The 72,089-nt window shown below is 35.8% G+C and overlaps 3 protein-coding genes and 1 long non-coding RNA gene across 5 annotated transcripts; all 4 read right to left on the bottom strand.

Moving 5' to 3' along the window:
- Nucleotides 1-37,470: 37,470 nt before the first annotated feature.
- Nucleotides 37,471-38,962, bottom strand: LOC148787707 (uncharacterized). The gene is made up of 2 exons (XM_088881337.1): nucleotides 38,182-38,962; nucleotides 37,471-38,103 (listed from the first exon to the last, which is right to left on the bottom strand). Exons 1-2 carry the CDS (start codon nucleotides 38,362-38,364, stop codon nucleotides 37,471-37,473), a joined length of 816 nt encoding a protein of 271 aa, XP_088737463.1. The 5' UTR covers nucleotides 38,365-38,962.
- Nucleotides 38,963-41,290: 2,328 nt separating this feature from the next.
- Nucleotides 41,291-46,211, bottom strand: LOC105164498 (uncharacterized). Of its 2 annotated transcripts, XR_016065757.1 has the most exons (5): nucleotides 45,878-46,211; nucleotides 45,702-45,787; nucleotides 44,791-44,903; nucleotides 42,083-42,137; nucleotides 41,291-41,638 (listed from the first exon to the last, which is right to left on the bottom strand). It is a non-coding gene; the product is annotated as an uncharacterized LOC105164498 (long non-coding RNA). The 2 variants fall into 2 exon arrangements; XR_016065758.1 differs by lacking the exon at nucleotides 45,702-45,787 and having other exon boundaries at nucleotides 45,878-46,208.
- A 12,328-nt stretch (nucleotides 46,212-58,539) lies between these two features.
- Nucleotides 58,540-59,718, bottom strand: LOC105164513 (uncharacterized). The gene has a single exon (XM_011083166.1). The coding sequence runs from the start codon at nucleotides 59,716-59,718 to the stop codon at nucleotides 58,540-58,542; it is 1,179 nt and encodes a 392-aa protein (XP_011081468.1).
- A 1,351-nt stretch (nucleotides 59,719-61,069) lies between these two features.
- On the bottom strand, nucleotides 61,070-62,887 carry LOC105164512 (uncharacterized). Its single transcript, XM_011083165.1, has 3 exons — nucleotides 62,730-62,887; nucleotides 62,331-62,657; nucleotides 61,070-62,255 (listed from the first exon to the last, which is right to left on the bottom strand). Exons 1-3 carry the CDS (start codon nucleotides 62,885-62,887, stop codon nucleotides 61,070-61,072), a joined length of 1,671 nt encoding a protein of 556 aa, XP_011081467.1.
- Between the last annotated feature and the right edge of the window lie 9,202 nt (nucleotides 62,888-72,089).

The following is a 72,089-nucleotide window of genomic DNA, read 5'->3' as shown; positions in this document are numbered from 1 at the left end:
TATACGAGATACATTATTCACACGTAGCCGAGTTTCCAAGAAGCCAAGAAAATGTAATCTGAACTCACTAGGTCCTTCAAAGCTAGCTGATGGTCCCTTTTGTTCAGGCCACGAACGTTCCAGAATGCAGCATTCAACACTTATACGAATTTTATCTCCAAAACATCGTCTCTCTTTAGGTGGGGGTTGTTTTTCCACGAATCAAAGACCGCCCACTAATTCATTTCGGGAGTTTTGAAATTTTTGAAAAACTTGGTGACATAGTATGAAGAGCTCCAAAATCATACAATTCTCGGACATCTTTTGGTTTCAACCCTTCTAACATCCAGACCCTACTATATTTTTTGAATTTTTCGATAATGGTCTTGCTTGGGTTCACTCCTTTGCGAGAAATTAGTTTTTCCAACATGGGACTGGTAGTCCTGACAAGCAGAAGAAGATATCATTTCGTAAGTATTAACCTTAAAAGTTCCTGTCATTGCCTAAGGCTAATCTCTCCTCTTTAACCTTAGAGGTGCTGGGTTGATTTGAAGAAGCACACTATCATGACAAATGATTTTTAAAGTACCTAGAAAATTCTCAAACTCCAACACTCCTACTGGAGAATTTTCTTAAAGACTCTTAGTTTTGATCTTAGCTCTTCGAATATGGCTTTAGACAGAGCTTTAGCTAATATGTCAACCATATGATCTTCAAAGCGACAATACACCAAATTGACTTTTCTATTCTTTTTTGCTTCTCTAATTACATGAAAATTCATATTAATGTGTTTGGTTGTTCCACGCTGCCTAGGGTTCTTTGTAATAGCAATGGCTGACTTGTCATCAACCCAAATCACAGTAGCATCTTCTGGGCTTTGCCCCAAATCTATCAATAGTTTCTTCAACCAAATTGCTTGGTTTGTAGATGCTAGAACAGATCCATATCTAAGTTTCTTTGAATTATTATCAAGCTTGAAAAATAGTGTGCAAATTTGGTTTGATTGATGATATAATAAATAAGTTGAAATGAGCATTAGTTGATGAATCAAATATGACTCGAGTTCGAATAAATTTAATATTTTTAAGTATCTTATATTATTTTTGAACTAATCCAAACTAGTTTAAGTAGAGTTTCAATGTTTAACAAACAATTGTTTTTGCCCAAGTTTAGAATGTCGAGTTTAATAATCAAGCAGACGAGCTTTTATGTTTTTTTTTTAGTCGAGTATCGAATAGTTTGATATACTTTTCATCTCTAGACCTAATTACGTTAGACAAATTAATCGTGGTTGTTGACACCCTTTAAAAATGATAAAAAGGGCGACCATGTCCCTGCGCTATTAATAAGAATTTTGACAACCTAAAAACATGGTTGTTTATACATATTCTGATCGAAAATATATTAATTTGGCACCACAATTCAATATAAAATACATTGTCATTTAACTAGAAAACCTATTAAAAAGGAAACATAAACAAACAAGCAACTGTCTCCCTATTCATTTTTAGCCTAATGAGTTCATGTTAGAACAAAATCATTTTATGTACATATATATATATACATATGTGAGTCTAAAAATTGATTATTTTACAGTAAATAGGAAAAGAATGTAATTCAGCATTTATGTTTTTATATTAGTAAGTAGGATAAAACAAATATTATATATGTCAAAAATGAATTGTCCATTACATTTTGATTTCAGCATGAGAAGTGCAAAGAGAGATAAATTGCCTCATTTTAATTTAAAAATTCAGGAAGACAGTTTGCTCTTTCATATTGTTTAGCTGGGGTTTCTGCCCATTATATTTTTATGCTAGAAAATTGTATTTAACCTAAAAAGTCATACAACAAATGATAATTATAGTAAATAACTAACAGTCGGTAAAAACATGACGAGTGTGTAATAGAAAAACAATAATTATATATTTGTTTAAAAAAAATAGTTACACATACTTTTTTATTATAATCTCAAGAAATAAACTCATGTTAATTGATAATCAAAACACACTCGATATATATCCATAATACTTATATATAACATTATTATACTTGTGAATAAATAAGTATATTTAGAATATTTTTATAAATAAATATTTGTTATCAAACTGAATTACTATTAAGGGTCGCATCTTTAGTAAATAGTATAGATAAATAAACAGCAATTAAAAGTCTGCAACAAAATGAAAATCAAGTTAACATATATAATAGGTAGAGGACTCATCTGGAGCTCTACTCCTCAAGAACTGTTGGAAGTTTTAATTTTTATTTCCTCTGGGATGCATTATTCTTCGTGTCAGCTTTCTTGTGATCAGCTTTTTTTTACCGGAAGTTATTTATTACTTCCAACTCATTATCAATATTTTGAGAATCATATCTAATCGAGATTGGGACTAATCAGTTGGGCCGAATTAAAAATGTTGATGAACTCAAATCATACTATATAAATCAGAGTGACTGTTGCTTTTGTTGCTTACCGCTGCCTCTTTTTTGAACTAACAAAGATAGCAACCACTGTCTCCATATAAAACAAATACAAGTACAAGAATGTCAGGAAGAAAGGTTTCTGGAAAGGGGCAAAGAAGGAGAAGATCCAACTTTCATTGGAAAGAAGGCCGAAAAAAATTAATTGTAGAACAAGTGTGATCGATCACTTTTTTTGAACTGTACACCAATCATATGGTAAGTGTATTGCACTTATATTATGATTGATTAATATTTGACAAAGCTGAGTCCGAACTAGAATTTTCTTTTGTTTTGGCATCTTTTATTTTAGTTTGAGTTTTGTATTTCTTAAAAAACTACCAATTAAGTTGACCTAGAAGCAGCCACCCTTGAAAGAGTGCGTAATAGCTCACCGATCGAGCACTTTTGTGCGAAGATGAACGATGCTAAGCGATCTGCCAAAGCTTTGTGATGTAAAAATATATAGGTAGGGGAGCGTTCCGCCTTAGATGGAAGCCCCCGCTCGAGAAGCGGTGAACGAAGCGAAAGAGAGAATATTGGCTTGAGTAATGCAAACATTGGTGAGAATCCAATGCCCCGAAAACCTAAGGGTACCTCCGCAATGTTCATCCACGAAAGGTGAGTCAGGGCCTAAGATCAGGCCGAAAGGCTTAGTCGATGGACAACAGGTTAATATTCCTGTATTGTTTTCAATAGTAAACATGGAAGTTCGATTTTGATCAGTCCATCCCGATTTTGACTCTAGTAATTTTAAAATGAACCCTGAGTCTTTCAAGGACCGACTGCTGATCGAATCCACCAGTTTCAGTCTGGGCCTCCTAATGTTTGTTATTAATTAAGTACGATATATGAATAATATTTCATTAGATCTAAAATAAATATTCTTTTAGAATGTTAAAAACGAAATTCTATTTTTAGATTTTAAAATTCTATATAAATTATTTATTTCACATTAGTACCACTCAATTATACCATTAATACTAAATGGAACTCTTTAAAATATTGTATGACTTTTTTTTATGTTTAATTAAAATGGTTAAAAGTAAAAAATCATGACAAGTTTAACAATGGTTGATAGGTATTAGCTCTTATTTTTGTAAACGAGGTCAAAATATTAGCTATAATTAAAAATCTTGACAAATGATTTAGCTAGTAGAACTACGGCAAAAGCTAATTAACCATAGTTAAAACATAATTTTTCACAGCAATTTTTGTTTGATCATATAAATAGTATCTATTAGCCTTAATTTTTAGGGTTAATTACACTTAGACCTCCATTGAAAATATAAAATTACACTTTCTCCGGAAAAAAGTTTTAAAATTACAGTTACACCCCTTTAAAAATTTATTGTTAATATCTGATCCAGTTTGTTAGAATTTGGACAAAAAATTATGATGTTAGCAAAAAGAATTACATAAAAATTTTTAATTTTACCCCTCATTTAACATTCCCTTATAATAATTTATAGTTATAAGGAAAAAAATATAATGATGTTAAATGTATGTATATTATATTTATCTTTTTATAAGTACAATAATATATACGAAAATGTTAAATAATGCGAAAAATTAAAACTTTATGTAATTTCTTTTATTAGTGTTAGTATTTTTCGTTCTAACTCTAACATAAGGATGTCGGGTGAAAAGAAAGAATTTTCAAAGGGGGTATAAGTGTAATTTAAAAATATTTTTTGGGAGAAAGTGTAATATTGCATTTTCAAAGAAAGTCTAACTATAATTAACTCTAATTTGAAGGTTCCTTTTTTGTATGACAATTGAAAACTTTTTAAAAGTATAGAAAAACCTAAACGTGTCCACAGTGTGTTCGATATCATGTTTCTTTATTTTATTTTTTACTTTAGGGCACGCGGATGTTGCGTTCGAGTCGTGTCCGTGTTCGCTGTTGTACATAGCATATAATCTACTGAAGGGGTGATTGTAGACGCTTATTTCAAGTATTTACCAACTTATTATTGAAAGGAGTGTTTTTGTGTTTACAGTTTATACTTTTGATCTGTTTAAACTAAATTGATTTAAGCCAAAAATGATAAATAATTCAGTACCAACTTGGGTAGCTTATTTGTAAAATTGTATGCATTAAATTATTTTTTCAAACACTCTAACAAACTTACAATTTTCTCTATAATACAATAAAATAGAAGTTATTGCGAACAACCCTTTAACTAAAATTTTAGGATGAAATTACTAAAAATTGGATAGATGGTCATAATAATTTAACTACATTGGATGAATAGAAATTATATTTTATACATTTTCAAATAAACTAATTATGTATATTTTTTAAGTTAAATTTGGTTAAGAATTCGAATGTAACACATGCTTATTTTATATTTTATCTTGATATTTTTCATGTTGAATACTTAAATTTTATGAGAAATTGAAAATATGTATAGCTAGCTCCCAATTCCATTCGTCATATACTTATGTTTATATTAGTTATGCGCTATCGCTATCTTGAGCCAGACATTGAGAACTTCTGGTCCCTTTACAAGTTTACGACCTCGAAGAGGTCTGGATATTGAGCGTTTTTCTATATCACCATTAAGCCAAATTGTAGATTTCTAGATAAGCTTGTGTATGTAAGCTCGTGAAATAAATTCTTTTTTATTCATTCTTCCCCTGGTAAAGTTTGGCCCTTTCCCTGCGAATGGCGTTACTTCAAGCCTGAACCCAAAGGTTATGGGTTGGGGCTTGATAGTGACACAATCAACAGTCTCACCATTTACTCGTACAAGGCTTATAGGCTCTAGATGGAAAGTGAAAATTATGAGTTCGCTAGCCTAGTGAGGAGATAAAAAGAATGGACAACCTTTGAAATTTTATGTGATTTTTGCTAAATCGTGATGCTAGATCACAATGCCATCCTGCTTTTTTGCAGTTTTTTTGACAAGGATGGTCCCCTGATCTCTATTTGTAGCACTCTTTTGCAATGAAACTGCCCTCTTTGCTCACTTTTACATATATCCTTTTATATTATTTGTTTGCGATCTCGCTTTGTTATTTATAGTTGGGAATGTTCTTTTTCAGAATCTGAGGTTTTGCTTTTCAAAATACAACCTTTATAGTTTACATTTTCTTTGAAAATTCTTCACATTACTTTCGTTCGAATTGTCAGCGACCTCCTTAGGTTAGTTATCTTGACTAATTTTAATTGGTTGTGACATCATAGGGTCATTTTTTGTTAGAATTTGAAAATTCTGTGATAACGTGCGACCTCATGAGGTCGTTTGTATTTGATCAAATTCTTTTCCAGAATTTGAAAATCCTTTTGCAGAATAAATAGCATGCGACCTCATGGGGTTGTTTTATACTTGTTTAGACTCTTTTCCAAAATTTAGTCTCAAAATTGATGACATGTGACCTCATGGGGTCGTTTTATACTTTGTCAAATTCTTTTTCAGAATATGAAAAATCCTTTTGCAGAATTGATAACAAGCAACCTCATAGGGTCATTTTATACTTGGTGAGATTCGTTTCCAGAATTTAAAATCTTAGAATTGATGAGATGCAACCTCATGGGGTCGTTTTGGTCAAATTCTTTTGCAGAATTATAACATGCAGCCTCATGGGTCATTTTATATTTGGAGAAATTCTTGAATTTGACCTCCCATGATGTGTGAACTATGAACTACAAATATAGTGCGATCTTTTTCTAATCTATATAAGATTGATCTTTTTTAGATCAATATAAAAGTGATCTTTTTCAAATCAATACAATAGTACTTATCACAAAATACAGGTTCCTAGCAAAGAATGCTTATATTGAACAAAAAATAGTAAGCATAGAATTTCCTCAAACTATAGATATTCCATGGCCTTGGTAAATCTTCGCCCTCCAAATCTTGCAGCCGGTATGTTCCCCTCTTTTTAAATACGACTACTTTATGTGAACCTTCCCAATTGGGATCTAACTTTCCCACATGCTTGGAGACCTCGACCTTTGTTGTTGTAGCAATTTATCATGAGGCTTTTGTAGTGAAGATGTTTGCAAATGCTTTATCTTATGTTTCTTCAATTATTGCGAGGATGAAATCTCTTGCCTAACGATTGCCTTAAAGTTCATATTGCGCAACCCTCGCCATTTTTTCTCAAATTTCTTTAGGTATCACTACATATGTTCCATAGACTAGGCATAATGAGGTTTCTCCAGTCGTAGTCCTTGGCGTAATCCTGTATTCCTATAACACCCAAATAAATCTTCTAGCCATGAACCCTTAGCACCTTCTAAGCTGTTTTAAGGTATTGCAACAAAATTTTATTCGTGACCTGTATCAGCCCATTCGCTTGCTAATTTCACAATATCGTGAATTTTTGTTGGATCTTCAATTCCTTGCACTATGAAATTGAGTTTCATTGTTTGAGATCAACAGTTCATGTATCTCGTATCTATAGATGATATTTTTTCAAATAAAATTGATTACCTCTTTTAAAGAGATTTTTGCTAAAGCTTCCGCCTCCACCCACTTGGAGAAATATTCAACTACCACTATGATGAACTTTTTTTGTATGGGGCCTGGTGGAAAAGGTCCCAAAATATCTATCCCATATTGGTCAAAAGGGGATGCGATGCTGATGGGTTCCATCAGTGCTGCAGATGAATGTATTAGAGTCGTGTACTTTTGAAAGATTTCACATTTTTATGCAAATTCCATAGCGTTTTTCACTATGGTTGGTCAGAAAGATCCTTGATTTGTTACATTTTGTGCCAGCAATCTACCTCCAGAGTAATTGCCGCAACTTCCTTCATGAATTTTCATAAGGATGTAATGTGCCTTTTTTGAACTTAGGCGTTTTAGTAAGGGCCCTCTGTCATTCTCATATACAACTCTCTATTCATCATAGTAAATATGTTCACCTTAAATTTCAATCTTCTAGTTGTAATTAGGTCTTCTAGCTCGATTCCTTTTAATAGATAATCTACTATCTCATTCTTCCATGATTATTTTTCTGCCACATATTGCAGTACCTCTCCTTCCTCCAGCGATGCTTTATCTTTGATTACCACTCTAATCTTCCTATTTCCTACTCCTAAAACCATTGCTACAGATTTGGATAGTGCGTGTGCCCTTGAATTTTCTCCCTTCGATTTGTTGGATTACACACTTATCGAATCTCACTACCAAGTCTCTTACCATTTTCAAGTATCGGGTTATTGATCTTGCATATGACCCATCTATATGCATCGCAATCAGTTAAGAATCAGTGTACACATCTAACTACTTTACTCCTGTGTCCAACGCCATTCTCAAACCAATAACAAGGACCTCATCTTATGCCTCATTATTAGTAGTGGGGAAATCGAGCCTAGCAGCTACCTCAATCTCCACACCACTTGGCATTTTAGTAAAATTCCTGCTCCGCCAGCACTTGAGGTCGGCATCCATCTACATGTAGCATCCATCCTTCCTCCATCTTTTGTTCCTCCTGTTTACCTAGTTAACTCAATATAAAGTCAACAAAGACTTGGGCTGTCACAGTCGTTTTGGATTGGTATTCAATATCAAATTCTCCCAACTCTACCGCCCAGTTGACTAATTGTCCTAATGCTTCAGGTCGCAGCATGATCTGCCATAGCGGATGGTTGGACAACATCACGATTTTATGCGATTGGAAGTAAGATCGAAGTTTCCTTGCTGTTGTTACTAATGCAAGGGCCAACTTCTTGATTTAGATATACTTCTTCTCAGCGTCCTGCAACATCCTGCTAACGTAATAAACTGGGCTCTACTGCCCTGCTTCATCTCTCATTAAGCCAGAACTCACTGCATTATTAGATATTGCCCAGATAAATATAAAGTTTCCCCTACCTTAGGAATTGCTAGTAGTTGTGGGGTAGTCAGGTATTGCTTTAGATCGTTCAGGGCTTCCTCACACTCTACTATCCACTGGAAGTCATTTACCTTCCTTAGCATTTTGAAGAAAGGTAGATTTCTATCTGCGGACCTGGATGTGAAACAAGCTAAGATGTGACTTTACCTGGCAATTTCTACACATCCTTGATTGGCTTCGATTCCCTTCTCACTCAACATATACCCAACTAATTTTCCTCCTCTGACTCCGAAGGTGCATTTAGTTAGTTTAACTTCATGTCATATCTTCTCATGATCTCAAATGGTTCTTAGTGCTCCTCTTCCTTGTTGTTTATCGATATGTCATCTACACACACTTTCATGGATTTCCCAATGAGGTCTTTAAAAATCATGTTAACTAATGTCGAATATATGGGGCACCTGCATTATTTAAATCAAATGGCATCACATTATAACAATATATGCTTTTTTCAGTAATAAAAGAGGTCTTATCTCTATCCTCTTCAGCCATGAAGATTTGGTGATATCCTTGGTGCGCATCCATTATGCTTAACAGAGCACAACAAGCAGTAGAGTCTAGTAATAAGTCAATCCGACGTAGCGGGTAAGGATCCATTGGGCATGGTTTGTTTAAGTTTGTGCCTTTGGCACCACCACCACGTTAGATAACTATTCTGTATATTGTAATTCGGCCACATAGCCTGCATCCAACAACTTATTTACTTTCTCCTCAATTATTTTATTACGCTCTACTCTAAAAGGCCTCTTCTTTTATTTCATAGGTTTAGCTTGTGGGTCTACATTCCACTTATGCACAATTAGCTCTAGGTCTATTCCTTTGAAATTCGAGGGGCTCCACACGAACATATCTGTATTCTTTCTTAGAAAATCAATCATCATGGTCCCTATTTGCGAGCTCATATGTGACCCTATTCTTGTTGTTTCACTTGTGTTCTTCTACTAGTTCTATGCGTTCCTTTCTCATCTTTTTATTTTCCTCCGACCTGTTCTGCTGCATTGTACAAAGCTGCTTATGAGCCTCCCCTTTACTTTTGGTTCCCTTCTTTATCGGAAGATTTTAGCATCTCATTGTCTCCTTCCTATCGCATATTACTTCCCCAATTCCATGTGTTGTTGGGAATTTCATTTTTAAATGTAATGTCGACTCTACTGCTTTAAACAAGCTTAGACCTGGGCATCCCAGACTTACATTGTATGCAAAAGGTGTGTCTACCACCAAGAACTTCACCCCCATTTTTTTTCTCTTAGGCTTCATTGCCGTCGAAACTGGAAAATCAATCATCCCTAAAGATATTACTTCACTACCTCCAAATCCTATTGACGGGGTTTTTCTTTGGTAAAGGTAAATTGCATTAATGAAATAAAAAGGGGTGCAATAACATGGTTCATGTAGTAGAAGTTCCTTCAAACCAAGGGATCCTCCACAGTCAGTAAAGTGCACGTGTACTAACGGACAAGGAGAGGTTATAACTAAGTATTACAAGTCTAATATCATCAACGACAATTTTTGCAAGTGTAGTGCAAGGACGGTAAGTGTGCTAAAAGATCCGTTGGTTCTCCTATTGCCATACATGGTAAACCAAGGACGCCAGGAGTGCCCGAAATGATGCATTGACGAAGTGCTTTCCCCTCCACTTGGTCGACATCCACTCCACATCCATTGCCCAAGTGCGAGGTGGGCCGGTGAACCCGTACAATCCTCCGGATATCTGCTGGACACTGGCGTACATATCTGCATTGAAAAAATAAGTTGTCATGGGTCGCTAATATCCTATCTTGGCAAAGAACACAATCCCCTCCTGTATGGTGTAGCTATGGTTTCTCATGGGTAGACAACTTACCCAAAATTGTAGCCTATCTTGGGTCCCGGTCGGCGGAAGATATGGTATGCAGTGGCCATCATGAACATACCACCATCTAATCACCAATAATTCAATCTCCTGCAATGTGAAGAATCTCTACAAGTTGACTGTTGGCGCTAGGTGGTCAACTCCACTCCCCATTAGCGATGACCATGGTAAGTGGAGTATGAAGGTTGATGTCCGTAGTAATGGACCCCAAAGGAATCAGTCAATGAGGGTCCCCAACTAATGCTATGGATCCTGCCATAGGGAAAAGAAATCCCCACTAACACTCTGATGCTAGCCCCATGGACCCCTGTTGTCACTAACCATCCAAAGAGTGTGAACGCCGAGGCGAGTACAGAATAACCAATCCACTCAGAGGGAGGAATGTTGCCTCATGATGATCTTCCATAAAAGCTTACACATGAAGGCTTAGTTTAGAGAAAGGATATCTCTAATCGGAGCCCCCCTCCTCCACGGGTCTACAAATAAGTTTCCAAGCCACTTTTGGATAGACCGTACCCATGGTACCCCTCCAGAAAAATAAACGCAGAATCACTGTTTTTGGAAAAATTAATGCTGAAGCCCAATACGTGTTAAAGGACATCAGAACAGATTTTGTAAGCTAAACCCGACCAGCAAATGTAAGCTAAATCCCTTCCATCCTCGGATGTGGCTGTCAATTTTATGCAGAAGGGGTGTGCAATCCCTAATCGAGATACGAGAAGCTATGAGTGGAAGGCCAAGATATCGTAGAGGTAAATGGCCTTTAGTGAAAGTTTGAATCTCTTGTAACCTATCACGAACGCCATGGGCCGAACTAGAAATACTGAGATGAATCTTTTGAGGATTGACACACAATCCTTATGAGGCTGCAAACATCTCAAGTCCCTTCTTAAACATAGAGATGCTCGGCTCATCTGCCCTACAAAACAAAAAGAGATCATTAAAAAACAAAGCTGGAAGAGATCCATCTCCTCACATCTCCAATGGAAGGAGAACCTGCCATCTTGTTCAATAAGTTGTTGAACAAGCATCCTCAACACCTTCATGACGAGACCAAGAGATAATGAGACATGGGATTGCCCTGATGCAAACCCCGTGCAACTCTGAAGAACCCATGGGCCATGCCATTAAGACAAATAGAGTAGGATGGCGTGGTGATACACTCCTCAATCTAACCAATAGAGCTCCCCGGGAAAACAAATAATCGTAAGACTGCAAATAAGAAGTCCAATTCCACTATATCAGACGCCTTTCGCAAACCCACCTTCAGTGCACAACGTGGTGGAAGGCGTTGTTGCTTATAACCTGTAAATAGCTCTTGTCCTAGAAAAATATTATTTCCAATCGATCTATCCGGCACAAATACATTCTGTGAGGCGCTAATCAAGGCATCCAATACCACACGCAACCGTTCTACTATAATTTTTGTAATCACCTTGTATAGTACATTACAACAGGAAATAGGTTAGAATTCAGCCATAGTAGATAGATTGTGTACCTTAGGAATGAGTGCAAGTATAGTAGCATTAACTTGATTGAGAAGTTTGCTTATATCCAGAGTGGTTTGAGTTACCACCGGCCCCACAACCGATCAAGCCGCTTTAAAGAACCTCGAGATATAGCCATCAACGCTTGGCACTTTATCCTTAGCAATGTCAAAGACCGCCAACCTGACCTCCGTAGGGGTGACTTCACAGATAAGTTCACTTGCCTCCGCAGGTGATAATATGTGATGCACCCACGGCCGCAGGTACCCTAGGTCAATAAATTTCAACCTTCTATTTCCTCCTAGTACCTGTTGATAATAATTCACAAATTCGTCTGTGACGTCCTGGGGCTCAGTCGGCAAGGTACTTTCAGAGTTCATAAATTGAAGGATTCGTTTAGCAGACCTTCGGGCTACAACCTTTCAAAAAAATATGCGGGGGCATTGATCCCCGCCCATCATCCATGCCATCTTTGCTTGTTGCTGCAACATATTTTGCTCCAATCAAGTAGCAAGCATATGAATCAATTTGCAGCAATGCTCCAAACTAAGTAAAAGTGAGTTATGACGATCTAACTGTAGTAGGGATTATGCATATCAAGGAAACCTATAGCCAGGCGTATGTTAACTGCAAGATCAACCTTCTTCCTCCTTTGCTGTCAAAAAATAGGCTTAAGAGCCTTCAACTTACGTGTAACATCATACATAGCAGTGCCCACAATATGATTACACCACATAGTTTACACAGAAGGGGAGAATTCCGATGACAGGGCTAAACGATTATGACAGGAGGGGCAGTATTACCATATATCACCAACTGAGAGTGGTCCGACGTGCACGGATTCGGAGATTTGTAGTGCGCAGACGGCCAATGCTCCATCCAACAATCATTGACTAGGAACCGATCTAATCGTTTCCAGAGACTTCAATGATCACTGTTGCATTTGTGCCATGTGAACCTCTCCCCCTGCATCAGTAAGCTAAGTAGACCCATGTTGTGCACGCACGCCTGAAAGTCCTCCATGGCCGGCTGATTGTCTCCCAAAGCTCCACACACTTCACCCATGTCAAGGACAGTGTTAAAATCGCCACCCACAAGTCAAGAAGAATCATCAATAGTATGTATAAGACGCCTAAGGTCCAACCGCAACTCCCTTCTCACTCCCAACTATATTAACGGGGTATTTACAGGTCGCAAGCTACCTACCCCAATCTCCATCTTTCTCAGCACATCCATAAATAGGAAATCTATTGAAATCCTATTATCAACCAAAACTTTGTGAACCACGAAGTTTGCTATATCCATCCTGATTCATGGGATTGTTCTGTGAACCCCCCCCCCAACCACTTACCTCTATGTCTAAATCTCCTTTCTCAAAAATGATCTCCTCTTCTTTTTCTACCCTTTAGAATTTGAAAACTCCTCTTATTATATCTAAGTATCTAGTATACCTTTTCCTCACTCTTCCCGAGTCTCCATCCTCAAGGCCACCTGCTATTGTATGAATTACCTCTTTTACGGGCGCATTACCACACTGCTCCTCCTCCCTTGCGTTTTTTCCTCTCCTAAGCCTCTCTTTACTTCGGTACCAACTCCTCACCTTATTCCTCCATTCCTATGTTCTTTCTCTCTCTCTCCTTTATTTGATTCCTTTAAAACATACTCCCTAAAATATCCTTATCTTACTTGCCTCTATATCTTATCTTTCAACTAATAACAATCCTCGATATCATGCCCTTTGTCCCTATGGAACCTACAATACTTGCTCGACTATCTTTAGGCTGGTGTTCCTCTTGTCTTTTTATGCCACTACAACAAGTTTACCTCTTTTACCATCATCATAGCTCTTGCTCTTCTAGTACACAATGGGGTATATTTGTGATATTTGCTCAAAAGCCCTTCCCTTTCTCTTTTAGATCGATTCCGCCTCTCGTTTCCCCTATCCGTCCTTCATCACGTTCATCTCGTCTTTGTCTATATATTTTTGAGGTGATTGTACTAACTGTTCCACATCCTCTGGAGGATCCTGAGCTAAAGCTAAGGCGAAAGATCCTTTTCTCAATCCATTTAGTAATACACTCACCATCATATCTATTCTTAAATCATGAAACCTCTAAAGTCTCGTTATTAAACCACCCCATAAAACTCTTTAGGGATTAATCCTCCCTTTGTCAAATGGTGAAAAAGTGGCTGGCTGACCTCTTTGTCTTTCTTTTGCTAGAAAAATGGAAAGTGAGCATCTGTATCAATTCGCTATAAGAATATATGGTTCCACTCGACAAATTGGTGAACCATTTCTGTGCTTTTTCTGTCAAAGTTGTTACATGAAATTTGGCATTTATAGAGTTAGTTTGACCATACAAATTCTTTACAAGTTCAAATGCAGACACATGCTCTTGAAGGTCCTTAGTTCTGTCGTACTTAGACAGGTCTGGTAACCTGAAGCTTGGTACTTTAGTGAGAACTTTGTTAGCCAACAGCGAATTCCTATTCTAAGCCACCAACTCTCCTCGCCTGTTTAATTCATTTATCTATTAACCCAGTCTCTCTATTTGTCTTCCAACGTCTTCTACCTATGCTCGTGAGATGGCTTGCTCTCTCCGTTTTCCTCTATTGCCAGATCTCGTATCTGATACTTCCTTCTCATAGCTTTTCTTAGGTCATTGCTCTCTATCGTGTTCCGCTTGACATGTCATCTCCTCGGGATCGTCGGCTATCGTCTTCCATTTACCTTTAAAGAATGTCCTTCTTACGTTGTCTCGAACTACAGGTGAAATCGTTCTTCTCTCATATTCTATTATGGCATTTATACTGGTTGCCTCAATCGTATGTTGTAATTCCTCGCATGTTAAGTGTACTACCTTTTCCTCCTGCCTCATTGAGGTTTGCTCCCCTTGCTCCTGCTATGTTGGTTCTTGCATAGGAGTGTGTTCTCCTTTGGAAGTTCCTTCCATCTCGAATATAGGTGAATTATTTTCTCAATTTTCCATGGGCGGGACCAATTTATTCACATCACAGGTCATCAGCTACCTCGCGTCCTCGAAAAGGTTTGGGACTTGAGAAAAGAGAGCAGATCGTTAGGCCTGTTGGGAAGTCCCCAACCAAAACCCTTTGATGCCTAAGTTATTAAAGATATTTGAGATAGAGGAATGATCTTAATGCGAACTTAAGCGAACTCAAAGTAATCTAATCTAGATTTTTAGTGTCATAAATGCCTTCCCATAAATGTACTGACACAGAGTATTTATAATGTTTTGGGTGGGTTCACTTGCCTGTCCAAAAGGTCCATTTCCATTATGCCTTGTGTCATCATCCTAACTCACGTGACGTCACATAAATTGATGGCCTCGAATAGCGGGTCTTTTGGGTCGGGTTTCGGATCATGAAAGGGCACATATTTTCAGGTTATACCTATAAATAATGCGTGCTTTGAGGGCATTTTCATCATTTTTATTAGTATTTCTCTTAATCCCCATCGGTTTCCATGCTATTTTATGTCCTAATGTTTTTAAGGTTTTGTATCGTTGTGTCTGTATCACTGTATCCATGCCCATGCATAACAAATTATATGTTTCAAGGGCAGAATTTAAGACCTCAACATTGGTATCACCAATTACAGCAACTCAACGAGCACACGACACACAAACTTATTGCACATTTAGCAGAGTATTAGACCACAACGAAACAAGAGAAAGGAATCATTCAGATTACAAGCCAAAAATACTGCGCAAAGTAAATAGACTTTGAACAAACCACCAAATCACCTCTAAAAGCAGCAACATGAAAACTTCCACCATAGCTGTTGTTTATGCCTTACTTCACCCAAATCAATTCCACGTATCCTACACTTATGGAATGATTTCATGTATACCAAAATCAAAAGCACCTACAAACTACATATGGAATGTCTTTCGAAATGGGCGAACTGTAATTTACCGACATGTGATATAGAAAATATGCAAACCACCAATATGTGCCAAAAGAATCATAAATTTTTAGCTCTTTCAAAAATTAAAAATGTGCAAAACGCCCCCTTCAGGCAAGCAGTTAGCATCACGTGCCTTGTGTGCGCTTTTGCTTCATTTTTAGCTATAGAATCATTGTTATGCCCTTACTCATATATATAACAACACTTCAAATTTAATATGACGAATTTTTCTTTTTTCAAAATTATTTGTATTTCAACAATTGATTTGAAAAAGATAAGGTATTGGCCATAGATTAAGTAATATATGATCTGACTTAACTTACTAAAGATAAAATATAAACCATTGAATTATTTTATATAAGATCCAACAGTTGCGAAATAAAGATATAAAAAAAAAGAGGAAAATTTGTGATTGCACAACACTACTCACGTGTAGGGGGTATTTTGTACCTTATTTAAACATGGAAAGGGTAAATTGTTATTTTATTTTTATAAAGAAGCTATATGCCTATTTTTCATATCACGTGTAAGTAGATGCAATTTACCCCATTTGAAATACATTAAAGTCACCTATATATAGGAAACAAATTCTTGGCCCGACTCGACCAAACCTGAATCAATTATATGACAAGTGCATTATAATTGTCGTGTGACTAGTGTACAGTTTCGGAGAAATGATCAATCATAGAACATGTGTATGCTCTATTATTAATTTGATTTGACCAAATCTGATTCGAATAACAATTTTCCACATGTTACCTTTTAGAGGTCGAACTTAGTCTCTCACTTTGAATCAAATAGTATCTTGCACTTGTAATAGCATGCTGAATAGGAGTTAGAGGTTGTCCCACAAGAAAACTTGATAAAAGTAAAAATAACAGGACCATGATGACATCTTGTAGGAGAAAGAGTTGTTATGAGATAACTTAGTTTTCAAAGTAAATGGATATCATTAGCTTTCTCACCAAAAATACAAGAAAAAAACAATGTTCAATTATGTTCATGGAAAAAAAATCTTTACATATGGTGCACTACATATGAGCACTTCTCCAAAGATCATTTCTATGGAATTGCAAGCTAGACACTTTCATTTTTAATTGGTTTTGGAAATAATCAAAATAAACCAAACATTTCCTACATTTATACAAACATTTTCCACCTTTCAAAACCTCTTCCTCAAAAATATTATAAAAGCTTCTAATCAGTAGTACAACACATATATATACATTCCATATATTGTGTTTATATATATATCTTTACACATTTATATTTACATTTTCAAATCTTTAAAAGCTGAGAGTGACACCACTAGCCATTTAAAACTAGTTCCCAACACAAATCTAAACAATTCTTAGCATTCATGACATGCAACAATATATATACTAAACATCTCTCACACCATCTAAAACACAACTTTCCAACTACCATAAAATAATTCTGAACATAGTGATCAGACTTTTCTGCAAATTTTCAGTTTCAATAGGCTTTCCCCACTTGTTAAGCATATAAAAACTCTTGTGCATGATTACATTACTATAAGGTTTAGAGGAAAATAGCTTCACTCTTTAGCAAATTGAAAGAAAACAATCTAGACTTAGTTTCAAATAACAATAAAGTAAAGATAGTTATTTATCCCATCAGTGAACGAGAAAAGCATGCTCAAAAAGGCATGAGAAGCGTGCTTGAGAACTTACATCAGATGAAAACCAATTTTCTAGAGAGTGGAGTGTTTATGAGGCCATCAAGGATAATGCATATTCCATTAGTAGTCTCAAGAGTAGAGAACCCATATGTCTTAAGGATCGGCACAGATGAAAAGACTCGCATGGCTTGTTTCCTATAGCACAAATTAGATTAAAGCCTTGTGAGAGTAAAGCATGTACATCTCAATTTTTTTTATAACTTTGAGCTCAAAAATAGAAGATAGAGTCATTTTGCAGATAAATGGCTGATTGCCACAAAACTTATCAAATATGGATCATGCAATATACTCATAATCATAGTAGAACGATCAATCCTGAAAACTTGGAAGCCAGACAAAATTTGTAAAGTAGAACATCTTGATAGTTATAGAATTAATACACTCACATTAATAAAACTCACATTAATTTGTAGACCAATCCACATTAATATACTCCAATACACAAATGCACAGACATAAATACACGTATATCGAATAAGCTCATTTTTTTGCATCTTAGCCAGTATGAGCCAAGGGATTGCCTTTCTCACATTAAAAAAATAAGCATAGAATTGAAGGTGTAGAGCTTGAATAATTGAAACAGTTGCTAGCTAAACATTTAGTATTTAGCTGCAGCATGATTAACATTGTGCCCTAGTGGGTCCGTGTTTATTCATGTAGAACAATAAAACTTTGATCAATTATGAATTATGATGTTCCCTTAGTTTATTGATACTTTATTGGTTCTTCTTTCTATTTATATAGATTTTCCTTTGCTTCTAGTATAATTACTGCTGTTAAGAATGATAAAAGAAGTGCCAAATAGTGTCTTTTCAACAGTTTGTGCATATGATCTGATAAATATAATTTGTGTGTAGTGCAGGCCATAATTGTTATGTTGAGTACTTTCTGGTGTCTTGTTATTTTTTACACTTTTCCTGGTTGTGGTTGCAGTTGATATTACTGTTTAAAGATAATTTGTTCTTGAAAATTATGTATATGAAACTCTTCCAAGTTAGCTAATCAAAAGTTAATGGATGTACTGGTGGTCCATTCTCTAGAACAAGAAATGAAAACAACTGCAATGAGGAGGGAACAAAACCTATTAGTGCCGGTCAATACGGATTTACTGCACACGGTGAGAACACCTGTCAGCTCTTCTTCATTTCTACTCCAACCTTAAGAAAGAAAAAGGTAGATTTTGAAATGAAGAGAGATTCTGAACATGAGCATGGACTATTTTCGTGTCTCACTTGTGGATTTTGTGTTTTGCTTGTGTTACTGTTGAAGCGGCTGCTCATTATCTATTGTCCGCCGATTGCAGCACATTTAATTATTGAGGTGCTGGTGATGATGACCACAATCACATTAGACATGTGAAGTGTCCCTACAGAAACCTTGGTTAAGGTATGTTCTTGTTTCACTCAGAAAATAGTCTATGGATAATTTATTATTATATAGAAATTCCTTTTCTTGTAACTTATTGGCTACTTTTTCTAAACTAATTCATAGTGCATTAACGCGGTAGTACTGAATCAATAATGTGTAGGTATTAGGTTTATCTTATTGTAAAGAGCATTAGCTACTGTGCTATGCCCATAGACTGAAAATGATGTGTTGGCTATGCAACCATCCCATGAGACATCACTGGTCCAAAGTTTGTGGTGTTTATAATTAAGTGACTCTTGTTTTGCATATAATATGGAACTAGTTAGAACTAGAAAGGGCAAGACATCTTATTATACGTTCATTTTGCAGATATTGGTATTTGGTTTGGCTAGGTTGCTAATTACAATTTTATGGTGCAACATGCAATTTTGGATGTAGTGCATGAGAACTTCTAATGTTCTTTTTTTTTCTAAATCCATTTATGTTGAAAATATGGTTGTGACTTATGATTTGAACTTTCATTGGATCATTTGCAGGACTGGTAAGAAAGGAACATGGTCTTCTGATGTGCCAGTATACGTGGATCAGACTCGATCTATGTGTCAAAGCATGTGTGTTGGGCTCAAAAGCTCGTATATGAAGTCTTTAAAGCACAACCTCCTCTTTGGTAGACTACTTTACCTGAGAAACTAGTTATTCAATTTCACAAATATAAAAAGATCTTATTTGAAATTGAAGCTCAAACTTGATTATCATGTAGGAATGTGCTGCTTAAAACTGAGGCTACCAATGCTGATGAAGATCCTGAGCATTTTGAAGATTGTCAGTTTATTCTGAGTGTTAATCAGCCAACTCCATACGGCGGGATTTTGAGAAGCATGGGTGCTTGAGTTTTACATATAAAATCCAAAAATGGCATTGCAAAATTTGAGCATTACATTGCGTGAACACTATATTAGAATTATATTTAGGTAAGCAACTCGTACCTTTGTGCACATATGTTCTAAGTTCTATTTTATTGTCACTGGGTAAGTCATCGTTTCGTATGTATACTTACTACAATGCTTCCTCAATTTCATGAGCAATGGCAATGCAGATAAGGTGGAATGGTGGAGCTCGTGGCACTTGCCTCGCATGTGCACCCCTTCATAGCTGCAACCAAAACTCTACATGGCAATCATTCTCATGATTATTGTTTCTGAGGTGCGTGAAATTTGCTGCATTTTTATCTTCAGTTCATGATGAATAGGTATGTTTCACGGTTGTCATATGTAGAAAAGATTTTCTTTGCTTGAGTTTGTCTTTTCTTTCAGTTTCTTTAGCTCATTGTTTCTAATTAATACATTTTGACGATTGAGTTCGATTAGAAAGAGGCACAAATCTCTGTAGAACGTGTTACGAAAGAATTGTTTCAGAAAAATAAAGGAAGGTTTGACTTGAAACTTCCAAAACTTTGTTTTATTGTTGCTTGTGCTCTATGGATTATGGCATATTACTCCTATTGGATTAGAGTGAATTGACAAACAATCTTACTTGTAATAAAGTTAACAAGAGATTGAAGCCCAATATTCATTGTGACAATAGTCTTAGATTAGTCAGGGAATTAATTTGTTGGAATGTGGATGTGTGGAGACTGAAAATTATTATTTGGGAGTTGACAATTTTTAATGAACACGGAAACTTGTGAAGGAAGTTTGTATCTTGAGAAAAATATGCGAATTATCATGTGGTAGAACTTGAATATTCTGATTGTTGTCTTGTGATATCCCTTAGATTAATAGGAATTTTTTTGGTATAAGTTGAGATAAATAGGAGAAACTAGCACTAGTTGCATATTAAAAAAAAAAATTGTGTGAAGTGTGTACCATTGACCGCATCAAATAAGCAATGTTCAAGAACCAGCACAAAAGCTTTTGGGCCAAAGCACTTTCATGTAAATAGTGCTCCTACATTTCTTTTGATTGAGAGCATCAAACTTAGTGTGTCCATTCTAGAACTTACTTGTGTAATACATTTTGAGTTCACATTCTTGTAAGATTGGTGCATGAAAGTGATAAGGGCACTTAGGAATACCCCATTGACCTCAAAAGAGCCTACCTTGAATTCACCCATAGCAAAACTTATTTAAGCCTTGGCTTTTCCTTTGTTGGTTAAACCGCGTTATAAGCTTCATCACCCCTTTCTTGATTATCTCCTGAAATGATTTTGAACCCATTCAAGGTGGTGGTGTTGGCTTGGTTGATTGTAAATTGACATGAAAATGAGTGAATGAAATGAGGTTGCATACCAGGGATGCACTGCTAATCCCAAAGAAATGGGACGAGGAAATGAAAAACAAATGATGAAACAGAAAGAATAAAAGAGAAAAGGAAAAAGAAGAAGAAAAAGAAGAAAAAAAGAAAGGAAAGAAAAAAGAGAAACAGAAGAAAAAAAGAAATGGAACGAGGAAATGAAAAGCAAATGATGAAACAAAAAGAATAAAGAGAAGAAAAAGAAGGAAAAAAGAAAGGAAAGAAGAAAAGATTCAGAAAAAAAAAAAGAGAAACAGAAATAGCAAAAGGAAAAATTGAAAGTGTTTGATGGTTCAAATCATTTGAATCAAGTTAAACGGCAATGAGGTTGGAAGGATAAGCAACTAGGTCGGCATCACTCCTTTGAGTTCATAAGCCACAATTCAGTCTATCTTTTGCCACACCTTGTCCAAAACCCCATTACAACCCATGGAAAGACCCTTTGATTCATGTAGTAATTTTCATTTCGTTGGTGGAGGAGATTTGGTTCACAAGCAAGCCTATGGTACATTTTATGTATTGATTTGAGTGGAACCCAAATTCTTAAACACTTTGTGAGTGATTAGAGTGATACCCTTGTGAGAGTGCTAAGACTTGTTTCATTTTATTTTGATGAAGTCAATGGGATACTTGTGTGCTGAATGTTGTGCTACAAGTGCTTGTGTCAATATTGCTGGCTCTTCTATACTATTAAGTCATATTAGTATAAGGGATATATTTGAATGACATGAAAGGAAATTTGAGAATTGCTACTTGGATAATTCATGTATTTGGATTGAGACATGCTTGAGGACAATCATGGTTCCGGTGTGGGGGAATCTGATAAGATATATTTTAAAGCTCTTATGCATGCTTATTTTGAGTGATTAAGAAAGAATTTATTGCATACTTTAATGATGTTAAGTTACCCCATTTTCCTGGAGGATGGGAGTGGGAGTGCAAGGTAGGTTATAGTTTTTTACACATCACAGTTGGAAGTTATAGCAGTCAGATTTAACTCTTGTGTTATTGTTATTATAGTAAGTGGATTCTTGTGTGATGTTCAGAGCTAGCATGTCTTAAAATTAATGTTGTGTGTCGTCTTTTGCCTCTTTATTTTTGTTCTTAATCATTATTTCACCAATGGGATGAAGAGAAGCCTCTAGGTATCAAATACTACTTTTTACACTTCTTCTTTTTTATTATTCACATCTTCTCTTTTCAGTTTCATTTTATTTAAAAATTTGTTTAATTATAGTCTATGATTTTAGTTTAGAATATGCTAACTAATATTTTTAATATAATTAGTAAAGATATTAATTTCATATAAATTTACATGCTTACAATATGTAGCTTCCCTTGTGGTCTATGTGATCATGGCAACAGTGGTAAGACAAACGGAAGTTTCTGGAAGTGTTGGACAATTAAGTTACAAAATGGTTGAAATGAAAAGCATGACTTGAAAAATGCCAACATCCAGAGACCAGAGGTGATCTTACTGCAAAAATTAACTCTACTGGATTTGGTGTACAGGAGGTCATTAAAGCTGAAAAGATATTACAGTCTTTTACAGGTCCTAGACAGTTGGTAAGCTAGGTAAGTATTATGTGTTGTCTATTTGTTGGGGGTGATGGCTGGATTTTGTTTTGATTGGTAAAGACATTCATGCACGTGGTTCATGGCCATACAGAGCCCTGAATGTTAGTGTTTGAATGTTCATCAAAGACTTTTATCATCATCGTGAACTCACTTAAGTATTTCAGGCTTGAGGTCAAAGTAGTGACTGGAGAGGTTCTGTGAGCATTTGTGTACCATGAAATTTTGGCAAGTATTTTGGACCCTTGCTCTTTTGTGACATTATCGTTGCAATTTCTGTTGTGTTAGTACCCATCATGTTCTTATATTTTTAGATTGGATTCTTAGAATACTGCAAAAGGTGTGGTTTCACAAGCTGTTATATATGGGCTTGCCCTTCGATGAAAGGGGAATATTATATTTTGTATTGCCACCCAGAAATTCAGAAGACACCAAACTCGCTTGAACTTAGGGAGTGGTAAGTTTGATGATTGTTTGACCATGAGACTATAGATTGCAAGTTGTAAGGTAGTTTGTCCCACTATTTTACTTAAATTATCGCCTTGGTTTCAGTTACTTGTCCATGCTAAGAAGAGCTGCAAGGTAAAATATTGCAATTGACCTTACTAATCTCTATGACCATTTCTTTGTGTTCACCAGTGAATGTAAAGCAAAGGTAACTGCAACTTAGTTGCCATACTTTTATAGAGATTATTGACCTGGTGTTGCAGAGGACATGATGTATCAACTACAACAAGAAATGGATGGGAAAAATTAGCATAAGAAGGGAACTAGGAAAAAGAAGATCACGAGAAGAGCTTTGAAAGCATTTTGGCCATGCATCAAAGGACCTGCGGTTAATGAACAAAGTAATTTCGCTATCAAATTCGAAAAGTTTGCTTGTCCTTTTCAGTGTTGTAGGCAGGGATCATTTTAGTTTAGCATCTATCAATTTTGATATTCTTGTTATTGTCCTACTATATCATAATTTTAAGTGCATTAGCTTAGTATACAATTTTTAGTTTATTATGTTGTGCCCTACGCCTTTATTTCATTCTCTTCCTCACACATATGAAGTAGAATTGTGGCTGCTGCTCTGGTTTCCAAACTTACTTTGTTTACGTAACTCGGTGAAACAATATTTCCCTTGAAGGAAGGCTTCATCATAGTGCACATACAGCATGCCTGCATGCATTGCTGTTGTTGCATTCTGATGGTTGTTGGAAATCCTTGGGTTTGTTTCAGCTATCTGACAAGTAAGGATTCTCATGACTTTTAGTGTTCATAGTAAATCCTCTTCATGTGTATTTCATTTTCCTAAATAGTATTCTATTTCTAGTTATGGTGATTTAGTGGTGCTATTGAACTTTCATGCTATTGGTAGACATTTTGGATAGCCAAAAGAACAAAGAAAAAAAGAGAAGGAATGTTGGGGTTTTGGTGCTTTAACCCTTGTTTCTTCTTTCTTAACCAACCTTCTCTTTCTTCATGGTTGGAGACAAGGGCATGGGAGGAAATAATATTGTTATTTAAGTGTAATAAACTATAATTGACTGACAGAAGCGGAATAAGTTAGTTTACATATACCATGTGATATAATTTTAAGTGTCCTTGAGAAAATCTTTTTTCTTGCATTGCTTGTGCACCATAATAAACTGCTCATAATTAATGCTTCTTGTAGATTTCTCTTTGCTTCTAGTATAATTACAACTCTTTAGAATGAAAAGAGAAGTGCTAAATAGTGCCTTAGAGAATTTGATCACTTCAGCTCTAGAAAAGATCTTGTCATCTAGGTATCTATTACGCATTTGTGCTTCTGACAAATTAATTTTCTCTGTGATTCTGTAGACTTTGGGAGCATGGATGACATTTCTGAAGTTTCTGGTGGAAAGGATGGAAATAATTCTGAGTATGAGCTTCTGGTTTGCAGTCCATCCAAAATTGAGGTTAGTAAATCTTTTTGTTAATTTGGGAGTCGGCTTACCAACATTGCTTTCATCCCAAACACTGAGGTGGAGTTAAGCTTAACTGCTCAACTTCTATGCAGAAAGAGATATTTTATGAGATTATAGCAAAATGATGAAACTGTTAATGTTCCTCTTTATCAGCAGAAGTGGGACATATTAGGAATGAAAACAGTTGCTGATGTTACCACTTTCTGACAACGGCCTTATAGGAACATAATAAGACATGATAGGAAATGAAAACAGTTGCTGAATTGAGGAGGATAATCTTCCAGTGCCGGTCAACACGGATTCCTTTAAACGGTGAGAACATCCTATTATAGCTCCCTTTCGTTCATCCTATTATAGCTCTTTTTCATTCGTATTCCAACCTTAAGAAAGAAACAGGACTAATACACAAATTGATTTTTCATTTATTTGTGTTCTTTTGTAACCATTCATTTCGTTTTGCGCACAACATATTGACAAGAAGCCAACGAAGTTCAATCCATTGGTCACAATATTGACTTGTTTTAAATTTATGTGATGTGCTTTTGATTGATAATTTTTTATTGGTGATTTTATAATGTTTATTCTTTAATATGCTTTTTATTAGTGAAAACATTAAATGAGACACATATTGGTTCAACTTCTAACTTAACTCAATCACTTAAGTCTCCTATCTTAATTTTCTTTTAAAAAAATATATAAATATATATTTGTATATATTTTGTTTATTTTCTGAGTTACTTCTAGTTCAATGTTTATTTTTTTATTCATCTTATTTACCTTATTTGAATGTTGGTGATATTAATTGTTTATAGATTTTTTTATTAATTATCATATTCAATATATAATATCTCAGTGATGTAAAACTTAATATAACAAAATATTATATAACAATTAATGAACAAGATATTATATAACAATTAAAATATTAAATTATTTATTTAATATATTAATAAAATTAGTTACTAGGTTATAAAACTTAACATTATTTTAACTAATAACAAAATTTTTATTATAGGGGCAATTAGTTACGAGGTTACGAATTTAACTTAACAAATTATCACGCTTGAATGTTAAAAATTAAAGGATAAATTTTTAATTGTTATTTGAAACTAAATTTTTATGCCCAAAAGGTAGAGAGGTTGCCATAGTTATTTATAAAGATTATTTTTTATTTTTGTATAAATAATTTTCATTTTCTAAAATTAAAAGATTATTTTATCAAAAGTACAATCTATGTCAAAATAATATTTATGGGATTGCATAATATGACGCCATAGATTTTTTTTTTGTTATTTTATTTATTTTTTTATTGAATTTGTGTATAATTTGAACATCTTATAAAATTAGTTAGTATGTTATAAATTTAAATTAAATAATTATCATACTTGTATAAATTGTTTTAAATTTTTATAATTAGAAGATTAATTTTTTATTTTTATTACCAAAAGGTAGGGTTGTCATATTTATTGGATTGAATAATAGTTATATTTGTTCAATGTTTTTTTATTACCCCTCTGAAATTATTGTTAATGTATTCGCACTTGTATATTTTTAGAGAAGATTAATTTTTTATTCTATATAAACTATTACTACCAAAAGTTAGAGGGTCAAAGCAATATTTATGGGAATTTATAATATCATCCCTAACATTTTTTATAATTTATGTAATTAATTTAAATTATATTATTTTTTTTTTAAATTGCACTTCTATATTGCAAGTATTAGTATATATATATAAAGTACTTACTAGGTTATACATTTATATTTTGTGTATTGTTTATATTTTAAATAATTTATTGAATCTGTATATAATAAAAATTTATATTAATTCATTGCATGGATTAGAAGATTAATTTTAATTTTTATTTAGGATAAAGTGAATATATGATTACACTTAAATTTAATTATATTATTATTGAATCATACATAATTCACACCTCTGAAATATTAAATTATTTATTTAATATATTAAAATTAGTTACTATGTTATAAATTTCATTAAAAGTTTATCACGCTTGTATAATTTCATCTAGAGAGGGTGTCAAAGTAATTACTTATGTAAACTAATAATATGATTTCATATATTTTTTTATAATTTTATTGAATTCGTTTATAGAATATTAAATTATTCATTTAATTTTTTAATAAAATTAGTTACTTACACTACAAGTAACTAATTTTTATTTTCAAAAGGTAGAGGGGAGACAATATTTATGAGAAAGTATTATTTATACTAATTTATTTTATTAACTTTTCTTATTGATCTTTGTATAATTTGCACCTCTTAATACCTAAAATGGTAAATTATTCAATCAAATTATTAATTTAAAATTGAAATATTACTTTTTTATTTTTAAATTTTTATTAATAAAAGTTAGAGGGGCATCAAAACATTCATTATGAAAATGAATATATCAAAACTATATTTTATATATCAATAAAATGAGTTATTAGGTTCTAAATATAATTAAAATATTACAAATCAATTCTTTTGAATATTTGGTTTCAGAAGAAAGTTTTATTACTAAAAAGTGTGGGGCCTTATATAATTTTTCTATAACTTTATTTTATTAACTTTAATGAATCTGTAATACTTTACATTATTAATAATTAAAATATTGAATTGTTTACCTAATATTTCAATAATATTAGTTGATATGTTATAAATTTAAATTAAAAATTCTCGTACTTGTACAAATTATTTTAAATTTTTAAAATTAATTAATTTAATATTTTTACTTGTAACTAAATTTTTATTCTAAATTTATGAGAATAAATAATATGATCCTATGTTTTTTTTATTGTATACAATTTACACCTTTTCTATAACTTTATTTTATTAACTTTAGTGAATCTGTAATAATTTACATGTCTCAATAATTCAAAATTTTAATTATTTGTCTAAATATATCAATAATATTAGTTGTTATGTTATAAATTTAAATTAAAAAAATTTTCATATTTGTACAATTGTTTTTAAAGTTTTAACATTAATTACTTTGTTATTTTTACTTGTAAACTAAAATTTTACTATGAAAGAAAAATTTACGAGAACAATATGATCGTGTATATTTTGAATTATTTTTTTATTATATACAATTTACACCTCAAGTAATTGAATATTAAATTATTTAACAAAAATATTAATAAAAATTATTGTAGGTTATAAATTAAATTGAAAAATTATGAATATTATTTTAGATTTTTAAAATTATAAGGTTAATTTTTTTTATTTATAATTAATATTTTATTATCAAAAGATAGAGGGGGCATTATGGGAATGAATAATGTGATTAGTGAACCCATATATTTTTTTATTATTTATAATTTTGCTAATTCAAATTTAAACTATTCTATTACATTTTTTTTATTGAATTGTATAGAATAATTAAATGAAATCACCCATAGAGTGGATTTATTATGATATTAAGGCTATTACACTTCTAATAATTAAAAAATTAAATTATTTACTTAATATTATTTAAATTAAAAAATAATCATACTTTTATAAATTACCCATTTAATAATTAAAATATTAAAATATTTATTTAATATATAATATTTAAAATAAAAAAATATCTCACTAGTATAAATTATTTAAAAATTTATTTTTAAATTTTTTTTACGAGGGTGTCAAAGCAATATATATGAGAATGAATAATATGATTCTCATATTTTTGTATTATTTCTAGTAATTTAATGTTTAATATTTTTTCTATTGAATATGTATATAATTTACATCTCTAAAAAATTAAAATATTAAATTATCTATTTAATATTAATAAAATTAGTTCCTAGGTTATAGGTATAATTAAAAATTATCAGAATTTAAAAATTTTTATAATTAAAAATTATCAGAATTTAAAATTTTTAGAATTATATAACTAAATTTTATTTTCAAAAGGTGGAGGGATTGTCAAAGCAATATTATTTGAATGAATAAATGACTTAATATATTTTTTTAATAATTTATACTTATTTAAATTTTAAGTATTTTACTTGAATATTTTTATTAACTTTTTTTTAATTGAAATTGTATATATAAATTACACCTCTTAATAACTAAATATTAAATTATTTATTCAATAAATAATAAAATTAGTTACTAGGATATAAAAGTTTAAATTATAAAATTATTATATTGTATAAATTATTTTATATTTTTAATATATTAATTTTAAAATTTTATTACAAAAAAGAAGATAATATATGTGGGATTTAGTAATATGACCCTATATATTTTTGTATTATTTAAATTTAAATTATTTTGTTAATTTTCTAATTGAATATGTATATAATTAACACCACTTAATAATTAAACTATGAAATTATTTTATTAATATATTAAGAAAATTAGTCACTTGGTTATATATTTAATTGAAAAATCATCACACTAGTTAATTAATTTAAATTTAAAATGAAGGATTAAATTTTAATTTGTATTTATAGCTAAATTTTTATTTTCAAAAGGTAATGGAGTTTTTTATATAATTTATACAAATTCAAATTTATAAATTTAATTAAAAAATTATCAGATTTGTATAAATTATTAAATTGAATTATTTATTATTATTGATTACTAGATATTTAATACCAAAATAGAGGGGGTGTTTGAAGCAATATTTATGAAAATCAATAATATAAACTCATAGGTTTTATTTATATTTACTAATTTAAATTAATTTATTAAGTTCTTTTATCGAATCTGTATATAGAATTAAACCTCTAAATAATTAAAATATTAAATTATTTATTGAATATATTATTAAAATTAGCAACTAGGCTATAAATTGAAATTAATAAATTATCATACTTGAATATTTTTTTCTTAATTTTTAAAATTAGAAGATTAACTTTTTTTTTTATTTTTGTACAAATTATTTTCAATTTCTTAAAATTAAAAGATTGTTTTATCAAAAAGTAGAAGCTATGTCGAAATAATATTTATGGGATTGCTTAATATGATGCCATATATTTTTTTTTTTGTGTTATTTTATTTAATTTTTATTGAATTTTTATATAATTGGCAAATCTTATAAAATTAGTTGCTACTTTATACATTTAAATTAAATAATTATCATACTTGTATAAATTGTTTTAAATTTTTATAATTGGAAGATTAATTTTTATTTTTATTACCAAAGGTAGAGTTGTCATATTTATGGGATTGAATAATAGTTATATTTGTTTAATATTTTTTTATTACACCTCTGAAATTATTGTTAATGTATTCGCACTTGTATATTTTTAGAGAAGATTAATTTTTTATTCTATATAAACTTTTACTTATAATATCATCCCGTACTATTTTTATAATTTATATAACTAATTTAAATTATATTAATTTTTTTAAATTGTAATTCTTAATAATTGAAATACTTAATTATTAATATGTAAATATAAATTACTTGCTATGTTATAATTTTATATTCTATGTATTATTTATATTTTAAATAATTTAATGAATCTATATATAATAAAAATTTAAATTAATTTATTGTATGGATTAGAAGATTAATTTTAATTTTTATTTAGGATAAAGGGGGTGTCGAAACTTTTCAATGAGAATGAATATATGATTACACTTAAATTAAATTACTTTATTAAATTTTTTACTGAATCGTATATAATTTACACCTCTGAAGTATTAAATTATTTATTTAATATATTAAAATTAGTTACTAGGTTATAAATTTCATTAAAAGTTTATAACACTTGTATAATTTCATTTTGTCAAAGAAGTTATTTATGTAAATGAATAATATGATTTCATATATTTTTTTTATAATTTTATTGAATTTGTTTATAGAATATTAAATTATTTATTTAAATATTAATAAAATTAGTTATTAGATTATAAATTTAAATTAAAAAATTAGTTACATGTATAAATTATTACACTACATGTAACTAATTTTTATTTTCAAAAGGTAGAGGGAAAACAATATTTATGAGAAAGTATTATTTATACTAATTTATTTCATTAACTTTTTAACTAGCAAGTCATCTGAGAGTAAAAAAAAATAGAAAGCATTTAGATGGCTTGCATTAAGCATAGGCTACACAGCTATTTGTTTCACTGTGGAACAAGTTAATTAGCCTAGGATTTGTGATCCGAGCCAAATATAGTTGTTCAAGAATTTGACATTATACATCTGCATAAGGCCAGAGATTCAGGGTTTTTTTATTACTAATTATTCTTAGTACTAATTTTTACATAAATACTGCAACTACTAAAATTACGAAAATCATTGTAGCAACATAATAAAATTTACAATTTATGGTTCTGATATCATCAATTGTTATATATTTTTTGCTATTAATACTACAATAAATTATGCCAATAACTTGAAAAATTAGAAAGCAGTGTAAATTTTATTGGTAGTTTACAAATGCATGGTGGTTGTTTCCTGCAACCTTCTAAGTAAATGGCATGTGGAAAAATTATGTGAATTGGAGTTGGACCCTATTCGTTTTAACATATTTTGTGTCGAGAGAGAAAGTATATGCATTTTTATATATACTAGCAGTCACACACGTGATACTCGCAAGTATATATAAAATAATTTTGAGGTGTAATGAAGAGGAAAAAAAATTGTGAAAAAAGAAATCGTGGTATTATGAATTTTTTTTATATATATATTTAATTCCATAATCAATAATATATCAACTTATATTCAAAGTTAACTATATTTATAATTATTAATTAATATCATATATTTTAAGGGTTAAATGCAAATTACCTCTCTCTGTTATATGAAATGAGCAAATTATTCCGTATGAGAAAAAAAATAGCAAATTACCCCCTTATAGTTTGCATAATAAAGCAAATAAGCTCCTCAAGCGATTTTGTGCCATTCACGCGCTATTTTTAGATATTTTATTTTTTTATTTTTAATTACAAAATTACATTTACATCTTATTAATAACCATTGGATCTGACTGAATCTAAGACTCATATTTAATTAACAAGATCAATGGTCTAGATTATACTAAATTTGATCAACGGTTTAGATTAAAAGCATATATTTAACATATATATATAAATTACATAAAATTTAATTAAAAATATATTTATGATATATTTTTATTAATTAAAATTATATATATGTATATATATAGAGAGAGAAAGAGGTGCGGAGCTGGACGGAGGAAGGCAGCGCCGCCGACAGGGGAGGGGGAAGGTGGGGGACCAATGATGGGAAGAGAAGGTACGACCAGCGACAAGAAAGGGGGGAAGGTGTGGGGGAGGGCGGCGATGGGGAAGGGGGGGAGCAGCATGGGGAAGGCAGTCGAGGAGAAGGGGGGAAGGTTGGGGGCACCGGCGCCAACGACGGGGAAGGGGGGTGGGCTAGGGCGGGTGATTGGTGGGGGCAGGCAACGGGGATGGTGGGGGGTTCTGTTTTTCATTTTATTTTATTTTTTTAAAATAAAAATATATATTATCATACATATTATATATAATAATATTATTATATATTATATTTAAGTATCCAATAATATTTTATTCTTAAAAATCAATTAAAATAGCACCTGAAGCGCGTGTAGGTTACTTTCAGGACCAGGAGGGAAAATTTCTTTATTCTTAAAAGTACAAGGAGATAATTTGCTATTTTTTCCACGAGGGTATTTTTCACATTTTGTATATCACAGGGGGATGACATGCATTTTTTCTTGTATTTTAATTTTAGATAGTAATAAATTATGGTACTATATCTATAGATTTAATCTCTTGCAAATACAAGCTTAATTAACAATTAATAAATTTTAATATTGTTTTGTAAATAAATGTAATTCGGCGTCTGGAAGGATGAAGCAGGCCTTTCACCTTACGGGAGACGAAGATGATGGGGGATTATTTCGGCTGGACTATGGCAGGCAGATGATGAAACCAATAAACTGGTTTTAGTCTGACGTATGCGCGACGAAGGTCTGTGAGCTTTAATAAAAGTATGGTTCTTCTTTGGGGGGGGGGGCACGGAGTTCAAGCAGTTGCGAGAGGTTAGGATCCTCATGCGCTTCTTCCATGTGATAGATAAACAAAGGGCCTTACAGGGCTGCCCATGGAGTTTGGAGAAGAACATCTTGATCTTAAACGGAATAGGCTCGAAAGACAACCCCCTTCAGTGTTGATCTTAATTGGTGCAATTTCTATATTCACATTTACAAAAGACCGCTCAAGCGGATGAACCTAGGTATTGCGACGCAAATAAGTAGATTGATTGGGGATTTTTCAGGATATGGAGATAGACGAGATGGTAAGAGCACAGAGCCGTCGCTACGTATTCGGGTTGCAGTCAAATCAACAATCTACTAAAAAGGGTGCCGAAAATTTTCACTATGATGGTGGACGCGCTTATAGTTCACTTCACGTACGAACGACTCCTGAAATTTTGCTACCTATGTGGGAAGCTTGGTCACATAGCAAAGTATTGTAAAACTCGGTTTGACGAGGGCTTCACGGATCCAGGAGCTGATACGCCATACGACCCATGGTTGAGAACACCTATGCCTCCAAGAAATTGTTCACGGACCAGGCCACATACAAATTCAAGCATGGCAAGAAACCAGCCGCAATGCGAGGCAAGTACTAAACGAGGAGCAGCTATCTTTGGTGACTTTAGCTCAACTGACAGCAGCCATAAAGGGGGTCAGGCTACTGGAGGATAGCAGTAGGATAGGACAACAGAAATGGAAGTCGAGCAAAGGTAACTGGCAATGGAAACATGTCCCGTGACCTACGACCTCGAGGTGCCTAATGATGAGATGCAGTTCGACTTCACTCCGAGGGTCCGCCCAATCCCTATCCAAAATGGCTTTTGTCACTATCCCGCTTCAGTTCACAGCAACAAGGATGAGAGGAAGGCGTGGCCGAGGTAAGAGAGGGAGACTTGCTAAACTCTAGACACTACAAACAGGATGAGGGGACTAGGAGTCTCAATCATTGAGCCAAAACTGGAAACATTACTCGCCGCTAAACGACAGCTACAGTTAGTTGGAGAAAAATGAGAATCTCCACCCGGACACTATGAAAATCCTAGCATGGAACTGTCAAGGGCTAGGACCCCTTTGGACAGTTCGCACTCTATTGGAGCAAATTAAGCTCTTTAGTCCGGGCTTGGTTTTTTTCATCGAAACCAAGTGTAAGTCAAGGAGAGTGGAGCAACTGAAATGATGCAGAGTGCATCTTATCAATAGTCATGAACAAGAATCTCTCCTGTGATGAGATGGTTTGGCACTTTGGGAGAAAGGGTCACTTCATGGATGTTATCTTTACACCTCTTTACTTTTTAGTCGCTTCGGCCCTTTAGCTCGCGAGTGACCTGCTTTTATAATCTGAAAACTAAATATTGACTTGAACATCGGAGGGTCTTAGCTACGAGCCACCCGAACAAGCCTAACGATCAGCTTCTTTTCTCAAGATCCAATCACTAGTCTGGGAGAGGTAGCAACCTCGAACGCTTGGAGGACCAGTTCGCCCGACCAAGGAGGTCGCATTGGATTTCGACCCGAATTAGTTGGCGTCGTCTGTGAAAATCCTGAGTAGAGGTCCTTTGATTTTGTTTCAAGGTGGTTGGAGGGCTCAAATACCAACAAACCAAAATTTGCCATGTCAGGATCATCAAGGCAAGGCAAGGGGAACGAATTCCTTTAAGGCAAGAGGGAAGGTTGCATCTAACGAACGAAGAGGTAGAACAGATGATCGAGATAGCAAGTAGAAATGTCATGGTGGAACATGAAAGGAAAACGGTATCACCGGCTGCTAGGAAGTCAGCAAGGAGAAGGCTGATCGAAGAGCAGAGAAAAGCTATCGCAGATGACCACGTGGAAGGAACTAATCACGAGGACGAACATGGGACAAATGTGAAAAGCCAGCCGAACAAGAGAGAGATTAGTCACAGCATCAAGCAATATTAGAACGAGGGAACTAGCTATCTCTATATCTAAAGTGGAAGACGTGGGGAAGTAAATAGAAAACTAAAGTAGCAGATAGACGACCTGAAGAAGCGGGCCGACCTGGTGAAGCGGAATAGGAACTCGCCTTTTGCCAACAAAATTCTGACCGAAGTTGTGGGTTCAAATTCTCGACTACCCAAATATGATGGCTCGAAGGATACACGGGAGCACATTTCTGCTTTCAAATTGTAATGAACTTGTACGGGCAAACAAAATTCTATTAACACAAAGTTGTTTGTGACTACTTTGACAGGAAAGGCACAAGAATGGTTTACCAGCTTTTCGAGTGGAACCATCGAATCATATGGGCAACTGGTGCAGAAGTTCGCATTTCACTTTGCTAGAGAAAGGAGATCGAAAAGATCAGCGACCTACCTATTCATGATCCTACAAAGAAACGATGAATCTCTAAAAGGTTTCATAGGAAGATTTAACAACGAGATATTAGAAATGTAGGATTTGCGGATTGGTATGATGACAAGCATATTGATACATGGGTTGAAAAGGGGACCATTTGCCTCGGCACTTGGAAGAGATCCTCCTGGAGACGTAGAGCAGTTGATGCAATTAGCTGGAAAGTATATTGATGAGGAGGAGATGAACGCGATTAAAGACAAAGAATGGGATGAAGGTCGAGGTAGACGAACGCGATTAAAGACAAAGAATGGGATGAAGGTCGAGGTAGACGAATGCGATCAGATGAAGAGAGAACAATCCGACTGAAATATCACAAGTACACGCCGTTAGTCACCCCGAGAGAACAATCAATGCTGATGGTCAAAGGGAGCGGCCTACTGCGATGGCCTAGTAAGACTAGAGGAACATCACCGAAGAGGGATCCCAGGAAGTACTGCAAGTTCCACAAGGATAAAGGGAACGACACGGAGGACTGCTACCAGCTTAAGGATGAGATCGAAAGGTTAATTAGGCAAGGCTACTTCAAGGAGATTGCGTTGGGAGGAAAAAGAGATCGAAGATCCCCTAATAAACTAAGCAGCGGACCAGAAAGTAGATCGAGAAGCAGGTCGCGTAAAAGGGAAGAACGACGCGACAACGACCCTACGAAAGGAACCGTTTGGTGAAGAGTATATCAGTTCCAAAATAGAGGTACGCCTGTATTTCTATTACTTTTACTGCGAATGTTTGCTTATGTACGAACAATATTTTTGCTAGCTCTAAAATTCATGGGATAATGTATATTATTGTAATATTCTGAGAAAAGCGGTTATATCTATGTAAGAATGCTTACCTGAAGTAAATAGCGTTTTTCTTTGGATAATTTTGCAATTATGAAATGTTATTGACCTCGGAAAGGTCGTTACCTCAAAATTTTGTCAAAGGTCATCTAACCTGAAAAAGGAACAACCTGATGTTTGAGAAAGACCGCGACCTAAAAAAGATGCGAGATTTGTCTGAAAAAGACCCCCAATATGCTACCTGAGGTGAAGATAGTCTAATAAAGACTGTGACCTGAAAAAAATTCGAGATTTGTCTGAAAAAGACTGACCTGAGAAAGGTGAAAACTGTCTAAGAAAGACTGCTACCTGAAAAAGCTGAACCATGCGTCTAAAAAAGACCAATAATACACAACCTGAAAAAGGTATAAAAAAGGCTGCTACCTGAAAAAGGTAAACAATGCGTCTGGAGAAGACTATGCTAATACGCCACCTGAGAAAGGTGCGCTTTAATGACTAAAAAGGAAGATGGCTAGAGAAAAGGTAACAATACGCGATCTAGATACCTTGTGATCTGAGAAAGGTGCCAATCTATATGAAAAAGATAGGCTTGAACATAAACCTATTATTTTTGAAGTGGATCAAATTCGAGATAGGACTAAGCAGCGGACCAGAAAGTAGATCTAGAAGAAGGTGGCGTAGAAGGGAAGAACATAAACCTATTATTTTTGAAGTGGATCAAATTCGAGATAGTATTGTGGATTCTATTTATTCAAGGGAATTCTTCAAAGTTCACAGCTATGCAATGGACTTGATATGAATGAAGTTATCTTGATCTGCAAAATAATTTCACAAAGTTCTGGAAACTAAGCAGCGGACCAGAAAGTAGATCGAGAAACAGGTCGCGTAGAAGGGAAGAACGACGCGACAACGACCCTACGAAAGGAACCGTTTGTTGAAGAGTATATCAGTTCCAAAATGGAGGTACGCCTGTATTTCTATTACTTTTACTGCGAATGTTTGCTTATGTAGGAACAATATTTTTGCTAGCTCTAAAAATCATGGGATAATGTATATTATTGTAATATTCTGAGAAAAGCGGTTATATCTATGTAAGAATGCTTGCCTGAAATAAATAGCGTTTTTCTTTGGATAATTTTGCAATTATGAAATGTTATTGACCTCGGAAAGGTCGTTACCTCAAAATTTTGTCAAAGGTCATCTAACCTGAAAAAGGAACAACCTGATGTTTGAGAAAGACCGCGACCTAAAAAAGATGCGAGATTTGTCTGAAAAAGACCCCCAATATGCTACCTGAGGTGAAGATAGTCTAATAAAGATTGTGACCTGAAAAAAATTCGAGATTTGTCTGAAAAAGACTGACCTGAGAAAGGTGAAAACTGTCTAAGAAAGACTGCTACCTAAAAAAACTGAACCATGCGTCTAAAAAAGACCAATAATACGCAACCTGAAAAAGGTATAAAAAAGGCTGCTACCTGAAAAAGGTAAACCATGCGTCTGGAGAAGACTATGCTAATACGCCACCTGAGAAAGGTGCGCTTTAACGACTAAAAAGGAAGATGGCTAGAGAAAAGGTAACACTACGCGATCTAGATACCTTGTGATCTGAGAAAGGTGCCAATCTATATGAAAAAGATAGGCTTGAACATAAACCTATTATTTTTGAAGTGGATCAAATTCGAGATAGTATTGTGGATTCTGTTTATTCAAGGGAATTCTTCAAAGTTCACAGCTATGCAATGGACTTGATATGAATGAAGTTATCTTGATCTGCAAAGTAATTTCACAAAGTTCTGGAAACAAAGAACATCGCTATTACACGAACAAGAAGAAAATATGGAATGCGATCTACCTAAATGCCATCAAATTACAAAGATTCAGAGGCCTATTCATCTACTTTATCTTCATCCATATTCTCTATCTCGTCCACCAAAACCTTAAATTCATCGTCATGTTTCAATGGGGGTTCTTCAAAAAATGCAGCTAAGTTGCCATCAAGAGTGGGATCGATCCAATTCGTGTCAAAACCATCTGCAAACCCTTTCAACTTCCTGATTTGAGAGGTGCAACAATCAAATCCTTGCATCAGGTAATCAGATGACTTGACCTCCACAGCAACCTGAAATGCAGAGGACTTGAGAAAATCTCGAGCATCCTGCAATCGCGTGCTCACCAAAAGTTTCCTGTGATCATCAGAAGCTAGGTATTCATCGCGACCTTGATCGCGAGCGATCTCGAGTTGATGCTGATAATCCTCTGAAGCGAGATACTCCTCTCGACCAGCTGCTCGACATGTAGAGAAACCTTCTACCTTAGCCAATTCTGCAGTAGTTGCGATCTTCGATCTGAGTTCTCGCAGTCGCTCTTCAAGCTGAGTTTTCTGCGCTTTGAGCTCGGCCTTCACTTCCTCGCAGGTCGCAAGCTTAGATTTCTCTTCTTCAAGTAACTGGTCAGCGGCCATCTTGTCATGCTGCCAGTAAGTACACTTCATGGAGAGGTGATGACCAAAAGCAGAAACCTACAAACATCAAAGTAACAGGAGAATTAATAGATAAGTAGAGGACAGTTTGTGACTGTTGCTGTTGAAGAACATTACCTGAGAAAGAGAATGAGCAAAATTTTGCTGAACACGGATATGCGACATAGGGGTCAGAAGGGCCTGGTCGCGAGGTAGGATGGTTGACTTGTATAACTCCCATGAATCTTGGCCAACATAGGTCTTCAACACGGAGCTTTGTCTAGAAATAGCCCAATCAGATATAAGTCTCTCACCTCCCATTTCAGCAGGTTTGTAGGTGGGAGATAGCAGTTCTACCTACGCCTCCTTCCACCAGGCTGTGAGCTCGCTTGCCACTCTTAAATTCTCTTTTCTGCAGAGGTGGTTGCCTTGGTCTTTTTGCGAGAAGCTGAAGGGCTAGACCGCGAACTCTTGTGTTTTCTTTTGGAGGTTGCAGCAATTTCATTATCTTTGGATTTTTTTCCTGACAAGTGGCTCAGGATTGGGTTCTTCTTGAGATTCTTCAGCTAACAGGTTATCTTCAGCAGTAGGATTGCTATCTTCACTAGCGACCTCAATAGGACCTGTGTAGTGCGAACTTGGAGAGCGAGCTCCATGCGACCTCGATGTACTGTTTAGTAGGAACCAATGGGGGATGCGGGGAGTCTGACAGCGGAGTGACCATCTGTTTAGCCATCTTGGCACGAATTCTCCTTATGATTCGAGCGTTCATTATAATGAGGCTGCAAGAAAATAAATTTAGTCACCATAACATATGAATATATCACACAAGGGGATTAAGGAAAAAGGTTGATCACCTAAAGAACCATAGGTTTGAATGGGTGCCGAACTGAGACCCACGAGCTTTAGGATATTCTCTGTCAAGAGTAGATTGACCTTGTATTGGTAGCGGGTGAGATTACCAATCAGGTCGTCGAACCCTACACCGTTGTTGTCGGGTTTTGTGATACGCCAGTCACAAGGAAAGGGCCAGACCTGGTTTAGGGAAGGTCGAAGGAAAAAGAACTTATCTTTCCAAGAGCCCACATTTGATTTCAAATTGGAAACAAAGGCACAATGCGGTTTAGTGGTGAGATAGAAAAATTCCTGGTCGCCCGACCTTTTCGAGGTTGTGAACTTATAAAGCGACCAAAAGTTGTCGAAGTAGGGTTCAAGTCCTAAGTGATCCATTAATACAATAAAGGCAAATATATGGCAAATCGAATTTGGAGCTATTTGCATTGGGCATATTCTAACCTAGGTGATATATGGGCAATAGATCGCGAAAGTGGAAAACGTAATCCTGCGTCTAAGTGAACGACAGAAATTGGACAGCTACCTGGAGGAGGTCGATTCATGCGATCAGAAGAGGAAGGAAGGATAATTTCGAAGTTCTGGGGAATATGATATTTTTTCCTAATTGTGGCTACTGTCAGGTGTAAAGTGCTCTCTATAGTAAGTCAGGGTTCGGTGGCTAATTTAACTTCATATTGTTGAAGGGTCACGATTGGAGTAGCTACAACTAGGTCGCTTTTATCTACCTTAGGATAAGAACCGACCTGCTTTTTATGATTAAGGGCATATGGGAGGTCGCGGATGGACTATTTGGCGGTCTACTAAATGACCTATCTGATGAACTACTAGAATTACTAAACTCAAAACTAGAAGACATAATGAAAGCAAGAGGGTTGCAAAGGAATACCTGATTATGACCTAGGCAAGGCAGATTGCAGATTCAGAAAAGAGGTCACACCCAGAGAACTCGAGATTGCGTATGAATGGCAAAGTTGCAATCATACTCATCTCTATTTATAGGGGTAAAGTCATGGAGATCTGCACAAGGATCAATGGATGGATTTTGAGTTAGCAAGGATGATCTAAAGGCTGAGATCGAGAGCCTTTTCGACTTCCTTTAGCATGCTCTGCATACTAAGAGAGGGGGGTGTAATGATGTGGAAAACCCTTATTTGTCTTAAAAAGACCAATTTTCCCTTAGAAGAGCTCAAAATTACAATTTTATCTGAAGGATCCATGCATTTTTATCGGGTTGGGTCGCTTCGGGTCACGACCCAGGTCGGATCAAGCGACCCGACCCTGGCCACCCGGACACGTGGAAGACGCCCATTGGACCAACCATCCGGTCTTAATCTATAAATATCCCGCAATCAGTGCATTTATGGTATGCTATCTTTACCCCTCCCTGCTTTTTGGTTGCTGCAGCCCTTCATCTCGCAAGCAACCTGCTTTTATAACTTCAAAACCAAACACTGACTTAAGTATCAGAGGGTCTTAGCTGGGACCCACCCCAGCAAGCCTAAAAATCAACTTCTTTTCTCAAGGCCCAATCACTAGTTTGGGAGAGTAGCGACCTCGGACTGCTTGGAGTACCAATTTGCCTGACCACGGAGGTCTAGTGGATTTCGACCCGGATCAACGCGTATGACTTGGCTATTAGTCAAGCGATCATTACTTCTTCGTCAAGGGAAGGGGAGGATTGAATGTTCTTATGGAAATGTAGACTGCTTCCTAAAGTAAGGATGTTTGCGTAGAGATGCGCCTAAAGAGCACTGCCAACAGGGGTAAATTTACATCACAGAGGGATTACAGGAGACAGTAGTTGTGCTTGTTGTTTCTGAGAATAAGAGAATGCTTCGCACATGCTATTTACCTGCACTTTCGCAAAGCTAGTGTGCGCTCTCACTAAGCTCCGGTGGGATGAATATTCAGTGGGCTATCGGAGGACTGGATTAGTTATGTGAGGCTTGAAGGGCAATTGGTCATCTTAGAAATAAGTTTGTGGTCATGAAGGAAAGAGGTTTTGTGAACCACAATACATTCATTCACATTATGACACATATATTACATTACCAAAAAAAAATCTAATTGTTTTGATCAATATTAGGCCAACTAATGCACCTAATTTTGTTGAAAAATTAAGAACTTTGACTAATCAAATTTATGTTAAAACTAGAAACTTCTCACATTAGTGTTTTTACATGTGTAAAACTTCAATTTTAAGGATTACATTCGGTATTGAAAATGGTATCAATTAAATTAAGAAGTGAATTACTATGAAAAAATCCAACTATTTCCTCATAAATTATTATAAATCTTTTCAAAAATATAATTATCCAAAATAATGATCCAATGATAAAAAATTATAATAAAATTACCTATACAACAATTTTTATAGCTCATAAGTGATATATTTAGCATTGAATGCGATGCATGTGATACTTTTTAGGTAATCAAAAGTATTAAGATTCAGTAAGAAACTACAGATGGCATCCACAAAAGCATTCCCATTGGAGCAGATTGCCTGAGAACGTCAAAATGCCTCCAAAAGTAGATGACTAACTATTCTTTTCCAAGATGTATCAGGTTTTACTCGAAAACTTTCTGCCATTTAAAGGAATGGCAATCCTGAGTTCCTTTCACAGCTGATAAGGAGGATCTGTTCATGCAGTTTGCATACCATATGACTGCTACTTAGCCGCAAATCGTTGTAAAACCCTTCACATCAGTTGCCTTCTCTTTTGGAGCGTAGATCTACTTCCTATGAAAAGTCAAATCAAGAGCTGAAATTGTTGCTGAATGAGAACCCAAATTAAACTAAGACATTTAGCAGATACTCCAGAAAATGCAGCGACTGTGAAACTTGCACAAAATCGTGGCAGAATCCTATTCCGTTAGTTGTTTCAGGTTCAAGAACTTAAACATAGTAGTGGCAGAGAACTAATCACATTTTAATTATGTATCTGGGGAAAAGAAGTTAATTTGAAGTACCACAGGCCAAGTTTTTGGATTTGAAAGATTAACCGCTTGAAGCACTTGTTTCGCAACTCATATAACTGCAAGGATAAAAAGTATTTGTAGAACTATGTCCAAAGAAGTAAAGTGTATATTCAATTTGAAATAGTCGATTGTAATATTATTGCTCAAAATGCCCGTAATACACATAATCACAATATAAATATTAGATGGATTTTGCCTAACGTACCTTTTCTTAGCTGCTCCAGGTTTATGCCATCCACAATTCGAGTAATTGTTTGATCCTGAAACATATGTGACTTTGAATTATCACTTTCAAAGTTGTGTTTTGTAAAAAGCCCGTAGAAGAAAGAAACTCTGCTATATCAATATCTACATCCTAACTACCAACATGATTCTTTGCAGAACACACAGCAGCTATTGCACAATACCAAATCGGGGAAAGAAGAAAGAAAAAGGAGCTGAATGTTGACATGATGCAAAGTTATCAATTCTATGTTGGTTGTCCAAAGTTTTCCGAGTTCATCAATGTAAAAATTTACTATAATGAAAAAACTGTTCAGAAAATGTAATGCAAACTCTTGTATTTGTGGAGTCTTTATCTATTCTGATTAATGACTTTTAGTTTATTCAGATTATCAGTCGGTTTGCTCCTGCTCCTACTGTAAAAATGACATGTAGACAGGATTCCTCCATTATCAGGACATTGGGAATCATCATTCGTATTTTAACAGCTGAAATTTTAACATTTCGTCCGAAAAATGAGCCTATCACTAACTGCATGGTATTTTTCACACAAGTCAGAGGTATGTCACTAGCTATGTGATCTTCAACAATGCATTCAGCAGAATAAGATTCCTTTTGAAAAAGATCAGAGGCAATGCAGGTCATATTTATATACTCTACAGAGTCACTAATTTCACTGTCAGATTTTTGGGGCAATGGATCACATAAAGATTTAGCTTTCTTGCTCTTCTTAAGAAGTTTAACTCCACTAGAGGGAGATTCTTTATGCAAGAAGTTTTCATCATACCCCTTCAAGTATAGTGGAAAACCACAATTAAAATATTTGCATACTTGTTCAAGTAATGAAATATAACAGTAATCGTATAAATATTATGCAACTAATGCTCAATTCGTTAAAAGAAATGCCATTGACAGATGGAGAGAATGGGCTTCAACCTTTATTTCCATGTTGAGTGTTTAGCATCTAACATATGTGCAGCCCTACACTGGCTACAACTGGTAGCACAATATTTCCTGAATTCACATTCATCTTTGCGTTTGAAATTCTTCCTTATGCGTATACCGCATTTAAAAGAAAGGTAAGATACACCAAGTTAATGGACGAGGTGATTGTTCAGTGCAGTAGATTCTCCAAACTGAATCTAACAAAACATTATGTATCCAATTGTTTGTTATGCTATCAACCTTAATATAAGTCATGTAAGCATCTCCTTTAATGAACAATTATTAGTAGGAACCAGTCAAACTAGAACTTAAGTTTATCATGAAAAAGGATAGCTGTCTTACTTCAACTATTAAGACAACTCATTCTATGTATACAACCAACCTATTTGTAATCCTTTTGCCACATCTAGGTTTGTCAACTTAAGCAACTTTATATTTATAATATTAGGATTTAAAGCAGTTTCTACTTTATTACTTTGCATTAAAAATCTAGCAAAGACTTCCGACATGATAATTTTGTATTAAATTTGCTGAACGCTCACAAATTTATGGCCTAATGGAAGGATTTCTCATTCAGACAACATTTTCTTAGTTTCGTATTTATACTCATAAAACTCAAACCAATTTCTTCAATTTGAAAAACCAACAAAACCTTTTTCATGAAGTAATCCTTTTACACTAAATCCATTGTAATGGCGTACAATTGTTTCATAAACTTGACAAGGTTGAAACACACTCAATAAGCATTCAATGTTAAAACCAAGGAAGCAACCTAGTAAAATGTCAAAATCATACAAGGAGATGTCTGAGGCTAACTTGTTACAATTGACATGTTAGCAAAAACTTTGAATCAAATACTATTTTGCACTTCATGCTAAATAGGAGTTAGTGGTTGTCCCACAAGAAAACTGGAGAAAAGCAGTAAAAATAGGACCATGATGACATCTTGTAGGAGAAAGAGTTGTTACGACATAACTTAGTTTGGAAAGTAAATGGAATTCATTAGTTTTCTCACCAAAATTCAAGACCAAAACAATGTTCAATTATGTTCATGGAATAAAAATCTTTACATGATAGGATACTATACAGAAAAATCATTTCTATGGTGCACGACATATGAGCACATCTCCAAAGATCATTTCTATGGAATTGCAAGCTAGAAACACTCATTTTCAATTGGTTTTAAAAATAATCAAAATAAAACCAAACATTTCCTACATTTTTTCAAACATTTTCTACCATTCAAAACCTCTTCGTCAAAAATATTATAAAAACTTCTAATCAATAGTACAACACATATATATACATTCCAGATTCTGTGTGTTTATAAATATCTTTACACATTTATATTTATATTTTCAAATCATGTACTAGTTCCTAACACAAATCTAAACAATTCTAAGCATTCATGACATTCAACAATATATATACTAAACATATCTCACACCATCTAAAACACAATTTTCCAACTACCACAAAATAATTCTAAACATAGTGATAGGACTTTTCTGCAAATTTTCAGTTTAAATAGGTTTTCCCTACTTGTTAAGCATATAAAAGCTCTTGTGCATGATTACATTACCATAAGGTTTAGAGGAAAATAGCTTCACTCTTTAGCCAATTGAAAGAAAACAATCTAGACTTAGATTGAAATAATAATAACTCAAGGAAAGATAGTTATTTATCCCATCAGTGAGCAAGAAAAGCATGCTTAAAAAGGCATGAGAAGCATGCTTGAGAACTTACATTAGATGAAAACCCATTTTCTAGAGTGTGGAGTGTTTATGAGGCCATCAAGGATAATGCATATTCCATATGTAGTCTCAAGAGTAGATAAAAAGACTTGCATGGCTTGTTTCCTATAGCACAAATTAGATTAAAGCTTGTGAGAGAAAACATTTACATCTCAACTTTTTTTACAACTTTGAGCTCAAAAAAAGAAGACAGAGTGAATTTGCAGATAAATGGATGATTGGCACAAAACTAATCAAATATGGGTCATGCAATATACTCATAATCACAAAAATCTTTAATAGAACCATCAATCGTGAAAACTTGGAAGCCAGGCAAAATTGAAAAGTAGAACATCTTGTTATTTACACCATTAATTAGAAAATCAATCTACATAAATATACTACAATACACAAATGCACAGACATAAACATACCTACACAGAATAAGCTCATTTCTGTTGCATCTTAGCCATTATGAGCCAAGGGATTGCATTTCTCACATTAAAATAATAAAAATACATTGTCAGGACATAAGCAAACTAAGAATAGACTTGACAAGACCACTTCATTACGCAATTTGTTACAAGAATCAAAATTACTAGCTTCATCATCATTTTTGTTACTTTTGCCCAAAAATCTATTTCTTCACAGGGTGATGAAGTTGACAAGGGTACAGCTGTAATGGAAGACGAATGAGGATAGAATACCATATATACCCCAAAGATCAATCCCAGTAACTCAACTTAATAAATCAAAGATTTCGGAAAAGGGTTGTTCAGAAAATATTTTAGAAGATTGATGTAAAAAGAACAACAAATCAGTATCTTGAGCAAAGCAAAATTCTTTTACTCTACCGAATTGAGTACTTGTGCCTTCGCACATTCTTCCCAGTTTAACCCAACTATGCTACGAAACAAAACTTACTCTAGAGACGTAAACCCCACAACTCCGAGCCGTGACCCTTGGAAGTCATGTTTAATCTTAACCAACCACCAATCCGCCAAACACACCTTTAATTTTCCAGAAAAAAGTTCAACAATGAAGGACATGAAACATATAAATTAACGGGTAAATATCAGTGCTACATTAAGCAAACTTACTGTTGGTCGAAAGTGCGATCTTGGTGCTTTTCCCTTGTCATTCTGATGAACTGGATTTGAAGAAGACGCCATGACTTAATTCCAATCGATTGAACTCTCGCGACCTTTCGAGGTTGTTCAGACGCCATTTAGGTGTGCGGGCTGTAATTTTCCGATTCTTATCGAAAATCAATCTTCAGTCACCACTTATTTTTGTTGCATCAAGTATGAGCATCTCGATTAACTGAACTGCATTGAGAATTCCATTAATACATTAACTGAATTTAATTGAATTGAATAGAGAATTCAACTGATTGAAGTTTTGGTACAAAGTGAATATCGAATTAAAATAGTGGTTCAATTCAATAAAAATCAAATTTATTTTATTTGATTTAACTTAACAAAACTGAATATAAAATTGAAAAAATTTAGTAGCTTTTAAGTTAAGTTAATTATGTTTAAAAGTGAATAGAATTGAATTTATTATATTATATATATTTATAAAATAATTTATACATATAAATAAAACTATAACATAATATATTTATGTATTTATTTTAAGAATAGGTTCAGGATTTGGGGTTTCAGTTCATCGCAACAAAAGCTGAAAACAGACCCAATGACCAAATTTTTGAATAAAAATAACCAAATCTTTGGTTAGGTATTTGATACAAATTGTAATTTCGGTTTAGTTGGTAAATTGAATAATGCACACTCCTAGAGTTATGTTGTTTTTTTTTTTTTTAAAAAAAAATATAATGTAGTGATTCTATATTTTATTTTTATTTTTATATATTTTTAAAATTTTAAAAATTATTTATTATATGTTCGCAATGACTTTCACCCAGCTATTTATTAAGTATGAGGGATTAGGTTAACCGATAAAACATATATGGATGAAAACACCTCCAATATATTAATTTTATATATAATGATAATTTTTTTTAACTTGTTATAAAATATTCTATTCAGCACTTTTGAAATTAATATAGATCCTCAACCAAATTAAGCAAAATATAAGTACACCACCCAAAACAAAGAACGAATAGACAGCCACTAATCAACAAAGACTCAACCCACTAATCAACCAATATGAGTATCTCGATTAACTGAATTGAATTGATAATTCCATTAATATATCCTATTTGCAATAGATACACGTTGATGTATTGGGGTATTCTGAATATTCGGATTATCTTGTGCTGATAGATACACATTGGGATAGTGTGGGGATGGCATGTTCATTGTGATATCGTGTGTTATTACCTATATATTAGATTAGTGTGGGGATATCATTTGACGGGTATCCTGTGTTGTATATTATATGAGACTAATTGAGGTGTTGATCATTGGTAAAGCTATTGAATGATTTACTCTAGCTTGAGTAAGTATGGCCATAAAAAAATAAGCGATAATGTCAAAATGTGTTTTCATGGACTAATGTATGATTGTGGTTCTCTGTTATTTCTTATATCTGTGGTTATTAGACGATAAATATTTATTAGCTAGTGTGATTGTGTTATACTTTGACATATGTGTCTATGTATATATATATATATATATATAGAGAGAGAGAGAGAAGATTGATTAGTTATACTTACTGACTTGGCAACTTATCCCTTGCCACGTATCAAGGAGCATATCAATTTTGGACTCATCGAGCCTGGAGGCTCTGCTTACAGTAGCCCTAATTTTCTAGTAAGAAACCATGGTGAGATAAAAGAGGTAAACCCGTATTGGTAGTTAACTATCAATGCATTAATAGAATATTAGAATTTTATAGTTATTATATTCCGAGTAGGGAACACTTAATTGACTGCATTAAAGGTGCAAAAGTATTTTCTAAATTTGATTGCAAGTCTGATTTTTATTAAATTAAAATGGAGAGTGAATAAAAAAAATTTATTGCATTCTCCATACCAGAGGGACAGTATATTTGGAATGTGCTACCAATGAGATTAGCTAATGCACCCTAAATATTTAAAAACAAATTGATAATCCTTTTAAGGATTATTTTGAGTTTATGTTTGTCTACATTGACAATATATTGATTGCATCTAAGAATATGAAAGATCATATTAAATATCTTATGATATTTTTGGATACATGTCATAAAGAAGGGTTAGTGCTTTCTGAAAAGACTAGTATTGTCAATAAAATTGAATTTCAGAAATTCTTATTGACGAAACAGGTATTGAATTACAGGAGCATATTATGGGGAAATTTCACAATTTTCCAGATCTACTCAAGGATAAGGGACATTTACGGAGCGTCTTGGGAGTTGTTAATTTTGTAGGGATCTTCATTAAGAATCTTGCAAAATATAGAAAGGATTTCCGACCACTCTTGAAAGAAACAGAGAGTTCAAAGTAGAAATGGGAGGAAATTCATACGCAAAGGGTTAGTGAGCTAAAATAGGTTTGCAGTAACCTACCCAAACTCGCCATACCACAGGACGAGGTCGAATTGGAGGTCTACACGAACGCCAATGACTATATATGGGAAGCAATACTCAAGAAAAAGACTGCTACAGGGGAAGAACCTTGTAAATACACAGGAGGGTTGTTATCATAACAACAAGACCAAGTGTGGCATATTAACGAGAAGGAGTTCTTTGCAGTCTGAAAGGCTTTTAAGAAATGACCTTTATTGTTATTGCAGGTATGGCCAAAACACTGGCCATGAACTAAACCATGGAAAATGTTTTAGCTTGGATTTTGTTTAACCGTGTTTAATAGTATTGATTTACCACGATTTTTAAACCGTGATCATTTATAATATAACGAAAACTCTCTCTCTCTTTTTTCTTTTTTGGAGTCCCTGTAGGTTTTAGTTGGGGGAATAAATGGTATTTTGCACCTTGAATTGCAAGTTGACTTGGTGATTTTATCTTAATTGAGCATAATTTTTTAATTAATGGGATTAAATAAAATTTTATTGGGTCTTGGAAAATTGATACCTAAATATTACTAGATATGATTACCACTCAATTCCTTGACTAATGAAATTATTTTTGATCTCTAATTAATCTACACCTAAAATTCTTTGATATTTTCTAAAACTCTCGAGTGTTATATGCATTCAATTTCATGACAACATTTTATAACAAGTTAGAGATTCATTTGTCGAATTGTTTTATAAAATATTTTTATAAATTTAGACTAATAATTAATTTAAATTTATCAATTTATTAAAACAATAATAGTAATGGTATCATAAAAAGAATAATATTACTTAGATAAGTTTTGGCACCACAAGGTGAAAAAAGAGGGCTAAAATCATTTCTATTATTCATGCTCATTGCAGCCACAAAACAAAGCTGTGGATTTGCTTTTAGCATTTGGCACCACAGTCAATTGACATGATTAACTATAAAAAGGTAAATAAATCATAAAAGATAAGTTTTAAAAAATCCTTTCTAAACCTAAACACTTCATTCCTTTTTTTTTTGCGAAAATTACTTGTTTTCCTCCTTCACTCGAGTTGACCACTCCCCTGAGCGTGGGCACGCTTAGTCAATTCTGCAGAAATTCGATGCTTAAGTTAGAAATGAGAGGTCGAAGGTGATAAATAATTAAGATCGAATGAGACCAAGAAAAAGCAGTAAAAAAAAGTAAAAAAAAATGTGTCCCCTCAAATATTCATAAATGCTTGTATTTATAGTAGCACAATACCGCATGAGTGTTCACCAGATGAATCCACGTCATATGATCCAAGGAAAGTGTATATTAAGATTCAAAAAAAATTTTAGGAATTTTCAAGGTTATGACACCAGATCCAATTAGGATATCTAGAATAGGTGGTGTCGATATCTAAATCAAGGATCAACCAGTTTTAGACCGAACATTAAGCTCTAGAACTAATTGTAGTAGCAAATGTCCTTTTCAAAAGATAGAATAATAGGCTACAAAAGAAGGGAGAAAGAATTGTTAAAAGTTTTAACTCCTCAAGAGATTAGGGTAGATAACGTAAAAATTAGATGCCTTAAAAATGGACAGAAATACAAGTTATATTTGATATCACTAAAAAGAAAAACACTTTTTCTTGTGATGACTTGTATCATTTGCATCAACCTGTTGTTGGCAGATGGCTTATTAAAAATAGCAATACTTGAAATTCTATGTTGATTTTTACTACTAACTGTGATAGTGAGATACAGGTCTTGCAAAAAGAAAAGGCATTTAACAGGATACTTCCTATAGATTTTCACAGTAAACAAGGTGATGATGCCAACTTAACTCATCCGAAAATACAAGACAAAAAAAATTTAGTAAAGCTCTTTTGTCTTTCAGGCAATAAGGACTCATCGATAGTGATAGCTTCTACGTGGAATCTGAAGAAGAGATTAAAACCTCAAGGAAGCATTGCAGGAGATAAAGTCACTAGACATAAGCAAGGAGAGTAGGTTTTCCCTAAAAAATGTCAATCACATCAATCATCCATCCTCTGTTTGTCTATGAAAATTGGACCTCCCTGCGTAAGATTCGAATACACTGTTTTGAGTAAGGGCATGAAAATAGCAAGTGTTGATGAGTCTCCGGTGTACCCCTCGAGCAAAGAACACAATCTCTATTAAGATGTTGTAACCACGGACGATCCATGGTGGAGAGTCGTTCATGTAGAGCTAGTCATAAGATAAACGAATTCCTAAAAATTTTAAATGGGCCCATAAGGAGTGAATACCAACCTACCTTTTGGGCCTGAAGAACGAAATATGACATACACCCTCCTATTGGTGTAGGGGCCTCCCCTCAGAGTGATCGAATCTTGTGTGCCTTGTAGTAGAGGCAAATTTTGGATGATATCCAATATAATCATGTCCGTCCATGTGTGTATGGGCGTGAGAGACAATGGCCAATGTCATACTCCATTGTGAATAACCTCTCTAAGGAGCATGTCTCCCCGTGTGTGGGTGTGATAGGGGCCATGTGGAAATATAGTTATTAAGGTCCCCATAGGATGCCAAGGATCCTGCCATATATATTTTAATTCCCCATTGCCAATCTTATAATGGATATGAGGCTGTCAATAGTGCCATCTGCTTTCATCTTTAACTTATAAACTCACCTAGATCCTATAGCTTTCTTGTTTGGTGGCAGAGGTGTGACTTCCCAAGTCTGATTTTTGTTAAGACCTTCCAATTCATTTTGCATTGCTGCTCTCTACTCTGTACTTTGTTGTGCTTGGAAGAAATTGGTAGGCTCCTACACGTCGGTTAGAGAAGCCAAAAAACAAGCATGTGTAGAGCTGATCTTTGCAATCAAAGATCAGTTATCATTGACAAGATCACAATAAAAGTCTTGCATCCAAGAAGGCCTATAAAAAGGTCTAGAGGACTTTCTCAAAGCTATTGGTGGCTCTGCAGCAAGGCTTATTTCACACTGGTTTGAAGGGGAAGACTCATGGCCAGCTGGAGGTGAACTGCTGGACAATACAAGGTTTGAATCTTCAAACATAATGGGGAAAGGACATGTAACTGTGTTAAGCTGCTTCCTAGCAAAAGGAAAAACTTTTTCATAAAACTTGACATCTCTTGAAACTAATAGGGTACGTTTATCTAAATCAAACAATCTATATCCCTTTTGAACTTGAGCATAACCAAGAAACACACATTTTATAGCCCTAGTATCAAAAATTTTCCTTTAGATGACAAGGTATTAGTAGCAAAACAGAGGGTGAAAAAAAACTCTTAAATGTGAACAGTCAACAGGCTTCTTGTTTAATACTTCATAAAGAGTTTTTCATTTTAATCTAGGTCTAAGTAACTTATTTATCATATAGGTGGCAGTGAATATAGCTTCAGACCAAAACATGCTAGGTACATTTGATTGAAACATCAAATCTCTAGCAACCTCAAGAAGGTACTAATGTTTTCTTTCTACAATCCCATTTTGTTGCCGGATGTAAGTGCATGTTCTTAATTTGTTACAAAATCCCTTGATTTTTCATGAAATCTTGGCAATCTTTGTTAAGATATTCAATACCATTATCACTTCTAATAGTTTTAGTATTTTTATAAAACTGTGTGAGTACCATTTTATGAAAAGCTTTCAAAATGGACAGTGTTTCAAACTTATGTTACATCTGAAAAGTCCAAATACTTCTACTGTGATCATTAACAAGAGTTAACATATAGTTGCAATATGATATAGAATGTTGATTATAGGACCCCCCAAATATCCACATGCACAAGTGTGGAGTGGCAACCTCAAGACCCTAATCAACTATTAAAATAATGTGGAGTACGAAACTCCTTAATACAAACCAGTACTACACAAAAATGAATGATAATAAGAAAATAATAAGAACAAATCTTAAGATTACAGATTTGTAGAAGTAGGCTTAGTTTTAGCCAGATCCCAAAATTCCGGATGAAAGCACCATTCACTAAGAGTGTTTATCCCATGTTTGCTCCACCTCCAAAAGTTGTAGATGTTGCAGGATGAGAAAATGGAAGTATGACTTTGGGATTAAGTTTTCTCGAAAATCATAAACCATGGGCAAGAAAAGGTAATGGAATGGAATTTAGTCTTGATAGGGTTACCATAAGGATTGAATGATGAGCCCCTATTCTATATACATATATGTTGATATGATGTATGGTTAATATAAGACAAAATATTTTGTAACTTATATTAATTCGGAATCAGAGATTTGCAAAACAAAGCCTGGAGTTTACCCTAGAGAAGCTATGGAAACCCTACCCGTTATTGCAGGAAGGGATTTTTCACAAAAAATTCTAATACTCAATAATATAAGAGACTAGAAAATTTTGATTGAAGTAGCGCTAGGGACACCTTGGTGCAAGGTGAAAACATCTCCTATCTACTTTAATGATACAAGTGTTGATATTTTATTTCTACTTAATTCACTTGCATAGTGTGTTTATGATAACTAGAACGCGCATAGAGAGGGATCTTTGTCTTCCGCATTTTCTTGTCTATACGGAGCATATACATACTGTTTACCATTCTTGAAACCACTTGTTGCTGGTCTATCAGGTATCAATCTAACTATCACTATAAATTCTGCTGATTTTGTATTAGTTCAAAAGCAAAGGTGGATCTCTGTGAAAGAATATTGCTCCGCATTAACAAAAGAAGATTGCCGACGTCAATCGGGTTCCTTCATTGCTTGTGAAAAGGTGAGTGTAGAGCTATTTTTCTGTCTCTATTGGTGAAGGGGGTTTATCTGGAGGAAATCTCTCTTATTACTGTAGATGAAGTCAATCATTTGTTTATTTTCAGTATAAAATTATAGAATACCCTGGATGATTTGTTTCTTACATATACCCTTTTCACTACAAAGATTCTAGAAGTGACTTCGATTATATCGTATCTACTAAATCTTTCACTTGATTTAGGTTCATTTTCAACGTATAGTTGCTGCACATACTGATGTGAATTTGGAGGATTGTTCATTTCTTGATACCTGCCGTCACATGAAGGTAAACTTATATTGTTATTTCATTTCCTATTGAGATTTATTTGGCTACATGTTGAAACCAAATTACTGATACTTGGGTTGATGATAGACATGCAAGTATGTCCATTATGAGCTGGATTAAACTTCGGACGTATCACCTATGATGATGGGTCAAGCTACTTTACCCCCTCCCAAGCCATTGAAGCCTCAAAGTGCTCACTATTGCTTGGAAGTAGAGCTGAGGGCCACAATGGATTAACTGTGACATACGTTCATTTCGAATGGATATTTTAGGGCAATTTGGAGTTATAATGGCTGATCCTCCTTGGGATATTCATATGGAATTGCTGTATGGAACTATGGCTGATGATGAGATGCGCACTCTTAATGTTCCTGCATTACAAACTGATGGTCTGATATTTCTTTGGGTTACTGGATGTGCAATGGAACTTGGACGGGAATGGTATGCCTCTTTTTATATTGATTCTTCTTTATCTTAAAATGATGTACTTTTTACTAAATGGCCTGAATACTACTGGTTAGAGGATCTATGTTATTAACTTAACAAGAATGAGATTACTGGATGATTGATGTAGGTCGCTCAAAATTAGGAATTCTGGATCGGGGTCGCAAGGTCGGATCGCCGGGTCGTGATCGCTGAATCCTTCTTTTAAGCTACCTGGAGTGGATCCTGAGAACACAGCAAACGTAAGACTAGCCGAGAAGCCCTCGGTGATGGCCCTCCAATGCTTAAGTTAGAAAAGTTGGGGTCGAAAATGAGATCGAAATAGAACACAAATATGGCGGTAAAAGTAAGTGATGAAAACGTTTTTAAAATATCATAAATGAGGGTATTTATACTTGTACGGTACCCTCTATATGGGCGACACGTGGCTACAATGAAAGCGTGCCGCGTCACCCTCTGTCAGATCTGCCACCGCCGCTGCTGCACCTGCGCAATGGGGCCCTCCTGCACAGTCATAGGATGCAGTCATAGGATGTTAGTAATTTGCTAAAAATGGGGGGATATTTCTGTAATTATGCAATTCTCCTCATCATTACTCCCTCACTTCTCTTAGTGCCATTAATGACACTAAGGGAAGTGAACAGTCACATGCCCGTTGGGAGGGATGTCTCGGCCGTCTATTCTAAGCCACGTGTCTCCATCTGATGGAATGTGGAATGGCGCGTCGCCACAAATATTCCCCAATATATAGTCCCGCATTTGAACCTTTTTTACCGCTCCAACTAATCGCATTCGACCTCTCCCTGCGAACTATCTCCACTTTCCAGGTATTTTTTCATCCTTTCTTGTTCCAACTTTTGATATCATGTCTTCTAAGTCTAGGAGCGGTTCTGTTCATGTGTCTGCTTCCGAGTCCACGACGAACTCAGAATCGAGTTCGTCGTCAGGGTCGTCCACAACCTCCTCTAGGGAGACCGCAGGCACTTCCCGCGATCCTACTGCTTCCATTTCTCAACCTTCTGATCTTCCCGAAGAGATAGATGAATCCGATGACACCCCTGTTTTTCAAAAATATACTGAAATGATGCAACAAAAATCATGGTTAGGAATAGCGAGCATCATTAAAACGACTCTTGTAGCATTAAAAAGAAAATATTACATCCCTGCGATTATGATATCAAAATTCCTCGTTCATTTGATCGTATGCATCAGCCCCCAGAGGGTTATTGTGCCTTTTTCGTGCTTCATTTAGATGTCGGTCTGCGTTTTTCATTACCCCGCGAAGTAAATAACATCCTTGTCCAATTAGGTCTCTGCCCCATGCAGTTGTCCCCCAATTCTATCAGCCATATTCTCATGTTCATCATAGTTATGAAACATCTTGACTTGCCCCCTTCCTTTGACAATTTCTGGTCTTTATACAATATCACTGCTTCCAAGCGGTCGGGGGAGACTGGTTGGTTCTACTTAACCGCACGCAAGGACTGTCGTTTCTTGGACGACCTGCGATCCAACGTTGGTCCTTGGCGTGATAGATATTTCTTTCTTCGACCTCCCCCTGGGCAATCTTGGGATTTCAACTTAGGTTGGAGCGAGTCTAAACCAAAACCTGTTACATTTGGGGAGGGGTTCGAGAGCGATCTCATAAACTATATCACTCTGTTTTGGTACCTTCCAAAAGTACTATTACAGGAAAAGGTCTTGAAGCTCGCGGGCCTCTCCCTTGCTCCTATCCCGGTCAAAAGTTCCTTAGGTGACTTCATAGATCTCCTTCGTTTTGCTTCTTTTTCTCAAATAGCTTCTAACAATTTATTATCTCGCAGAATCTGAAATCATGCTAGCAAGACTTGCGAACAAGACCAGAGCCAAGAAGGGAACAGTAACCCCCTTTGTTGACCGTGAGCTCAAGCGGGCAACAGCAGCAGCTAAAGGAAAAATTCAAAGAACGGGTTCCAACCCCGACCCCATCTCCAAACGCTACTGCCTCTGAACAACAATCAACTCCTACTGCAGTAAGAGATCAGACACTGGACGAGCGGGTTGAGGTGGTAGAAATTTCTGAGGATCGCGGTCAAAAAAGGAAAAGAGGAGTCCGATCCCAGAGGTAGAGCCAACCGAGCCGACGGAAAGTAGGAGTGATCCTTCTTCAAGGTCGACTAAGCAGGGTCGACTCGAGGCTAAGCTTGCTGCAGATCGTGTCACCGAGCCTGAGAACAGGAAGAAGTTTGCCACGTTTCAAGCAGCGTGGCAACGGACAAGAGACGAGCGACCTTCATCCGCTCAAAGGGCCAAGATGTACGGGGAAAAATGGATCCCTAACTGGAAGATATCCAAGAACAACAGCGTTCTTCGGACTTTTGCTGGACAGGACTCATGGGAAGTTTACAAGGCGGCCTGCCTCGAACGAGATCAAGTGATCCTTGCACAGACCTCCCTCACCTCCCTCGAAGAGCATTTCGCTCATAACATGACTCAGGTAACCAAACAATCTCAGTCCTCTTGCAAATTTAAATTCTAAGTACTAATTTTGTTGTTGTCAGGCCATGGTTTTTGCCCATCATATCTCCCTCCAAGGCTCTATGTGGAGGCATGACAAAATCCTTCTCGCGGCAAAGACTGTGGAGATGGAGAAGAAAATTCTGGAGGAGCAAGAACTGATCGAATCCTTACGGGCAGAATCTCAAGAGAAGAGGGAGCTCGCTTCCAAACTGAAAATTTCTGAAAGAGAATTGGAAGAGACCAAGCTCTCAGCTCTAGCGGATCGTGCTGCTGCTTTGGAAGCCGGTCGGGAACAAAGATCAGCGGAAGGTGGGGATCAAGGCATAGCGGAAGGTAGAGCCCTTTTTCTGCAGAGCTGAGAATTTCAAGATATGATGAGTGAAGCTCGCTTAAACGGTGCTCGGGATTTTCTGAGATCAAGGACCTTCAGGGAAGCTGTGGAGAATCAAGCTTCGGATCTAATGATCGAAGGATTTGAAAAGTGCCAAGGCCAAATCCAAAAGCTTGATGGGTTTGCCGAGAGTTTCGACCTGGAACAGCTTGATGTCTCCCTGGATAGAAACCTCGAGCCTTATCCCCCAGGCCCTAAACCCACTGATGAATTCTCTGAATTTCTGCCTTTGATGAATGACCTACCACCCCCTTTTCCTATCTCTTGATATATGTTAACGAATGAACAGCTTTTGTAGATCTTATTTTGAACTGATGGATAACTCTAGGGATCATTTCCATCTTTTGTAAGTGTATAAGCGATATCAGCGCTTTTTGATTATTCGAACTCCTAGCAATTATGTGCTTTATATACTTGGAGGAAACTTTCAGAATACCGATAATCTCTTCGGGTCGTTTTGTAAGATTTTCATAAAGTTCATGCATGTTGTTCAGAATAAATAAATAGTCTTTAGATCGTTGAAGAGCCCTCAGTATAAATAAATTTTTCGATCGCTAAAGAAGCTCTTTTTCAGGTTAGGAAGTCCTGCGTTCTTTTCAGATCGCTTATGAACCTTTTTCATGTTTAAGAAATCCTGCGTTCTTTTTCAGATCGCTTATGAACCTTTGTAGGTTAAGAAATCCTGTGTTCTTTTTCAAATCGTTTATGAACCTTTTTAGGTTAGAAATCCTGCGTTCTTTTTCAGATCGCTTATGAACCTTTTTAGGTTAGAAATCCTGCCTTCTTTTTCAGATCGCTTATGAACCTTTGTAGGTTAGGAATAATGCAAAATTTTCCCAGATCGCTTATGAACCTTTTAGGTTAGTCAACTTTGCATGAATTTAATGAGATGGTAGATGCAAAATGACCTTTTTCAGGTCGTCTTTTTCAGACTTGGCAGTGTCTTTTTCAGACAAGTACAGAACCTTTTCCCGGTCGTCTTTTTCAGACGAATACAAAAACCTTTTTTAAGGTAAAATTTCTACTACATCGCTTACACGTGTTCAAGCATAAAATTTCTTCAAGTTATGAATATTCCATGGTCGCGGTAGATTCTTCCCTTCTAAATCTTGCAAGATGTATGTCCCTTTTCTTCGGATCTCCTCGACCTTATACGGGTCTTCTCAGGTCGGGTCGAGTTTCCCAACATGTTTCCACACTTCCACTTTTTTCAAGACAAGGTCACCGACTTGAAAATTTCTCGGTCGTACTCGACGATTATAATTTCGGGTCATTATACTTTTATAGCGCAATATCTTCACATAAGCACGATCTCTTCGTTCTTCTATCATGGTCAGGTCAAATGCTCGTTCCTGAGAATTTTCTTTGCTGTATATTGGGTGACTCGAGCAGTTTCTTCACCAATCTCCGCAGGTATGATGGCTTCACTGCCGTATACCAAACAAAATAGGGTCTCACCGGTCGCCGTTCGCGGGGTCGTTCGATATGCCCAGAGTACTCCAGGCAATTCTTCGACCCAGGCCCCCTTAACTCCTTTCAATCTAGTCTTCAGATATTGCAATAGGGTACGGTTCGTGACCTCAGCCTGACCATTTGCCTGTGGATTCCCAACCGCCGTGAAATTCTGTTGGATTTTTAGCTCTTTGCACCATGCCACGATCCTCTTTCCTTGGAACTAGGTTCCATTATCCGACATAAGGATGCGAGGGATTCCGAACCTGCAAATGATATTCTTCCAAATGAAATTAATTACCTCTTTTTTGGAGATTTTTACTAGAGCTTCGGCCTCGACTCACTTGAAAAAATACTCGACCGCCACAATCAGAAATTTTTTCTGTGCCGCTGCCTAAGGAAACAGACCCACGATGTCGATTCCCCACTGATCAAAAGGGCATGCGACCTTCAAAGGCTCCAGCGGGGTCGCAGGAGAATACAACAGTCCGGCGTACTTCTGGCAACTTTTGCATTTTCTAGCGAATCCTCCACGATCGTAGGCCAGAAATAACCTTGCCTTATGATTTTTTGAGCCAAAGATCTTCCTCCCGAATGATTTCCGCAACTGCCTTCATGTATCTCTTTCATAACGTATTGTGCCCTCTCCGCGTCCAGGCACTTCAATAAAATACCCTCCGGAGTTCTTTTGTAGAGATCGTCACCAATCATGGTAAAACGGTTTGCCTTAAACTGTAGTCTTTTGGCAGTGATCGCATCACTGGGTAGTTCCCCGTGCTTCAAATATCGAACAAAGGGTGTTTTCCATGAATCAGCCGTCTCAACCACGTGAACCTCTGCTTCATCTATTATTGGTTTAGATTTTACCATGACCGTGATCTTTCTCTCCTTAATTCCTTCAACCAACGATCCAAATCTGGACAGGGCATCTGCTCGCATGTTTTCATCCCTCGGAATCTGAATGATCGTACATCGATCAGACTTCTTCATCATATCCTTCACCCTTGCCAAGTATTGTGTCATGGACCACTCGCACATTTCATAAGTAGCTTGTACCTGCATCGCGACAAGTTGTGAGTCCGTATATACGTCTACTTGCCTTATTCCTCTGTCTAGTGTTATCTGCAATCCTTGAATCAGAGCCTCGTATTCGGCTTCATTGTTTGTGGCTGGGAAATTTAACCTCACCGCGATCTCGATCTCAACTCCATCCGGTCCTTGCAAGTAAATGCCGGCCACTCCATTTTTTGAGGTCGAGGATCCATCTACATGTAAGAGCCACCGCTCCTCTTTCTCTGGTTGTTCTCCCTCGAACTCGACCAGGAAGTCAGCAAACACTTGCGCCTTTATCGCATTCCTTGTCTGAAACTCGATATCGAACTCTCCTAACTCCACTGCCCATTTGATCATCCTACCAGATGTATCCGGCTTGGACATAACCTGCTTCAAAGGATGATTAGTCAATACAACAATGGGGTGGGATTGGAAATAAGGTTGCAGTTTTCTTGTTGTGATCACCAAAGCCAATGCTAGCTTCTCGATCTGGATGTATTTCTTTTCTGCCCCTTGTAGCATCTTGCTTACATAATAAACCGGGTTTTGCTTGCCATTCTCCTCGCGAACCAGCATCGAACTTACCGCATAATCTGAAACAGCCAAATATACATACAAATTTTTCACCCACCATGGGATTAGAAAACAATGGTGGGGTGGTTAGATACAATTTCAGCTCCTGAAGAGCTTGTTCGCATTCTTTGTTCCATTCAAAATTATTTGCCTTCCGCAAAACTTTGAAGAAAGGTATGTTTCGATCAGCAAACCTGGCTATGAAACGATTTAGCCAGGCGACCTTTCCCATCAATTGTTGCACCTCTTTTATCGATTTTGGCGATCCCAGCTGCATGATCGCTTTGATTTTTTCTTGGATTGGCCTCAATGCCCCACTCGCTAACCATGTACCCCAGAAACTTACCTCCTCGTACCCCAAATGTGCGCTTTGATGGATTTAGCTTCATACCATAAGATCGCATGATGTCGAAAGCTGTTCGCAAGTTTGCTAAATGATCGCCCTCCTGCTTGCTTTTAACTAGCATATCATCAACATATACTTCCATCGTACTCCCGATATGATCCTTGAACATACGGCTGACCAATCTTTGGTAGGTCGCTCCTGCATTCTTCAATCCAAATGGCATTACATTATAGCAATACACCCCTTTTTCAGTCACGAACGCGGTCTTCTCTGCATCTTCCTTGGCCATAAAAATTTGATGGTAGCCCTGATAAGCGTCCATCATACTGAACAGTGCACACCCTGCCATCGAATCTACCAGTAGATCAATCCTCGGAAGCGGGTATGGATCTTTTGGGCAAGCCTTATTAAGATCCGTGTAATCTGTACACATTCTCCATTTCCCTGCCGCCTTCGGAACAATCACAACGTTTAATAACCAGGTCGTGTACTGAATTTCTCTAACGAACCCTGCTTGCAGCAGCTTACCGACCTCTTCCTCGATGATCTTGTTCCTCTCGATCCCCAACACTCTCTTTTTCTGCTTCACTGGCTTAACCTGCGGGTCGATATTAAGCCTATGAACAATAATCTCAAGATTGATACCTTGAAAGTCATATGGGCTCCACGCAAATAGGTCGCTATTGCTCCGCAGGAAATCAATCATCATTGTCTCTATCTCTGTAGTCATCTGCGACCCAATACAGGTCAATTTTTGAAAATTTCCTGAAATTAACTCCACCTCCTTATATTCTTCTGACGGTTCAATCCTTTCCATTTTTCCTCGCTTCGCCTCCTCTCCTCGGTTCAATTCCTCCTTTCTTTTTTCTTTCTTTAGCTCTCCTTGCTTCACAGCTAAGTTGTAGCATTGTCGAGCTATTCGTTGATCGCATTTAACCTCTTCGACTCCCTGTGGTGTTGGAAACTTCATCTTCAAATGATATGTGGACACCACTGCTCTAAACTTGTTCAACCCTGGTCGTCCCTATACAACATTATACGCGAATGGGTTGTCGACCACCGGAATTGGACCATGCATGTTTTTCTCTTGGGTTCTTCCCCCAACGAAACGGGCAGCTCAATTACACCTTCTAGGACGACCTCACTGCCTCCAAATCCGACCAAGGGTGTCCATACGGGCTTCAATCTCACATTTCCCAAATCCATTTTCCTGAGGACATCACTAAAAATAATATCAACAAAACTACCATTATCAATCAACACCTTGTGTACCTGATAATTCGCGATGTCCATTTTTATGACCATAGGGTCATTCTGGTCGAGCGTATCGGAACTCAAATCCTCGTCTCCAAAGACGATGTTGTCCTGTTTTTCCACCTGCATCATTAGCTCACTGTGCTTGAGCTTGCTTTCTCTCGCGTATTTTCTCCTTGCCCTCGCTGAACCCCCATTCGTGGGTCCACCAGATATAGTGTGAATGACGCCTTTTGTGGGTGCGTTATCTCGTGCTCCACTTCCTCCTGCTTCATCCCTCTGATGCCTTTCGCGACTCCGCGACCTACTGCGACCTCCCGCCTCTGATCTCCTATCAATCAAGTGTTTAAAATAACCTTGCCTTACCAGTCGTTCGATCTCGTCTCTCAACTGGTAGCAATCTTTCGTGTTATGCCCTTTGTCTTTGTGGAATCTGCAATATTTATTGGAGTTTCTCTTGGTCTGGGTGTCGCGCATCTTTCCCGGCCATTGCAGGAGGCCCTCCTTCTCGACCATCATCATCATTTTTTCTCTGGTGGTCGTCAGGAGAGTGTATCTATGATATCGAGGCACGTAAGGTCCCTTTCGTTCGCGATCTCTCTTAGATCGTTGTTTACCTTCTCGCGATCTTTCTCCTCTCGATCTCCCAGGATCCCTTGTCCAATCATTATCTTTCATAGCGTTCATCTCTTCTTTATCGATATACTTCTGAGCCATTTCCATCAACTGTTCTGTTCCCGTTGGCGGGTCGCGTGCCAATGCCGATGCGAAAGGACCTTTCTGTAAACCATGGATCAAAATGCTCACCATCATGTCGATCCTCAAATCTTGGACCTCCAACACCTCGTTATTGAATCGTCCCATGAAAGCCTTTAATGTTTCATCCTCCCACTGTCTAATTGTGAACAGGTGGGTGGCCGATCGCTTCGCCTTTCTCTTGCTGGCAAAATGAAAAGAAAACTAGTGAATTAATTGTTCATAGGAATCAATCGTTTCACTACCTAGGCTCGTGAACCATTCCTGAGCCTTGCCCTTCAAAGTAGTGACAAATAGCTTTGCCTTGATCGGGTCTGTTTGGCCATAAAGATTCATAACCAGATCGAAAGCAGCGACATGTTCCCTCGAATCCTTACTCCCATCGTACTTGGGTAGATCCGGGAATCGAAAACTGCTATCTATAACTTCCAACAAAATTTGGTTTGTGAAGGGCGAGCTTCTATTTTGCGACACTAGCTCTCCCCTCTTCTTCAATTCTTCAATTTGCTTCCCCAGTTGCTCAATCTGCTTCCGAACACTGTCTACCTCCGCTCGCGATATAGCCGGTTGTCTACTGGCGGTTTTTCTGCTAACCAATGTTCTTTTGCTAGTTACTTCATTTGATAAGGTTCTCTTGGGACCTTTTTCAGATGCTCACGAGACCTCTCTCCTTTGTTCCGCCTCTATCTCCTGAAACAGCTGCCGCTTATCCCCTTCTCTAGCGGGGGTCACTGTCCTGCGCTCATACTCAACAATGGCTTTCCTGCTCGCCTCATCGATCATACGTTGTAGTTCTTCCCTGGTCATCTGCACCATCCTCTCCTCTCCTTTCCTTGGAGTCTCCTCTACTGGTTAATCCCATCGTGATGACCCTTCCATTTTCAGTTTGCTCTCAATTTCCCACAGACGGCGCTAAATGATGTAGGTCGCTCAAAATTAGGATTTCTGGATTGGGGTCGCAAGGTCGGATCGCCGTGTCGTGATCGCTAAATCCTTCTTTTAAGCTACCTGGAGTGGATCCTGAGAACACAGCAAACGTAAGGCTAGCCGAGAAGCCCTCGGCGATGGCCCTCTGATGCTTAAGTTAGAAAAGGTGGGGTCGAAAATGAGATCGAAACATAACACAAATATGGCGGTAAAAGTAAGTGATGAAAACGTCTTTAAAATATCATAAATGAGGGTATTTATACTTGTACGGTACCCTCTATATGGGCGAAACGTGGCTCGAATGAAAGCGTGCCACGTCACCCTCTGTCAGACCTGCCACCGCCGCTGCTGCACCTGCGCAATGGGCCCTCTTGCACAATCATAGGATGCAATCATAGAATGTCAGTAATTTGCTAAAAATGGAGGGTATTTTTATAATTATGTAATTCTCCTCGTCAATGATTTACCTTCAACCATCAAAGCAGCCCCAGCTGATTCTTTTACTAGGAAAAGTTATCTGGCTGAAAAGTGATGGATGTCTGAAAAGTGATGGCTTAATAGTGGACGTGCTACTATTCATAGTACAGTTACGGAACTGAAGAAGCTCATCTCTCAACATTTCTTTGCTTGCATTTGATTATTTCTTAATATGTATCTTTCCTCTTATAGAGCTGATACGCCAGTTCTTAAAGTACATGGATCTGGAACATCCTTTTTGGAATGAAATACACTATTCCCATCAACTATTCCTCAACTCACAATTCTGTATTTTAGGTTCTATGTTAAAGCTATGGTGTTTACATACGGGTATACGTGTGTGTATATACATATATAAAGAAATCTATTGAAGAATTAAGGTTTTAGTTATAATATGATATATTATATGTACTTAACATGTCCAATATTCATTGTGGAATATCAACATTAGATGTAAACATGTACAGGTACTCATCCACGTCAGAATAAATTCAGCATCATTTGAACGTAAAATAAACCCATTGGATAATACAAATTTCATTATTTTCATTTTTAATTTTCAACTCATAGATTGTATCAAAGCCACAGAAGACCATGGTTCCTCCTTTTTAATTGTGTTAATCTTATTTTTTGAATCCTTTTTTCATTTTTCATAGTAGTTTCTGTAGCAACACCTTGATTTTTGGGTTCCCGCATGGAAGAGGGGGAATGGTCCTTTTGCTCATGAACAATTAATCAGTTATATAGGATGTAGCTGACACTGGTTGAGAATGGGGAGAAAGATTATTCGGGTTACAGTGTATTAAGACCGAGAAGAGACACCCCCTTTTAAAAGGATTAAGGGAACCCGTAGAAGGAAAACATTACTGGCTTTCCAATAGCCAATGTGTTGGCTAAGGAAATGTCCCATTGAATTCAGCGAAGAATAAGGTAAGAATATCAAAGGGGATTTGAGAGGAGAAGGGAAGTGGGTTACAGTCAGCGAACAAGAAGGATGAGAGAATAGGGTTTGGATTTGGCAGGAGCGCAATAGAAGAAAATTTCAGCAATTGAATTGAGATCCGTCGACAGTCGCTAAGATTATTCTAGACGAAATTAGATTACGTATACTTAGTGCAGAGTTGCCGAATAAAATTTATACGATAGCCTTGTATAGATTATGACAAATTCCATGGCACACAACATCAGCCATATGACTGTACATTATGATTTTTCTTAATGCAATTTACCTTTACCAAAAAAAATGATAATAAAAAATTAAAAACAATAAAAAATGTTGATCTTTCATTACTTCATGAAACGAAAATTGATAATGAAAAAAATTTGAAGATAAGTTTTATGAACTTATAAAAAAATGATAAATACAAACTAAACCACAATTATTATAATTAATACAAAAATCATATATTTCATGAACTCATAAAACAAAAAATGGTAATAAAAAAAAGTAAAAAAGCAATGAAAAAATTTTTGATCTTTATTGATCTCATGAAATGAAAATTGATAGTAAAAGAAATTAAAAATCAATAATAAAAATTTCGAACATAAGAAATTCATGAATTCATAAAAAATGATAAATACAAATTAAACCAAAATAATTGTAATTAACACAAAAACCACATATTTCATGAACTCATAAAATAAAAATTGATAACAAAAGAAGTAAAAAGCAATGAAAGTCTTCTTTTATCATATCTGCCTATATATATATGTATAAATAATTAAGACATAACCTATTATAATGAAAAGACATTGATACAAACTTATCAAATTTAAAATTTGAAAAATAAGGAAAGAACAAATTATTTTAGGTTTTGTTAGAAAATATATCATTCATCTTTATTAAATATTGTTATTTACCATAAATATTTTCAAAATGCATATTTTGGAAACTAAATACGAAAAGTTTGAAAATCATAAGATGGAGTCTGAAAATTAAGGAAACTAATATTCGATCACAAATACTCACCTACCAATAGCTTTTCAATTATATATAACGAGCATATATGGCACACTCACGTATGCATGCACAATCAGTTTGATATTTTATTATTTTAAAAATATATTAATTAGATTAATAAAATATTAAAAAGTACAGAAAATAAAAAAAAATAAAAAGAGATGTGGGAGTTGAGAAAATAAAAAAGAAATTAATTAAATATTAGAAAAATAAAAATTAACATACTAATAAATTGAAGACACCAACTGGGTGCTCTTCAATTATATAACGGTATAGATTAGTGTGTGTTGCACATCTAAATGTGTGTGTAATTTATTTAAAAATATAAATAATATTTTAATTAAACAAATAAATAATATTAAAAAGACAAAATGTGTAAGTAGTTGACAAAGTGGGAGAAGAAAAAGAAACATGAAAGTTGGAAGTTGAGAAAAGAGGTAATACATTTGATTCCGCATTTTTGTAAGATTGGTGCATGAAAGTGATAAGGGCACTTAGGAATACCCATTACCTCAAAAGAGCCTACCTTAAATTCACCCATAATCACATGATAACATCAATATTTTGATAAATTGATTAGTTTGACAATATATCAATATTCGATTCCTATAATAATATAACAAAGAATAATAAAATAAATTATAATAAATTCACATAAAGTGAGTCATATACTCACTTGTTCGGTGGGATTCGAATCCATCACCTACTTATTCATGAAACCTAGCTCACCTATGACTGATAGGCTAAGACATCGTTGACCAAAAGTTTAGAAGTTAGTCAGGAATTCAAAACTTGACATAAGTTTAACTATTATAAGAGATTTTAGGAGGATTTTTCAACAACAAGTTGCATAGAATCAATAAAATAATGAAAGATTTTAAGCAGTAAATCACATAGAATTGATCGGTTCTGGCAATATATAACAAGAAGAGTAATAATAATAGTAAAAAGATTAATAAATTTATCATAATACAATCATAAAGTATGGATATAAACTTTAGCAAATGAATAAATTATTCCTTATAAAAAACATTTGCAAAGTACCTCCTTATATTTTTTAAAATAAAATAATTTACCACTTTAGACACAGATGTAAATTGATTTATTTTTAAAAAATATAGGGAGGTAATTTGATTCTTCTTTCATAGAGGGGTAATTTATTCAAGTATCATACCATAGGACGGAAATTGTATTAAACCCTATAATGTAATGCCATACTAATTTTCTAGTGTTTATAGAGGACAAGTCTAATAAATATTATTAAGTAATAGAACCAATTTAGAATTTTAAGATAATTCAGGATAAAAGTTATCATATTTCCAAATAATACACTATACAACCAAGAGCCACTAAATTTCATTAAATTCAGACAAATTCAATAAAATATTGCAGTAACCACCCCACTCATACACTTACAAAACCTCACTCCACCATATCCCAATTGCACACAAATCTCTTTTCATTCAGCATTTCATTCACATCGAACCTCCGACGATCCATTATTTTTTTTGTTCTCTTTACTTGAGCCATTTAAGGCACCACCTGTAAAATCAGCGGCGAAAACTACATAGAACCACGATATGACTGTCAAATATTTGCAGCGGGAGATTCATCCATCCAACAACTTGTGGATCGGCAATTTATCACCTAAAGTGACAGATTCTGAGTTAAAATCTTTGTCTGCAACTCATGGAGAAATGATGGGCATTAACTCATTCCCATTGCGTCACTACGTCTTTGTGCACTTTAAAGAAATGTTGGGCGCGAAGTTGGCGAGGCAGGGTCTGTAAGGCCACGTTGTTCACGAGATGTCTCTAATGTTTAAGAAGGGCAAACTCTTTTTTGTTGCTTTGGGAAAAAGGTGACTGAGCGCAGCTATCTTCCAGTTAGTCTCTGTGCTTCATTAATGTTGGTTGGTGCCTTAATGTCTAAGATGGCTTTAATCTTGAGAGGGTTGACCTCGATTCCTCTTTGAGTTACCATGATTCCGAGGTAACACCCTGCTCGTACTCCAAATGCACATTTTCCTATATTTAGCTTTAATCGATACTGATTCAAGATAGAAAACATCCCTTCGAGGTCCGTGGTGTGGTTTCTGGCCTTCTCACTTTTTACAAATATATTATTCACGTAAACTTCGATGTTCCTCCATATTTGTGGACGAAATATCTTGTCTACCAAAAGCTTGTAGGTAGCTCCTGCATTTTTTAAGCCGAATGGCATAGCCACATAACAAAATCTTGCCAAAAGAATTGATGAAATTGACCCTCTTATGATCTTCAGGAGCCACCATAACCTGATTGCTAAGGCGTCCATCATGCTTAGTAGTTCACACCCCAAGATAGAGTCAATTAGTTGATCGATTTGGGGTACGGGATAAAAGTCTTTAGCACATGTTTTATTCTGAAGTTAATGCACATTCTCTATTTTCCTCCAGGCATAGGTACCAAAACCACATTGGATAGCTACTCAGGGAACTGAATCTCCTTGACGTGTTATGCTGTCATCAATTTAACCATCTAGACTTAGATAATCTTATCTTTCTTAGGTTCGAAATGTCTTTTCTTTTGTTCAACTGATTTGATGTTGGGATCGATATTGAGATGATGGGTAATAGTGTTTAGGTCGATCCCTTCCAAGTCTTGAGGGGGTCCATGTGAAGATGCCTGCATTCCAGCGTATGCATTGAATTACTTCTTCCCGAACTCTATCCTGTATTTGGTAATAAATTTGAGTAATTTTCTCCAGATCCCCAAGCACGAGTTCAATGTTTAACAATTTGTCAGCTGGTTGAACTTTGGAAGGCGCCCCCTCACCTTCTTTTGCTTCCCCCACCAACTCAGCTTCTTTCCCTCGCTTGCTTGGGGGTGCCCCCTTAAACACCTCATTTTTGTTTCTCTTCTGCCCTTTGTGTACAGCCTCTATGTAGCATTTGCGTCACTTAAGGGGGTCCCCTTGCAATTCTCCTAGGTCCTCATGTGCGGGGAATTTAATCTTTATATGATAAGTAAAGACTACGTCTTGAAAAGCATTGAGGGTAGGTCTTCTAAAGACAAGGTTATAGGCAGAGAGTACATCCACCACCAGGAACTTTAGGAAACATGTTTTCCGAATAGACCCGACCCCTAGGGTCAAGGGGAGTGAAGTCGTGCCTTGCGAATGGACTACCTACCCCACGAAGGCATATAGGTATTCACGTTCTTTAGGGGGGTAGCCCCCTACTGCATCTGGATGCAAGCTTCCCCAAATAGCATATCAATTGAGCTTCAGAAATCTATGAAAATTTGCCCCAATTCATAATTGGCTAGTGTGGCAGTGATGACTAAAGCATCATTATGGAAAGTTTTAGATCCTAATCGTTCTGCTCATCCAAACTGGATGAGGGGGGTATCTTCCATCGTCTCCACCTCCAGTACCTCCTTGAAGGTTATATCATGCACTTCTCTTACTTGAGACTTTCTAGCATGGTGAGAATCACCCCCAATAGGCCCTCCAGCTATCATTCGTATGATTCCTATGCAAGGGGGTCATTGATCTCAGTTCTGCTCCGAGGAGCATGTCTGGATCATTCCTTGGGGAGGGGTTCTGGGCTAGAGACTTTCACTTCCTTTTGTCATCTTCCTGCTTCTGATATGGTCCTGTTCCTCTGGTTTTCCCAATGCACATATTCCTGCGGGTATACATTTTGGATAAGTCTTTCAATTTCATTCTTGAGGTGCCGACATTCTTCGGTGGTATGACTATAATCATTATGGAAATGATAGAATTCGTCAGATTTAGGGCGATGGGGGCCATCATTCGCAATTTAGGACAAGCATTTTCCTACCACCGCCATGAGAGCATGGTTGATTGGTACGGTCAACGGGGTGTACACTACATTAATTTTCTGGAATGATGGCTTTTTGTCTCGAAAATTACTTTGCGGTTTCTTAGAGGGGCTTCTTTTTTCTTTTCCCCATGGATCTCCCTCTTGAAGGCTTGGGCATCCATCATATTGATGTATTTTTATGGCGCGAGCTAGAAGGGTATCTAACTTGGATACGGAATTCTTAGCCAAGGACTTTAAGAAGTCTGCTCCAAAAGCCCCTGAGCGAAAGCACTAGTTTTTACTTCTTGGGTAGCAAGAGCACCTCCAAGGTAGGCTGCGTTGAACCTTTGGAGGTACCCCTCCAAAGGTCCATTCTTCCTCTGTCTAAAACCAAAGAAACTAAGTTGCATTTTTTGAAGCTTTTGAATATTGGCAAACTGGTGAAAAAACAGAGATCAGAATTCCTGGAAACTTTTTATTGCACCTACGGGTAATTATTTAAACCATTGTTGAGCTACCTTAACAAAGGTGGTGAGGAAAACAGGCATTTGATCCTGTCCGTGCACTTGTGGAGGAGGGTTGCATTTTCTATGCGCGAGAGATGCTCCTGCGGGTCAGTTGTACCATCGTATTCAGCAATGGTCGTGGTACGACAATTTGTTGGAAAATCGTCTGCCATCACTGTGTCTGTGAAGGGACACCCTATTTCTCACCTTCGTGGATGAGGTCCAAAAGCTCCTCTCCCGTTTTTGACTTCTGCATTTCCTTAAAACTCTTCTTATTCAATAAAGCCTCAAGATCCTTCATATCATCCTCCTCCGTCCTCGATTTTAACGCAAGGGCATTTCCTCCCACACCTTGCAGCCCACTAAGGGCCATTGGAGATGGCCTATGCATTGGGGGCGGCACCCCCACACCTCTTGGCACCCATATCATCCCCATCACTCTTGGCCCAACACCCCTTGGCCCCATCATCATTGGTCCTCCCATCCACATATCCTGCATTCCCCTCCCAACACCAAATCCACCTCCACCAATCATATTCTCCCCACTCTTTCCTGCTTCAAATATGGAATATGCACAACTAATGGACCAAGTTGCAAATTCTAATTCTTTATGGACCAAAATGCCAAACAACTAAAATTACATCAATCTCTTTATAAGTATGAACCCATCCATCAATTAGTGAAACATAAAAATTGTCAAACAACGCAAATATTGGTGGGAAATTAATTCATATTTTTGAAAATTTTTGGGGATGAATTTATTATATATATATAACTGGGTTCCGGGACGAGTCTCAGAATTTGGAGTTTTGGACACAGACTCGAGCCAAACTGATTCTTTTAGTATTTTTTCATATTATATATATATATATATGTTTTGTTTAGACTTACCTATAATGGATACAAATAATGGTTCGTTGTTTTAATGTATATACAAGTAGCATATGTTTTGAAAGTTTAAATATTTTAAAATATGAGATCAAATTTTATAAAAAGAATTGTAATCTTTCAATAATATCTCGTATTATAGAGTTATGATAGTATTATTTTTTAAAATATACTTTTAAGTTTTTAAAATATTTAAATTGATTTTAGCGGGTCTAATTAACCCCCTAGGTTTAAGGATTTTTTGGTAGATGGGGTCCCGAGTTTTGGCAAATCTAACTTATTGACATTCTTAAAGTTATCATAGTCTCCAATGCCAAGATATTACATTGTGCTTTCTTTTAAAGTTAAGAGGGTGTGTTGTTTTTTTTTATTTTATCAAAAAAATTTGTTCTTTTTGCCTATTATTATTTTTATAGGGAGGGCTATTGTATTAAAAAATACATAATAGTTTGTTTAAAGATCAGTTGACGAGGATGGCATTTTTTGTGGTTATCATATATTGACCAAATTTTTCATTTTTTTTCTTTATATGATAGTTGTTTTCAGGATAACTACATAAAAATCTCTTAAATTTGAACATAATTTTATAATATTGCTTTATAGCATACTTAAACCTCAAATGAGTAAGTTAATGGATTAGTGATCGGGGTAAAATACACTCCCACATGAATGGGGGTAAAATCCCACTAATTATTCCCAGGAGGAATTTATGGATGCTATAATCATGGGAGTATCCAATTAAGCTATAATTTGGGGTGCGAAATTTAAGCAAGATTGCCATTTATCCGCACTTACTCGATTCTAACCATGGACTGGATCATACTTAAAACAGGGAAGAGGCTCTTAGCCGGGTAACGATTAATTCTCTTCTGAACTAAATTACTCTTGACATTCTTCTCAGGCTAAACATACTGACTTGAGCGTCGGAGAGCCTTAGTCGGGAAACCTCCCGACTGGCTTAACCCGTTTTCTGTGTTCTCAGGAATTGTCTCGAAGCTCAAAGCGGGGATCGAAGTCACGTATCGCGACCTAGTCTCGGAGAGAAGTCTTCAGGACAGTTCATTTGGCGCCGTCTGTGGGAACAATGGTTTTGGAGAACATGGAAGGTGAATCAGGCAGAAATATCCTGGGATTGGATACAACGATGGGGACTACAGATCCCATCATTCAGTTGACGAAGCTGGAGCTACAGCAATTGATGGAAGAAGCAGGAAGGAAGGCTATCGTGGCATACGAACGAAGGACCACCACACCCGTCGAAAGAGGCGGTCCGCGAAGGAAGCTATTCGAGGAAAGAGAGCCAGAAAAGACACTGGGAACAGGCAGAAAGGATCAGAACAAACGCCTACCCTCGGAGGTGGGTTCGAGTAGTCGAGATAAGAGCCAAACTAGGGGACCTGCGATCTCGCGTGCGGAGGTCGAGAGTGTATCGAGGCAGATCGTCAATCTGGG

Source organism: Sesamum indicum, linkage group LG6 (assembly GCF_026168435.1).
Source record: "Sesamum indicum cultivar Baizhima isolate 11 linkage group LG6, ASM2616843v1, whole genome shotgun sequence".
In the NCBI taxonomy this organism is placed as follows: Eukaryota; Viridiplantae; Streptophyta; class Magnoliopsida; order Lamiales; family Pedaliaceae; genus Sesamum; species Sesamum indicum.
The sequence above is the reverse complement of the archived record's forward strand: the minus strand, read 5'-3'. Positions and strand labels throughout refer to the sequence as shown.

Excerpts from the sequence above, each read along its gene's own strand:
- LOC105164512 (XM_011083165.1), bottom strand. The coding sequence starts at position 62,887 with ATGGTGCAGATGACCAGGGAAGAACTACAACGTATGATCGATGAGGCG. Across the intron at positions 62,658-62,729 it reads GAACAAAGGAGAGAGGTCTC|AAAAACCGCCAGTAGACAAC; the intron begins GTGAGCATCTGA and ends ATTGGTTAGCAG. Across the intron at positions 62,256-62,330 it reads AAGGGCAAGGCTCAGGAATG|CAAGAGAAAGGCGAAGCGAT; the intron begins GTTCACGAGCCT and ends TCATTTTGCCAG.
- LOC105164513 (XM_011083166.1), bottom strand. The coding sequence starts at position 59,718 with ATGCTGGTTCGCGAGGAGAATGGCAAGCAAAACCCGGTTTATTATGTA.
- LOC148787707 (XM_088881337.1), bottom strand. The coding sequence starts at position 38,364 with ATGGGAGGTGAGAGACTTATATCTGATTGGGCTATTTCTAGACAAAGC. Across the intron at positions 38,104-38,181 it reads TTGCTCATTCTCTTTCTCAG|GTTTCTGCTTTTGGTCATCA; the intron begins GTAATGTTCTTC and ends TGATGTTTGTAG.